The 72,089-nt window shown below is 36.1% G+C and overlaps 1 protein-coding gene and 1 long non-coding RNA gene across 3 annotated transcripts; one reads left to right on the top strand and one right to left on the bottom strand.

The window, feature by feature from the left end:
• Window positions 1-17,361: 17,361 nt before the first annotated feature.
• On the bottom strand, window positions 17,362-19,367 carry LOC122454944. Its single transcript, XR_006273559.1, has 3 exons — window positions 19,273-19,367; window positions 17,838-17,929; window positions 17,362-17,427 (listed from the first exon to the last, which is right to left on the bottom strand). It is a non-coding gene; the product is annotated as an uncharacterized LOC122454944 (long non-coding RNA).
• An 80-nt stretch (window positions 19,368-19,447) lies between these two features.
• Window positions 19,448-62,029, top strand: PCDH10 (protocadherin 10). Of its 2 annotated transcripts, none has more exons than XM_043486390.1 (5): window positions 19,448-22,909; window positions 24,507-24,565; window positions 25,117-25,223; window positions 33,190-33,495; window positions 60,565-62,029. In XM_043486390.1, exons 1-5 carry the CDS (start codon window positions 20,282-20,284, stop codon window positions 60,582-60,584), a joined length of 3,120 nt encoding a protein of 1,039 aa, XP_043342325.1. In that variant the 5' UTR covers window positions 19,448-20,281; the 3' UTR covers window positions 60,585-62,029. The 2 variants fall into 2 exon arrangements, with proteins under 2 accessions (XP_043342325.1, XP_043342319.1); XM_043486384.1 differs by lacking the exon at window positions 60,565-62,029 and adding an exon at window positions 40,565-42,566.
• The last annotated feature ends 10,060 nt before the right edge of the window (window positions 62,030-72,089 follow it).

Genomic DNA, 72,089 nt, shown 5'->3' with positions numbered 1-72,089 from the left:
AAAAGAGTGAATAAAATCAATAAAGAAAAAAGCAAAGGGAACTGGGGGGTGATGCGACGATGATGAAAGAAAGTTCTCCATTGATAGCCACTGCAGAACGGAATAAGATGCTGAAGTTGGAAGTAAAAAAGAAATAAGCAAGAAAGAAACTAGATTACCTGATTTACATGATGTATTTGTACTGAGAGAATTTTATGGCACTTCTGGATAATTTGGAGTGATAAGGATATACAAACTAAACACATAATAAAGCAAGTGATTCACTCCAGATAAAGTGCTGCATAAGAAAGCAATTATATTCATAATATATAGTATTTAGCTCAGATAGAAACACTTAGAGATACATATTAATATAATGACTGAATAACGTTTTAACCAAAAGTTATGATAAACCTCTAATGAAACAATGGAGGTAGAGGAAATGTGTTTTCATATGTATGAACAGACTGCTAAAAAAATAAGCTTCTACTCTGGGACATTAATGGATACATAGAATGTGAAATTGAGAAATCCATAAATAGAAATAGAAACAAACCATTTAGATATATAGGTACAAATACCAAAAGAAAAATCCTCTAAAGTTCAAATACTTGCCCCTGATGATTGAGTATCTTGAATGAGGAGAATAGGAGCAGAAGAACTCACATTTCTGCACAGAGTACTATTTTGTTAAGATGTATAGGTGGTTCAGACAGTAAAGAATTAGCCTGCTGTGCAGGTGACCCGGGTTTGATCCTTGGGTTGGGAAGGGAATGGCAACCCACTCCAGCATTCTTGCCTGGAGAATTCCATGGAAAGAGGAGCCTGGCGGGCTACAGTCCACGGGGTCGCAAAGAGTTGGACACAACTGAGTGACTAACACATATACACACACACATGCTAATTCATTATACTGAAAAAATTAAATAATAGCTATTTTTAAGAACTTATAATAATAACTTGAAATATGTTATCTAAAACAAACAACTATTTCTTAGGAAGATAAATGCTATAATTAATAATTGAGTTGAAACTGTCATATCAAAGTGATTGAAAAACAACGCTTTGAACATTTTCAACTATTAAAACTTTGAAAACTGCTTGAAGTATACTTTTCCTCTCTAATTTTTTATGCTATTTATTTGTTTAGCATGATTTTTTCCACTGTGCCAAAATAGTTCAATGTTAGATTCACATTTTCAGAAATTCTAAATTAATCAAGTGTGAATTACTGCATAATACATGTTAGACAGCAAAATTCCAAATGCTGGCATAAATTCTGCCTTTGACCAATCTCAACTGTAAAGGAGCAAAACAAAATAATCTCTATAAAAGTCCAATATTTTATGAAAAAAACAAACAAACAAAAATACTATAAGACCAAAAAAAAAAAAAAATCTTCACTATCTATCTCCGCTGAGGTAAGAAATGCAAAATATGTAAACAAAATGTTCCCTCACTCTATTACTTATGCATTATCAAGAGATTTCAATTCTGTAATTTATATCCCTCCTGCCATGTGTTAATTTTAAAAATAGTTACTCTGCTTTTTTACTATAGTGAAAGGGAAATGAAAACCTCTTCGCGACTGGCCTAGTATAATGCATTTGGAAAGGTGAAACCTTAAAGTGAAATGGAATGCGGCACAGGAAATCAAGAGTTTAAGGATGTAACTATAACCAGGGAATAAAAGGTCATTCATTTTTGCAAAAAATCAAAGCAGTAGCTCTGACGCATCTAATTAATGAATAAAATTCTTATTTCTTTTACAATAGACCTTTAAACTATTTCCATTCAGGAGTCCTCGAAATGATTTCACTAGGAGGTACCGGAGTTACTGAGCTGAAATGGCAGCTGCTGTTTTTCTCGGTTTCTTTTATTTCGTAAAAGGACCGATAACTTTACATTTGGTTTCCACACACTTCTCCACTGGCAACTCCCCTCTGTTTTGTCTCTCCCCAAAAAGTTTAATCAAATTTAGAGTATTCAAAGGGGAAAGAATTAACTTCTTTTCTAAAAGTAATTAAAAGCATGATGCCTTTTATTCACTTGCTTCTAAATTAGGACTGCCCTTTCAAAGAAATATTAAGCTGAAACAGATAAAGTTCATCTTAGTAAATACTACAATTATCTAGGGATGGAAGGATCTATATGTGAGACAAGCTCTTATACCTGTGGTTTAGCAATATCCACATGAAAAGAAGATTAAGCAGCTCTCAAACTGCATTTGAACTGTTCAGTAGATGTCAGCATATTAAATTCCTTACTCTTAAAGATCAACGAGATATATTTTCATATTTGAATACCTTATCATAAAAATACATTCGGTGCCTTCCTGGTAACAAAACAGGATTGATATTGATCCTAGATTTGACCACAGATTTACAGGCTTCAACAAAATATTACTTAGGAGAAAATATATACTCTGGAATTTTTTTTAGTGAGTCATTGTGGAGAACACAACGAAATCAAATAAAGTGGAGAGACATGAAAAAAGCGAAAAATGCTCTGATTCAATTAACTAAGGGCAAGCTCCCTTAGACGTTTCACAAGTAAAGATTCTTCTGAGGATACAACTACGCTAATTAAATAGGTATCTTTGTGCTTCTTAATTACTTTCATCTCTCCCAGAAAGGTATTGTATGAGATTTCACAACCATTCTACAGAAGCTAAAATATAATACTGAAAAAACTAAAACACAGTTTCAACTCTATGGGATGAAATTAAGTTAGAAACTAGACATCCATAGGTTAAGTATGTATAAGATAATTCTACGTATGCTGTAATAAAATAGAACTCATTGTGTGTAGGTGGAAGAGTGATTTACACATCAATATTTGAATGTTTAGAAGGATTAGAAATGCATTCACTAATTGCATTGAAAATCTATAAAGTGTAAGAAATTCTTTACAGAAAGAAAACAGGTTGTTGCAGCAAACCAGTAAGACAGAAATAGTACAACTAAAAAAATAGAGTGAATAAAATATATAATGGTATAACTGATCCATCCATGTTTAAAAATAAAATCATCCCTACAAAGTAATTTTATTTACAAAAGAACTTTAAAAATTTCACAAACTACTTAAATATATATATGTGAACAATTGTTATTGTTATTAACTCCACATAAAGGACTACTGTGCTGAAATAATTCCGAAATGTATTAAAATGTCTCTGTCTGATTAAGAGGAATATAGGCAACAACATGTAACATTTTCTCTGTCATCATTATGACCATCACATATGTATCACCTAACTGAATTAATCCAGTTTGTATCTCTGCTTCCAAACCTAGTGAGGCTTCTATGTATGTCTTCACAATAATCCATTTCTCCTTTCCGATATACAGCTGTAATCCAGAAAGAACTAGTCATTCTCAAATTAGGTATTGAGACTAACCATATCACAGTTCCACTTTTCATATGAAAACATTTTTATCCAGGACTTTGTAAGTATTTAGCACAATGTCCCAAACATAAAGGAGTTCATTTCATATTAATACTTTTTTAATAAGTGAGTAAATGAAGTATGTAGTTAATAAGCAAATAAATAAGTAAGCTTGGGAGACAGGCATACTGATAAAATCAAACAATGAAATTTTAGCAAGAAAAAAAACCATCCAGAGCACTACAAGAGTGAGCATTTTATACTTCCAGATTTTATATGGACAGAGGACATGACTCGTTCTAAGACCACTGCTTGTCTAGTTAGACCCCTGAATGAATTGAGAGAAACCTTATGAAGTGTGTAGAGGCAACACACCCTATACTCTTGGCAGAACAGCACATTCTAGAAGAGTCTATCATATTGACATTTAGCGTGTTGATGCATTTTTCATTACAACTTGAAGGCAAGTCATATTTTTGTAAAGGTCAATGTAGGTAGGCACTTAAAGCACTCAAATTTGACAAAGTTATTCATGATCAGTTTCTCTAGGAAACATACTTGATGCTCAAATGACAGTCACTAGACATTGCTTTGCTTTTAATTTCCTTTGTTATTATTGTTTAACTATTCCCCATGGAAGATAAAGGTTTTGTTGAGGCAACCAAGAAATTCTTCTAAAGTCTCAGGCTGGGGACTTAATATCCTAAACCCAATTTTCCCCTCCACCAACACATCCTTTAAATACTACCTTTTGTTTCTGGTGGGGGAAAAAAAAAAGCAACTATCAAAAAATTGAAACCTACTCTACATCCCATGTAGACATCCCTTTACTTTTAAAACCTCCTCATCATTAAATGACAGAGTTGTTTTAGTGGTTCTCCCCCTAATTTAGTGTTAGGGGCAAATTGCCTAGTGGGAAAACATTCCATTTAGTGGCTAATGAGAAATCTACTTTAAAGCAATTCCTAAAGGAAACCTTAAAAAAGAACATCTCAAGTTGGGATTGTTTTCTCTCGTCATGGCCAAACAACCACAGCCCCTTATGAAGAACCCAGTCTACTTCATGTCTGAGTTCTATTTCCCTCACAAATCTGAGAAGGAAAAACTGATCTTAATTTTAAATTAAGAGATCCTCTTAACCTGTTCTGCTTTTCCTATTCTCTGTGGCACTTTTCACTTTCCAACATACTCGTTTATTTATTATACACACACACACAAGCAGTTGAGAACATCTGTCTATTTTATTCATAATGTATTCCAAACACCCTAGTACATCATGGTGGCAGTGAGTCGCCAAGTAAGTGTCCAACTCTTTGCGACCCCATGGACTGTAGCCTGCCAGGCTCCTCTGTCCATGGGGATTTCCGGCCAAGAATACTGCAGTGGGCTTCTATTTCCTTCCCCAGGGGATCTTCCTGGACCAGGAATCAAAACCACATCTGCTACACTGGCAGGCGATTCTTCACCACTGAGCACCAGAGAAGCCCCAAGTACATGGTAGGTGCTCCATATGTATTTCTTGAATGGATAAATGAATTAATCAATCAACCAAAATGTCTTGCTAGTTTTCATTTCAAATTCAAGTCATATGGCACATTACATGTTATTAACTTTGGAAGGACCCTATAGTTGATAAATTTGAGTTCATAAAAGTAAAAGATCTAAAATCTAGATTATAATACAGCTTTATGCAAGCACTATGCAAACACAACCTAAAGAAATGATCTTTTTGTTTTCTCTTAGGCTCTAACTAAATATGCAAAATAAGTCAGCTGTACTTATATTGCAATAACTGCATCTTAAAGATGTTTATTTATTTTTTATTAAACCTAAGCATCAATAGTGGGAAGGATTAAGATCTCAACAAAAACTTTCCTAGGGAGACATATCCAGTGGGACTACATTAGCACTAAGCATATGTGTTTCAAGTGAAAAGATACTCATACTTAACTTGCTATTTCACTCAGAAGCTATCAAGGAAAGTAAATTAGTCAAAAATAGGGAAGATAAAACCTGGGGCCCATTTCATTTCTCCAACCCAAAAAGGAGACTATGGGTTAGCCTCCTATTTTAGCCGATGTTCATGCCTTCATTTTATTTTAAAAATGAACTTAACTCAATACATTTAGCCAACATCTCCTTGGGTTTCTAGAGATTTGTGTCTACTTCAAACTCCAAATGCCTAAGAGCACTCAGACTTCAGAATGCTGGAGAACTTACACCTCATCAAAAAACAATAAGTTTCATTGGAAAGTATTTTGAAAATACTCAAGTTCAGAGAATTTATCTTACTGACCTTGGAAAAGGGCAGGGAAAAAAATCTGAAGAAATAGTTTCTGAATTTCTTTGTCTGCTTATTTCATATTGGAATTCATCATGCTTATACATCAGCTTGAGAGAACCAAATGATCCTAAAACAACTGGCCAGCAGTAAAGTAAGCATTTGCAAGCAAGCAGATCTTCTTGAAAATTATAAGCTACATATGGGCCAATAATTGCAGAGTAATTGAGTGCATTAAGATAAATAAACAAATTATGGTGGCAAAGAGGACAAAGCCAACAAATAAGAAATATTGAAGAAAACATAAATCCAAAGTTAGGACTGCTTACTTCTCCATGTAGTAGTGTGTAATGTCAACCCTACACTGATAATTACTGTCTTGACCCTGGGTAAGTGTCCATCTACTCAGCTCTCAATGTTCCTCTCTATACATGAAGAATTTGAATGAGATAAAAGGATTTTAGTTTAAAAGGGAAGGGGTGTGGCATTTCACAAAGTTCAGTAAGTAAATTAAAACAACAGGAAAACTGCAAGACACCAGGTCAGACCTGCTTACCTCTTAGGCTCTCACTTCCACTATCCCTGCCCTCCCCCTGCCACTCCTACCCCATTTGTCTGTGGGTAACTTTCAAGAAACCCTAGATGCTTCTCTGGAAGAAATGGTTTCAATGGACTGCTAACTTTCTTATTTCTCCATGAGGTGCCACAGTATGGCTATAGATCATCAATTTAAGCTTATTCTGTTTTGCTACATCATTCATAATTGTATTATTGTTCTCATGAATATAATGCATTTAGAGTGGATAGCAGCCGTAAAGAATAGCAATTGTGTACTTAACATGCTCAAAGATAGCTATCCCACCTCAGGACAGTAAATCAAGAAAGTATTGCATTTTTACAACTTAGCAATCAAATCGTATTTGCCTATAACTTTTATAACAGAAAATGTAAAGAGAGAATAAAAACTTCTCTGTCTTTGGTTTGATATATAATTCTAAAAAATCCTTTCAGCATTAAGATTCTGATTTTAATATTAAATCAACTGCTAGGTGAATATTATACTCTTTCTAGTGTATCTTTATTTGATAACATTAAAAAGAAACTTCTTTAAAATGTTTCAGAATAAGCCTGATACTTAAAACACTTTTTTTGTTATCTAACGGAGTTTATTTCATGCTCTTATAATGACAAAAAAAAAAAAAAAGGAAGGAGGGGTTTAAAATGGGGCTAAAGAGACAAAAAACTAAAAAATAAAATTGTTAACCAATTGAAATATCTTCTATGTACCTGCAATAAAACATGGAATTTAGCTGTGTATACTGCCACCTATAATTCACCAAACTATAACACATTTCTCTCAAATAAAAGAAGGAAATGCACAAATGCTCTTGAACACAATAAAATTCTGCAGTGACTGTGTGACCATCAGCAATTTAAGACAGCACCATATTAAAATAATGTCCTTAAATGCCATAGCCTTTTTTCCTCATCCATTTAATTCTTCATTATTACAGTTGAAATAAAACTCTAACAATAATAACATTTCTGCCTTTACATCTAAAACTCATCTTCATATGTGGGTAAAACTTAAGAGCATAGAAATAAAAAGAAGAATTCCTATTACAGTTGCCATCTATGAATCAGATCTCATATTCCCATGCATGTATGTCCTTATTTTAAACAAACAAAAAAACACATTACATAGTTAAGAGAATGCCAGCTAAATCCAAACTACTCACTTAAGGAGGAAGAAGAGCAGGTTTTTAGAGGGGCCTTTACTTTTAAATTGTAATAAAAATTTCCCATCTCAACAGAGCTTATTTCATAAGTGTTATTAAAAAGAATCATGATAAAGAACAATAGATCTTTAAAATAAACATCATATAAATCATATGTTCTAGGATGATATCTACTCATTCCTGCCTTTCCGAAATAAACACAATCTTAAATTATTTCAGTTCTACCAACAGAAGAAATATAGTTAATCTGACAAGGAATAATACACTAAAATACAAATAAATGAAGAAACATAAACTTTTAGAAAAATTTGAAAAAAAAAAAAAATTCGAATGTGAATTCAGTAAGAAATAACCATACAACAACCAGTAACTTAGCTTTTTCTGATCAGAAGAAATTGTCAAAACTATCTATGCATGTTAGAAGCATTCTCAGCATTCCAAAAGGACTCTCCATTAGGAATCTGAAAAACAGGTGATTATTTAAGGATTCTCCAACTGAGAGAGGGCTTCCCAGGGCCTAGTGGTAAAGTATCTGCCTGCCAATGCAGAAGACACAAGAGACACCGGTTAGATCCCTGGATTTCTGGGTTGGGAAGATCCCCTGGAGAAGGAAATGGCAACCCACTCCAGCATTCCTGTCTGGAGAATCTCATGGACAGAGGAGCCTGGTGGGCTACAGTCCATGTGGTCGCAGAGTCGAACACGATTGAGCACACAACTGAAAGAAGGCTCTTCCTAGAGTTTCTAGAACCTCAGTATCAAAAACTGGGATTTTTTTTTTTTTTTTTAATTTTTTTATCCAGCTAGTGAAGAATGTATATAAAGGCTAAGAATCCCAATTCCTTCTCTTTCCAATGTCAAAGGGGACTCACTGTGCAGAGAAGTCCGGTCTGTGAATCCTGGAGTCCCCCTTCCAGAATCTGTCCGTGTTGTCACCATCAGCAGTTTCCGTTGACAGAGGCTACTGAGCAGCAGCTTCCAGGAGAGGATGACAGCTCTGCTCTAGAAGCGCTTCCTGTTTCTGCTGTCCCTTGGATATTTGGGGATTTTTTTTTTTTTTTTCCTTTTCCTCTTCTTTCTGGAATAGATCTGAACAACAGGACATTAAACCCTTTTAAGAAACTTAACTGGAGGGATGTAAATCCTCTATATGTGAACGGTGGTTTTCAATTCTAAATGAAAAAACAGTATGAAAAGGATAAGCTCACCAACTTCCCTCAGGAAAACAAAACTTGGGTACTGCGTGACTGATTTCCGGTAAATGCATGATTTACATAAGACGGAAACTGACCAATGAACAGCTGCCATCAATCCTGCTCAAGCCAATGAACTTACCGCTTGGACTCGGGTTGCGCTCCCGCTCTTTCTTGGCGCTCCGGCTCTCGGCGCTCCCTCTGCGGACCTTCTACAGATTTGAGCCTGGGTTGCTGCAGTTTGCGTTTCCCAATTAAAATTCTTCTACTATTCTGCAATGAACTCAATTTCTGGTAATTCAAGCTTGACTCAGTTTACTTCATCATTCAGGCTGATAGATACTCCTGCAGATCTAGTTATTCCGTGGTTTTATTTTTGAATTAATGCTCAAATTCACCCGGAGTTCATTTTTGTATATTGAGTAAGATGAAAAACTAAATCTTTCCTTTCATCACAAACATGGAACTTTTCCATTATAAATCAAGCAAACATATAGTATCCTCCAACTCTGATCCATCCTGTTTCACTGATACATATATATATTTTCTTATACAGAAAAATACAGTTTTATCTACTGTGTCCTTTTTCTTTCTTATGTGTGTATACTTTATATTTACACTTAAATCCTTTCATTCTGGTCAGCTAATCCTGGTTTTATTAGCCTGTGAAAAACCTCTCAGATTATTCTTAATCCTTCATGTATAAAATAATTATAATCTAATTACAGAATTGCTTCTAAAGTCCATCATATCTAAGCCACAAACAATACAGTCCTGTCAGTTATGAAAAAGGAAGCTGGGGAATAAGAAAAGAAAAAAATACACATACTTTGGTAATCAACAGTTCTTTTTGGAACTGACATCCCTTCATTTCAGGAGACTGAAGAACAGAAGCTAAAAGCAAGACAGTGTCCCCTCTGACTTAAAATTCAGGACATTCATTGCCTTGAATCTATCAAGTCAATCAACGTTTCTTTTAAACTTAACCCTGAAACACTTCTAAATTATAATATCTCCTGATTCTACCTAAGGCAGCAAATGTCCTCCCATCTCAGTCATATTTACTTTTAACATCTTAACATTCTAATCGCGGGGGACTGCTTCTTAGCTTGCCATTCTGACCTTATAAAAACAATTCAGAATACTATCCATTGTACTTATTCCAGTCATAGTTATACAGTCAATATAGTATACATGAAATAAAATGAAAACTAGAAAATAAAGAACATTATAAGTTGATAACAGCACTTTTGAGTAGTAGCAGTTCTGAGAGAGAAGGAATGTATTTCATGAGTTGTAAATGAGAGATCGTGTTTTGAACACACTTCTACAGTGGATTTTCCATTTTAATTTGAGTTTCTTTTGAAATAACCCACTTCAAAGACCTTTCTCAAATACAGATTATTAAAAATATAGCCTGTGGAATTGAGTATAACATCTTAGATATATTTTAAAGATGAATAAAGTGGAAAGTTAAAAGGTCAAGCATTCATTCATTTAGTCAGCACATCTTTATTAAGCATTGGTAATGCAGCCAACAACTCTATCAAAAGTGGGACTGTTCAGCTGAATGTTTCTTAGGTTCCTTGGGCTTATGCAATACATTTCTCCCTTATTCACCTAGCAGAATGAAAATACGTTTTTGTTAAATTAGATACTTGGTTAGGTAGTCTAACCAGACAAGATTTTTAAAGTGTTTTGAGAAAAGCAGCCATCATCACGTCACTATTAAATTAGAAGCAGCAGCCAGGATTCTCAAATATATATGCTAATGAATGAGCAATAATATTAGGTTTTATTATAATTCTAAGGCTAAGGCTATTAGCCTAAGGCTATTAGCCCAATCCATACCAAAAGCGTTACTCAGGTGTGAAAGCTAAATGAGGCTCTCGCCCAACTCTGCTGACCTTAAATTTGGCCAAATTCTTGTGGGTGGGAATAGGGAGGAATAAATCCAATACAACAAAATTGAAGCTGCCTTGGCATCATAGATGTAAGTAACTGGGTCCAAAGTCAGGATGTTGGCCTGTAATTGAAAAGCTCAATTTGCTGTTTTTATGATCTCCATAGAAAAGCTTCTTGCTATCACTATTTTCACTTCTTTACTGTGCAAGTCCCTCTCACCTGCTTTAGATATGTTTTTTTCTGCTAATCTGTATAGTACTGTTGCCTTTAAAATCATAACACAAACTGCCCTTTTCTAGAAATCTTTGCTTAAATGTTTTTATTCTAGTATTTTCTATATTTCCCATGCACTCAGCATTCATAGTCACTAGATGTTTAAATGTATTTTTATGCCATTTAATGAATTTATCTAAACATTTTATATGCATTATTTATTTATCAAATTGATCATGAATCCTGGAGAAATATATCCATGATTTACATTTATTTTCTATTCTTTGGGTATTCGTATGGTTCTGCTCCTATCACACCAGCACCAATGCATTTTTGTTTTCTAAAAGTATAATGAGTTACTAAGGAGAATACTAATAATAGCAATGCTAGACACAGATATAGCAAAAGAGGAGAATGATAAAGAGAAAGGCTTGAGGCTCAAAATTGGTCATTCTAATAAATTCATTCTATCTTAAGTGATTTTTACCAACTTGTTTTTAATCTGGAGAATTTTTGTACTCATTGACATGAATATAGTAGGATGTATTAAGGAATTAGAGGGAAAATAGTGACTATATCCAGAGAAGGCAATGGCACCCCACTCCAGTACTCTTGCCTGGAAAATCCCATGGACGGAGGAGCCTGGTAGGCTGCAGTCCATGGGGTCTCGAAGAGTCAGACATGACTGAGTGACTTCACTTTCACTTTTCACTTTTATGCATTGGAGAAGGAAATGGCAACCCACTCCAGTGTTCTTGCCTGGAGAATCCCAGGGATGGGGTCGCACAGAGTCAGACATGACTGAAGTGACTTAGCAGTAGCAGCAGCAGTAACTATATCAAATAAGAGTTTTTTAATCCTAAAATGTGGACTCTCTGGTGGCTCAGACAGTAAAGAATCTGCATGCAATGCAGGAAACATGGGTTGGATCCCTCAGTCTGGAGGATTCCCTGCAGAAGGGAATAGCAACCCACTCCAGTATTCTTGCCTGGAGAATCCCATGGACAGAAGAGCCTGGCAGGCTACAGTCCATGGGGTCACAAAGAGTCAGACATGACTGAGCAACAAACACTTTCACACAATCCTAAAATGTTGATGATTATAGAAATAAAACAACAGTATTTTATAATTAAACCCATGTTTTCGTTTAAATGATTTTCTGAATCTACACATATGCTTTATCATATAAACTAAAACGTATAGAAAATTTAAACTTATCTAGAAGATAATTAAAGTGTTAAAATAAAACAACATGATTATGAAGAGAAGCTCATTGATTTTTATATTTTGATGTTTAATAACATTTAGCTAGTTTTGTCTTCTTCATTTATGATTTGCATTCTCTTAACATTACAATATCCTGCAAAACAAGGACAATGCAAAATTGTCCTCAAAGTAAATACTTTAGTATGGATTTCATAAAGAAAATAAAACACCAAGAAAATCAATACTAATTATTCTCAATAAATATCTTATTTAAGGACTATCTCATTCAAAACCTCTTGCTATAATATTAGTTAAAATTTATTAAGTCTACCATGGGCTAAGAGTTTTACATATATCATTTCAATTTAAGCCTCCAATGACTCAACAAGGTCAATTTTTGTCATATTTTAACAGACGTTTAGGATGTTTAACACACTTTGCCAATCTTTCAAAGGAGTTAAGTAATTTGACCAAGTTCAGATATTTGCAGAAGCAGGGATTTGAGCCCAATTTGGTTTAATTCTTCATAATTTACTGTATCATCACCCACCACAGTTAGGCGCCTTCATAAATAAGTAACATATAGAACCTTCCTTAGAGGGCCTACATTACACATACTCTGAGTTATTGGGCACACTTCTAAAAGAAATACAATATTTTTCTTCTATCAGTACTTATTACCAAAATAATAGTACATATTTTATACTTACAGTAAGTAAATAAGATTCCATCATCTTCTTCTTTTGGTTATTTCTTCATGTATTTAAAATTATTTTTAAGTCATTTCCTGCAGGCACAAGATTGTCAAATAAATTTAATTGTTTGATTTTCAGAAATTTCAAATTTAAACAATCCTTTTGGAGTAACATTGAAGAAATTAGTATAAAAATGATGGTTGAAATTTTGCTTAACAAAACACTCTTTCCCTTTTAAAGATCAGTTCAGAAATACATACAAATATATATATATATATTTACGCTGTGTAAAATGGGTACATGTCTTAGTTCTTCCTAGATTTTAACAATCTCTAAATAAACTAAGTGAACAAGCCAGTACTTCTTGGACCACTGATCAACTTAGTATATGTTTCAGGAATGGATGAAGTAGAAGTGGCTTCCTTTTGGACATGGTTGTATTATCAGTTTCTATTTTCAGTCACTAAAATCCGTGATTCCCATGCCAAATGCTTCAAATGTGAGAAAGAGATGGGTGTTTCATAACCTCACTTCTCAGAAAATGTATTCAAGTTTTAGTCTCCTAATAAATCTAAAAAAAAAAAAAAAGCCTCCTCAAATATGTTTACGAACTCCTCCTTGGTTCAATTCAATGAGGTACTAGCCATTTTGACTGGTCTAAAATCAGCACTTCTATTTTACAAAATCTGGATTAAAGATGAACTTTAAAGATTGAACTCCATCTTTAATCTGTAAATTAATTCATTTTTTGTTTTACCTCCAAAGTAAATCTAATCAGATAGACCAGAGGAACATCATAGTGGAGCTTCAACCTGAGAGCATCAGAAGGCCTGGATTTGAATTTTGTACTAATTTGCTGAGTTACTTAAATTCTGAACATCCTGAATATGACTTGTCTATAATGTTGGGATAATATTACCTGTAGACATGGGGGAAAATACTACAACTTATCTAAGAATGCTTGACATATACTGGCTGTTTAAAAACCTTAAGCCACTTTGACCTAAAAAAAAAAAAAAAAACAAGAAATTGCAATCAAATAAAGCGTTTTACAGTATCACATAGACAAGCCTATTTAAATAAGACATCATAGAAATCAGGTTTCTTATAGAAAGAATTATAGTAACCAGTCAAACTGAGAAAGATATTTTTCTTAAACTGAAATATCTGTTCTATTTATTCTGTTTACTATTATAATTCTAATTACCAATGTAATTCTCACTCTTTGTGTGATAGTCTCTCTGTGGTGCCTGTCTCTAATAACATTTTCAAATTCTTTAGAAAATAATGCTATGACTTGTAACCCTAATCACAATTTGAGTAATCTCATTCTGTATTCATAAAAATCAAGGGGCTTCCCCTTAAGAAAACAATTTATACTTGCCAGACAAACACTAGTATTTTGCTGACTGTATCAGAGTCAGAAAAGAAGCAAACTCACCGCGGAAGAAAACAGAATTCTAGACATCTTTTCTCCTACTCATATAAACTTAATCAGGGCTTGCAATTAAATTTTTGAAATTGTTCTATATCATCCTTAATGTTTAAAGCTTCATTTCTACCTCTGGGCCCCATCAGTAAGTAAAACCCGCATATCATCCCTGTTAGCTGGCTTTTTAAAATGTGATGTCTTATAGTTTTATTTACAATCCTAATCACATCATTGATTTCAGTAATCTTCAGTAAGAGTAATTATTAATGCTGTCAAAAGCAGAGGCTGGGATTCAATTTTTTTCTTTTCCTTTAAAAAAAAAATAAACCTGGATAATTAAGATTAAGCTTAATAATGTAACTCTAGAGGCCTCTGGGTAATTAGAAGTTTCCTATGATTGACTATGTAATCAATGTAAAGATAATGTCTTCACTTAAACTTCTATACATACCCCAAAATAATTATATGAGCTACAAATGGTTAAAAAAAATGCTAGGAGTAGTCACTCATCATACCACAGAAGTAACTAATTTTCTTTTTCAGATAGGCACCCCACCAAATTCTATCTGATTGAGTATTTTTCTGTAATTTAAGACAATAATAAATCTATCTTGTCTACTAATGCCCCCAAAACTAAGGCATGTGACATTTTTACTAACTCAGGTGTGTCTTAAGGACACTAAGAAAAATTAAGAAATAAAAAACAGGATAAACCAATAAAAAGAGATGAGACATTTGAAGAAATCAGATTTTTCAATATCCAAAGCAATTTTTTATAGAAGGATAAGATGAGGTAATGCATTTTAATTTTCAGAAAAAGAGGTCATGATGTAATAAAGATTGTCATTCCATATCAGATCTCTTTATTTACATTCTGAAAGAAGGTGTGGAGCAAAGCATAAATTTCCAAAGGATTACCTATTTTTCACTAAAAGACACAATATGTGAAGGAGCTAACAAGAATGTAAGTGTGCTCAATGTTGATCACCCACCCCATACTTAGGAAATATATTTGGAAACAGTATCAAACACTATTGCCTGATTTTAAAATACTCCTGGACTTCTTACTGATCAATACCTCTTAGAGAAAGGATAAGAGTATAGCATCTGAACTGAAACAGTATTATTAGAAAATGATATTTTGAGCATTAGGATATATAATTCATGTTGCTTTCATTTGCTCAGACCATTGTAAAAAATCCATAAATCATTTTCTTGTTCATGTATTGCTTAAGTGCAATTTGTCATTTTGCATTAAAGGGTTGCTTCAGCTCATCAGTGCTTTTAATTCACTGTTTAGAGTTTAACAAAATGATGGCCCTGTCTGATAACTGAAAAGACACTGAAATGTGAAGCCACACCAATATTAACAAGGTTAAACAAAATGGAGAAAACATTTCTACCTTGAATATCAAGTAACACTTAATAGCTAGTATTCTCAGTCCCCCAAACAGGTTGGTTTGTTTTCCATTGGGTTCAAAGCATTAGAACACAGTAACTAAAGAGTTACCTGAATGCTTATAACATATAGCATGTATATGCTATAAATCTTTTCCAGCAACTCTCATCAACACTCACTCTCCTGGAGATGAACAAAAACGAACAGTATGGCATTGGTTCCAAAGCCTTGCCTTCCCACCTCTGAAGTTAGGTTACACTGCTACAAATAAACCGATTTAATGGTTACCCATAAGAGCTGCCATACAGTCCAGGTCTTTTGCGTTTGCCCTCTGCACTGTGCTTGCTGGGAATAATAAGTGCAGTGAACCACCCAGCTCAACCCTGGCAGGGGTTTGGCATTTGAAAGACTCCTTATTGACAATTTAAATTTTTTTTCCTTCTATTTCTTTAAAAAAGAATTCTCTCAAAGCTCTGGGCACACTGCAATAATAAGAGGATTTAGAAACAAATTGCTTTCAAGTCAAGTTAAATCACTGCAAACACTCATTCATCCAAATGCTAGTTAACAAACTTGTTTTCCTTCCGCCTTTCCCTGAAAAGCGTAGGGAGGAAAGCAGTCCCGTTAGTTAGTTTCAAAGTTTGGGGAAAAAAAACAAAACACAAAGTTTGTAACTACTGTGTACAGAAAACGTGACTGTGAGATTCTTAGCGCCCACCCTCGCCTGCTGCCCTTAGAGGACAATGAAATTAACAAGGATGGTTTATCACTCACACACCAACGAGGACTTCTATGAAGACTGATTTTGATAACCAACCCTCCAAATAATAATAATAGCTACTTTCCTCCATCTGTTTTAGGATACAGTTTGCGATGGCCCAGAGAGTTGGTTCCTGGAGGGGGCGTGGGGAGAGAGGAGGGTTATATTAGGGATTGCTTCTCCCCGCCGGTTTCAGTTATGGGGGAGGAGGGGGGTGAAGGACGCTGCATTATAAGATATTCTGTACTTCAAAGAGGTTGTCAGCCCCACCACCCGGGCTGTTATTTATGTAATCACGGCCTCACTAAATTCTGGGGTCCGACAAGTGAAAAAGCAAAGGGGGAAATCTGCTCCATTGACACTGCATCGAAGAAAGTACCCTGGTTTTATTTAAGAGGCATTTTTAAAAGACAGAGTTAAAGCGCTGTTTTGTTCCTTAGGTGACGGGGTGGGGCTGTTTAATGGTGCCAGGGTGAGGAGGCAGAGAAGGTTGCTAAAGCCAATGTCTGAATCGTGGCCCGGGACAACATGCTCTTGCAATTACCCTTGGCTGGAGCAACGTAGAGGGAGGCGGACCGAGGGCTCGCGCTTGTTCTCACAAGAGGAAGACCCCGTCGTAACCCCGCCGATTCCAGGGCGCCTCGGAGACTTGAAGCCAGAGAGGCGAGACCTCTAGAGGACCCCGGCCGGCGTCGCCGGCGCGGATCCTGGCCTCTGCGATCCAAGAAATCCTGCAGAGCCCCCAACAGGCCGGCCCAGCCGAACCAGAGCCCCAAAGCCAAATTCGCTGGCTTGTCCTGTGCCGCTTTCGCCGCTAGGAGACGCCTGTAACCCACGTTTGTGGACAGAGTTTCCCTTTCGAACACAACTGCTATCAAAAAAAAAAAAAAAAAATGCAGCTCAAGTATTACAGTGGATGTAGCGATTATTTACAGGCAAATCTGACCATCTCTCCACGTTCTCATCTCCACCTCTGGAAGCTCTCTGGCTCTAAGCGAACGTCCAAAGTCTGCTCAAACTTCATCTGTTTTGAGAAGACAAACCCCCTCCCACAGTTTCTGGATCTGCATTGTCATTCAGCCGCATGCTTCTCACACGCAAACACGCGCGCACACACAAGTGTTTACGTACGTACAAATGAAATATTAGAAAATTACCGTCATTTAAAAAATGCTCCAGGATTATTTTGATGAGTCAGCTTGAAGACCTCAAAACATTTCATTTCAATCCTGCAGATCTAAGGAAAAATCAGGAACGGGAGGGGGAGAAAGTACAGATGCAATGCCATTATTAATATTCAGATACACTATAATCTCCTTTTCATTGATCCACAGGTTCTTTTAAAAACTGACGCTCCATTCTCAGCTGCAGACGTGACGCTAAAATCATTTTAACTGCAGCGGTTTTCCCTGGGCTTTGGCCAATCGTCAGTTTACTGCAGCTGGAAAAGGATTAGCCATTTTTGCTGGCATCCTTTCCTTCCAACCGCTCAAAGGCTGGACCTATCTCCATGAAAGAGCCAATGGGGGGCGGGGGGCCTAGAGCAGCAGACAGGCACTCGCGGGACTCGGAGAGGCAAGTCTCAGTCTATACTCCCGCGGCCACTCGCCCTTCTTAATTCCCTGCCAGGAGGGAATGACAACATACCTCAGGATCGGGTAAACGACTCTCCTTTTCCCGCAGGTTGTAGCGGTGTTACTCCCGGGTCATTCATTACCAGGAAGCCCCAAGGGATCTTTCTATCTTGTAGCATAAGAAGGCAACTGAACAAGAGTTGCATTGGTTGAATAAACAACCCCCTACAGCCCATTAATTAATACACAATTATGCTTTTAAAAATCTTTTTGGAGAATTAACATTCAATCCACTCTGGCATTGAAGAGTTCGCGCTGTATTTTAACTTCACAAGAACTGGGTGCGTTTACGCGCCGCTTTGCCCCCGCGCTTCGCCGAGAGTGAGCACTCGGAGCTCCTCAAGCGCATCCTTCGGGGCCCCGGAGGTGTTGTGGGGATGCTCCGTTGGGGCTTATACAGAGCGATGCGCGGGACCTTGCAGGATGGATGCGAGCGCCGTGGATGGATGTGTAAGCGCGTTCGCAGATACTCGCAGCCTCACACACACTGGGGCCCAGCGTGTGCACGGCCCCAGCCCACGCACCTACCCCCAACCCCTCCCGCATACGCGTTCACAGCCGCCCGGCTGCCCTCATCCTGCGGTCTTGCTCCAGGCTGGGCAAGAATCGGTGCTCGGGTCTAGTGTAGGGAGGAGGAGGAGATCGCCAATTGTCAGGAAAAAAAAAAAAAACAGAAAAAAGCTTGTGCGCGCCGCCGCTGCGTTGCACTAGGCAGGGGGAGGCGCAGGGATATTCGAGGCGCCTTGCAGCGAACGGCAGAGCTCTGTGCCCGAGGCCAGAGAGTCAGCGCTAGGCTGGCGGGCTGGAAAGCAGAGCTCAAATGAAACTCCTCAGTCGTTGATCAAAGGGCTCACAGCTCAAATCAGATCCCCCAGCGAATTAATCTTTTGGTAAGATACTGTAGATGTACGTTTAGGAAGGGAAGAGGCGAGTATAAAGCGTCTGCACGTCTATAGGAGCCGCCAGCGTTCATCCCTGGGCTTGCATCCCCTGGCTGTTTGGGACCCACCTCTGCTCCACACTCCAGCTGTCTCACCCCTTTTCCCCGCAGCCCCTTCAAGACCTTCACACTTAGTTTGACACAGCCTACGCCATATCTGTTTTTAAATGTCCTGCTAATCTCCGCCAGGGTCCCTTAATTTGGTAACCCCTGCCAATTAGTGGCCCCTCTGCAACTTTTCCCTGTTTTTCTCGGTGACTTATTTTCACGATGAGCAGCAAGGAAAACACCTTAAAGGAAAAAGAATGTTAGCGTCATTGGAAACCCCGCTCCCGGGAGAGGATGCCGCTGCTGCTATTATGTTTTCGCATTTGCTGATGCAAACAGGGAAACCTCTCTATTCCCTCTCCATTACCTGCGGCTGGGGACTAGGAACTTTCCGCGGCAGAGTCCCCAGCTAGCACCTCGGGACCTGCCGGGCTGTTCTCGCTCTCACACTCACACTCACCCCGGCAGCCCAGGCGCGGGTTCCATCCCGCCCGGCCCGGTTGCTGCGTGACGCGCCTTCTTGACGGCCGGCTTGTCCAATTAGCTCTGACTCGGTGGGTGGTGCTCCTCGGCGATTGGTTGGCAGAATGAGGGCGCTGCGCAAAAACAGAGAAGCGGAGCGCTCGGAGCTCAGAAACTGCCAGCCGAGATCGCAGGCTCTAGGGCTGAGGCAGGAGGAGGAGGGAAGAACTGAAAAGCAGAGAGACAGGTTAGAGGAAAGAAGAGGCTTGGGAAGGAAACAGCAAAAAAGAAACTGCTCATCACAGTTACTGAGAGGCAAACGACGGTGGAAATGAGGACAGAGAGAGGCAAGACTATGACAGCCAAAAAAGACAAATAGAAAGAGGAAAAAATGCCAAGAACATCCATCCGGAGAAATGAAGAGAATGAAAGTTTTATGCTGCAGAGCCATTCTATGCTTTTCCGGCACAAAATTCCCTCGCTGTTTTTAAGCCCTTTTGCATTTGCCAGCCGTTGACAGTAAGAGGCATGTTCAGCGGTGCCAACAGCATCTCCTCTTCCTCTTCATCTTCCTCCTCCTCCTTCTCCTTTTCCTCCTCCTCCTTCTCCTCCCATCAGCGAGAAGACAAACCGAGGACAGTCTTGAAATACCGAAATTTCCTCCTTGGGATTTGCCAGCGCCGCGTTGCGCCAAGACTGTCGGAATAAAGGACGCTGACTATTGTATTATTATTTTATTAATTGGTCAGTGGGAAGATTACAGATGAGGAAAGGGGACGCCTGTCACCCTTCCTTCTCTAAAATCAAAAAATGAGGTTGAATTGGGGGAAACCCTAAAATGAAGCAAAAGAAATAAGATTTGTAAGGACAGAAAGCCACAGGAGCCCCCCCACATAGCGCACTTTTATTTGTATTTTTTATTTGAGATTTTTTTTTTTTTCGTGGTGGTGGGGGAGGTGATTGGGTGGCTGACTGGCTGCGGGAAGCTGCTTCCTTTCCCTTTGGAGATGATTGTGCTATTATTCTTTGCCTTGCTCTGGATGGTGGAAGGAGTCTTTTCCCAGCTTCACTACACGGTGCAGGAAGAGCAGGAACATGGCACTTTCGTGGGGAATATCGCTGAAGATCTGGGCTTGGACATTACAAAACTTTCGGCTCGCGGCTTTCAAACGGCGCCCAACTCTCGGACCCCTTACTTGGACCTCAACCTGGAGACCGGGGTGCTGTACGTGAATGAGAAGATTGACCGCGAGCAAATCTGCAAGCAGAGCCCCTCCTGCGTCCTGCACCTGGAGGTCTTCCTGGAGAACCCCTTGGAGCTGTTCCGGGTGGAGATCGAGGTGCTGGACATCAACGACAACCCCCCCTCCTTCCCGGAGCCGGACCTGACCGTAGAGATCTCTGAGAGCGCCACGCCAGGCACCCGCTTCCCCTTGGAGAGCGCTTTCGACCCAGACGTGGGTACCAACTCCTTGCGCGACTACGAGATCACCCCCAACAGCTACTTCTCCCTGGACGTGCAGACCCAGGGGGATGGCAACCGATTCGCCGAGCTGGTGCTGGAGAAGCCTCTGGACCGAGAGCAGCAAGCGGTGCACCGCTACGTGCTGACCGCGGTGGACGGGGGAGGAGGGGGAGGCGGAGATGGAGGAGGAGGCGGCGGCGGGGGAGGGGGCCTGCTCCCCCAGCAGCAGCGCACCGGCACGGCCCTACTCACCATCCGAGTGCTGGACTCCAACGACAATGTGCCCGCCTTCGACCAACCCGTCTACACTGTGTCCCTACCAGAGAACTCGCCGCCGGGTACGCTCGTGATCCAGCTTAACGCCACAGACCCAGATGAGGGCCAGAATGGGGAGGTCGTGTACGCCTTCAGCAGCCACATTTCGCCCCGGGCGCGCGAGCTCTTCGGACTCTCCCCTCGCACCGGCCGGCTGGAGGTGAGCGGCGAGCTAGACTACGAAGAGAGCCCGGTGTACCAAGTGTACGTTCAAGCCAAGGACCTGGGCCCCAACGCCGTGCCTGCGCACTGCAAGGTGATAGTGAGGGTGCTGGATGCTAACGACAACGCGCCGGAGATCAGCTTCAGCACCGTGAAGGAGGCGGTGAGCGAGGGCGCGGCGCCCGGCACGGTGGTGGCCTTGTTCAGCGTAACCGACCGCGACTCCGAGGAGAATGGGCAGGTGCAGTGCGAGCTGCTGGGGGACGTGCCGTTCCGCCTCAAGTCTTCCTTCAAGAACTACTATACCATCGTGACCGAGGCCCCCCTGGACCGAGAGGCGGGGGACTCCTACACCCTGACCGTGGTGGCTCGCGACCGGGGCGAGCCTGCCCTCTCCACCAGTAAGTCCATCCAGGTGCAAGTGTCAGATGTGAACGACAACGCGCCGCGCTTCAGCCAGCCGGTCTACGACGTGTATGTGACCGAGAACAACGTGCCAGGCGCCTACATCTACGCGGTGAGCGCCACAGACCGTGATGAGGGCGCCAACGCCCAGCTAGCCTACTCGATCCTGGAGTGCCAGATCCAGGGCATGAGCGTCTTCACGTACGTGTCCATCAACTCCGAGAACGGCTACCTGTACGCCCTGCGCTCCTTCGACTATGAACAGCTCAAGGACTTCAGCTTCCAAGTGGAAGCGCGGGACGCCGGTAGCCCCCAGGCGCTGGCTGGCAACGCCACGGTCAACATCCTCATCGTGGATCAGAACGACAACGCTCCTGCCATCGTCGCCCCCCTTCCGGGGCGCAACGGGACTCCGGCGCGCGAGGTGCTGCCCCGCTCGGCTGAGCCCGGTTACCTGCTGACCCGCGTGGCCGCGGTGGACGCAGATGACGGCGAGAACGCCCGGCTCACCTACAGCATCGTGAGGGGTAACGAAATGAACCTCTTCCGCATGGATTGGCGCACCGGGGAGCTCCGTACAGCGCGTCGGGTGCCGGCCAAGCGCGACCCCCAGCGGCCTTACGAACTGGTGATCGAGGTGCGCGACCACGGGCAACCTCCCCTGTCGTCCACCGCCACCTTGGTGGTGCAGCTGGTGGATGGCGCTGTCGAGCCCCAGGGCGGGGGCGGGGGCGGTGGCGGGGGGTCAGGAGAGCACCAGCGCCCCAGCCGCTCCGGCGGCGGGGAGACGTCGCTGGACCTCACCCTCATCCTCATCATCGCGCTGGGCTCGGTATCCTTCATCTTCCTTCTGGCCATGATCGTACTTGCAGTGCGGTGCCAGAAAGAGAAAAAGCTGAATATTTACACGTGTCTGGCCAGCGACTGCTGCCTCTGCTGCTGCTGTGGCAGCGGGGGGTCGACCTGCTGCGGCCGCCAAGCCCGGGCGCGCAAGAAGAAACTTAGCAAGTCGGACATCATGCTGGTTCAAAGCTCCAACGTACCCAGTAACCCGGCCCAGGTGCCGGTGGAGGAGTCCGGGGGCTTTGGCTCCCATCACCACAACCAGAATTACTGCTACCAGGTCTGCCTGACCCCCGAGTCCGCCAAAACCGACCTGATGTTCCTTAAGCCCTGCAGCCCATCGCGGAGTACGGACACTGAGCACAACCCCTGCGGGGCCATCGTCACCGGTTACACAGACCAGCAGCCCGACATCATCTCCAACGGAAGCATTTTGTCCAACGAGGTAAGGCTGAAGCGAAAGGACCACCATCTCTCATCTCCTCCATCCGAAAGCCTCCTCTAGCCCGGCCCTTGTATCTCTGGTGCACTGTGTATTTATTTTTAGGATATTAGCTTATTTGTATCTTTGTGGGGGCAGGAAGGGAAAGCTGCCTCTCCCACCCCTTCTTGTGTAACTTAAACTTCGTGTCGTCCCTAATTTTCTGCGCTCCACCCTTCCACATTTATTTTCATTGCCCTCCTTTGGTGCTTTGCCACCTTGGACCCTCCTTCTTCCCTCTGGCATCTTTCCTTTTAAAATCCTAGTCCCTTCACCCCACCCCACCCCAGTCCTTTCCCTTCTTAGAAAGCTGGGGCTAAAGGAGAAAGTGCCCGAGGGGAGAGGGAAATGCAGGGAGGGACCTTCTGGCACTGGCAAAGGTCTTTTTTTTCTCTTTGCATTTGTCCCAAGCATAATAAAGTTAATTGTTTGGCTTTGTTTATCGATGCCTTCAGTCGCGTGTAAAAGTAAGCTATAGATTGTTTAACTTTGCACAGTTGTCTAAACTCGAATGCATGTTTCAGTGATCCTTGTTCTCTGAACTCGGGTTGCAAAAAAAAGCCTTCAGTTCTACTCTGGACAGCATTTACAGACGTTCTTGAAGCCCAACGCCCACACAGTGTGAATTTGAATGAAGTTGCTTTGGCACAAACCCCTGTAAGCCGTAAACTCACGGAAAGGCTTCAACAGTCGTTGTCTTACATATTCCTTTTAGCTAATAATCACCTTCTTGCCATCGTTTTTGATGAATCACTGCTGTTGGCTTTCTTCATCAAAGAATTTGGCTTGTCAATTCCGATTTCCTTTTCTAAGATGGAGAAGTGGCAAAGTTGAAAGGAGGGAGGGAGAGGGAGAACAGAGTTGATTTCTGTAAAAAGAAAGTTTGGACCGGAAAAGGTGCGTGTGGGGTGGTGGAGGCGGGGAGGAGAATGCAGAGTATGTTTGGAGCGGGAAAGAATTGGGGTCAGGAGGGAAGCGGGTATTATGAACTCCTTTTTTGGCAGGTTATTTTATTTATTTTGAGTCTTAGATATTATTCATTGACTTTCATGAATATTTGTACAGCTCATTTGTATCTTAAGCACATTTTGAAAATAAACAACAAAATTATTCCATAAAATATCCAACCTTTTTGCTTATTGAGCGTGCTGTTTTTCTTGTGTCAACCAGTATGCACCTAAACACTTTTTTAGGCCACTGAAAGGAAGACTGCAGCATATTCTAGGTTGACTCTATTGGAGACAATAGTTTATGAGGGCCAGCTATGAGGTTATTTGCATTCTCTCCTTAAAACGCACACACAGACACATTTAAAATTGGCCTTTTATTTGTGTATTTTTTTAACCTTTACTGAAAATCTAGATATGCAAAATCTGCATATCTTCTTGCCTTTACTAGCACTAGTCTTTATAATAACTAGTCTGAGATCTTAGAACAGCTTAGAAATTCCTTAATAATGTACACAATTACTTAAGCTAGAAATAGTTACTAACCTCAAAATCAGACTGTTAGGTAAACCCATAGCGTTCGAATGCTCTTGATTTATTTATTTTTTTTCTAGAATAAACATCAGCGAGCAGAGCTCAGCTATCTAGTTGACAGACCTCGCCGAGTTAACAGGTATGGACTCCTTTTTTTTTTTTCCTAGCTTGGTGTATAGACAAATTGCGACCTACTAAAAGTAGGAATTAGGTATATTATTCAATATCAAAATAGAAAATGATAAAGTATTTCCAATTAGGACAGGACATAAATATTGATTATATTAGGTTTTCTAGACAATAAATTAAAAAATATTGGTGTGTTTCTTTTATATACAACCACTAAGTATATTTGAATATTTTGTCAGTTTATACTCTTACACTGCTTCTGATAATCTTCCTAACTATTCCAGACATATACATATATATCTGTCCTATGACAGTGATATAAACATATGCTCAGCTCTAATCATAGAATAATGATTGAGCTTTACATGCCTTAAGGGCTCAAACTGACTGCAGATGCTCAGGGTTGGAGAGTTAGGCTTAAGGTTTTAAAAACTAGCTTTAAGCAGAAATCAAGAGCTATAAGCATCTGCAGCACCATAGGTGACCATGTGGTGGCAGAAGAATGTTTTCTGTGTTTCTTCAATCTTTTTTATTCTAATATTCACATTTTTGTACTTCTAGTTCTGCATTCCAGGAAGCCGACATAGTAAGCTCTAAGGACAGTGGTCATGGAGACAGTGAACAGGGAGATAGTGATCATGACGCCACCAACCGCGGCCAGTCAGCTGGTAAGTGTGATTAAAGGGCGATGCTGACTTTTATAGTGGATTTTTAAAAAATAAATCCTCAGAGGATGATGTTTTAGGTAGTTCTCAGTGTTAGTAAACCTACAGAAAACTGGTGTCATCCTATGTTGACAATTGTATACTCAAAGGGACTTGTAATACAGTCTAATGTTCCTTTAGAGAATGAAAGTTAGAAATTCATTGTGGAATACGTGAGACCGTGAAACATTTCTTTTTTATGTCATGTTCTTTCCGGGAATTATATTGCGTACAAAGGACATAGATTGCTCACCTGGTCCAGTCCCCAGTCTTCAGTCAATTAAGCTATTATTAGACTTGCTTATGGATGAAATAACAGAAGATGAATGAAATTGGTTGACCTGTACAAGGTCACAAGAGGAAAAGTGAATGACTGGGAAGCAAAATCCAAATTTTCTCACTTCCAGAGCAATGCATTTTACATACCACTGAACGCTGATGAGAGAAGGAATGGTGATTAAAAGTCATGAATAGATTGAAAGCAGGATTTCCAAATCTGGGTTCTTAGGCTTCAAGACATTAGTAAACACTTGATAATGTGCATTTTCTGAGGCATTCCTCATATTTTCAACAGAATCCATGTTCAAAAGTTGACCTCTGGGTGTATTTGCTTGTAAGCTTGAAGGTATTCCCTGGTGGGAGTTACAATGTGATACATATTTTTTACTTTGTTTTACTTTATTTTTCTCCTGTACACATGTCCCCTTTAAGTTTTATAGAATCCTGATAACTCTAGTTACTAACAATTAAAGAAAACACTGAAAAGAAATAAAATATGTACCTTAAAATAATGAAAACAATTTCACAAGGTTTGGATTTTCTTTCTACTTTGTTTGCATTTCAACTATGAAGGATGCTTTATGAATTTTTTTTTAAACTTTTTCTCTTTCAACTGAGTTTTGCGTTCATCTGACACATGAAGCAATGCAAAGGCAAGCTAACTTGTGTCACTTCTAAAAAGCGCCCGTCGTTGGACTGTGTGGAGGTCCAACTTCATTCACTTGAGCTTTAAGCTCTGTTTTGGTTAGTGATTAAGCCATGGGGAGATAGGGTTCTCCTTTTCAAGGTAACTGATCCTCGAGAGCACCCATTCCTTAACACACTGCATGGACCTCTGAAAGATGTTGAGGCACTGTGTCAAAGGGCAGTACCCGCCCCACCGTCGCCTGGCAGCAGTGGTGGCTACTGGCCCCACTTGGCTCATGTGTGGTGTGTCTGAGGCTGCCTTGGCCTTGGGAAACACAGGCAGGAGGAGGGAGAGAAAAGACTGCTCAAGGGTCTCTTTATATTGCTGCAAGTCATTAATATGCAGACCTAATGAGACTTGAGAACTGCCAAGAATCCCCGGAGGTCCCTGCCCCTTGCGGGCCTTCACGCTAAGTGAACAGAGCATCTATTTAGTGTCTGGGAACCTGACAACAAACCAGATCTTGCCAGAAGTTTATATTTGAGTACAAAGTCCCTTTCATTTTTGGCCTATATATGACATATGATTTATTGTTATCTTTTAAAAGGTGTACGTTTGGAATTGCTCATTCCTATTCTTTTTTTCAGTTTCTGATTTCATAGTCAGCCTTTTAAAGCTTTGGAAACAAAATGTTTAACATTAAAAAAAGAAAATCCCCCGCTGCATGTTTCCTTGGGTGTATTTTATTCCTTTCCCACTCCCCCTTACTTTTTTTTTTTTTCTGTAACACTCCAGTCTCAATGAACATTTCAATTAGTTTAGTTCCTCAGACATAATGAGCCATAATAACTTAACTGAAGAAAGAGAAAGGAATAAACATCTGCAAAAAGTGCTAAATTTGGAAGATGGACGGGAATATGTTCTTATCAATGTGCCTTCCCAGCAGCTCTTTTATTTCACAAGCACTCAATGTTGCCATTTTGGTAATATTACTTACAAATTATTTGAGATGTCAAAACATTTGAAAATGTTAAATGCTAAATTGTATTTGGAAAACATGTTTAAAAGCGGGGTAGTTTTCATTTTTCTTATCAAAATGGCAAATTCTTTTTTTCTGTCCTTAGATTTTTAACATGTAAAAGTATTACAGAGTTAACAATCTGCGGAACTATTTCATTAGCATTTATAAGGTTGCCACAACATATGGGCGCAATGATAGCTGTTTTTGAATTGTGTTAACACACTTGTATTAAGAAATAATTACACATTTTTGTGCTGAATTGCAGTCAGATTTAATGTATCTAGTTTCATTGTTAAAATGATTTTGCATTGTTTACCTTTTAAAGTATAAAACCCTAAATGCAGAGAATTAAGATGCCTTTACTTAATGACTTTTTTCCAGTCCATTCTTTGTTGTGTACTATAAACTTCACACCAAGTGGCTAGAGTATTTCCTAAAAGTTAAGCCTATCTCAGGCAAACAGGTACATCTGCTTTATTTCCTTGTACAACGAGGTATTGATGATCTTCCAATTTTGCGATATTTAGAGAATATTCTTCATAGCACATCTGTTTCCAGGTTTAGGATATGGAAAACTTTTGAGCTAATAAGCAAATCCCACTCAGCTTTAGGTTTTAAAGGGGAAAGTTCGACTATCATGGAAAAACAACACTGAAAAGATATGAATTCTGAATTCTCTAGTTTGTATCTCATTGCATGTTACATAGTATACACTGTCTAGCTTAGTTCTTCACCTGTTTAAACTTCCTAAGTCTTTATTTATTCCCACTTTCATTTTCTATGTTAACATTAATTTGTATTTATTTATTTGGATATGCCTTCTGTTTATTCTTCTATGAATAGTTTTCTTTTTTGTTCTTTCTCCCTCCTCCCCACTTGCTTTTCTCCTCTCTAAGCCATTTGCAGTCACCAATCTTGTTCATAGAAGGGCTTTAAACACGGAGGCAGCTGCACAGAGAATCACATAAGCTTTTTCAGTTTTCCACTGCACCTGGCTCCATGTGTGGAATTCTTCGACGTGACCACTGGTCTGTGGCACTTTCTTTCTATAGGCTTGTCAAGGTGCTTTCCGTTTATTTCACTGCACTATTGATGTATTGGGTAGGTATGGCAGAAGTCCAAGGAGATGTGGTAAATGCTTGCATAAACTATCACAAGGGGAGAAACTGATTAATCACAGCGTAAATAGCCGAAAAAAAAAAGACGAAATGAACTTAAAACTAGTACAATTATCGGAGGTAGATCTAAGATCTATTTAGCTGTAAGTAGTTGTTTTTTTCCCCCCATTTATTAAGTACTTACAATGTGCACACTAAGATTAAATTTGAATTTATTTTTAATAATTGACCTTCTTAAAATGTGTATTGAAGAAGAAAACCCTCATAAGTTAATGTTACTTGTTATAATCTACCTGAAAATTTTCAAATTTCTCTTCTTCTAAATTTTTCTTTTATTTAAAAGACAGCTTAGCTTCTAAATGTGTTTATTTCTTAACTAATTATTATGAGACTTGTACATGACACATGTTCAAAACTTGAGTATAAATTTAAAAAGTGATTTATATTGTCAGTGTTTTCATACTAGTAGATAAACATAAATCATGAAATAAATTAAGCCATTGTACTACTACTGCAATATCAATAAGAATTTTCGGCCTATCATAAAGTTAAAAATTTCCCTTTCTCAACTCCAAAAAGAATTTAGATACTGGTAATTAGCTTCTGGCTTTACAAATAAGGTGAATTTATACCATAATCTGAATAAGCAAAAGCTTTTTCTTTTTCACCAGGTTTCTGGTGAAAATATGAGCTACAACTAGGTAATGCAGAGACATTTACAATTGAAAAAGATATAAGACAAATATTAAGAGAACATGGAGAAAAAGATAAATATATTGAAATATGTTAGGTAGTGAGAAAATTTTGATCTGCATGTTTTGATTTTTTCATAGATGAATTATGTTGTAAAATCTCTGCTCCCAAACCAAACCAAAAACTACAGAAATTTTGGTGATTATTGTTAATATCTCGAATTTCTCCAGTGTTAAATAATTACAAGAAGACTTAAAATTTCCTCAAAAACATGTGTGTTGATTTTTTAACTAATTTATCATATTTGGGGAAAAATACATTTTTTGAAGGCTTGTTACATGAGAAAGGTCCATGTAATTTTACTGTATTGAATTCATCAGAAAACAGAACAAATTGACTATAATTACATTTTTGAAATCACAGTTTGTTCTCAGTGGTAATATCACAGCCTCTGACTATAAGGGATCAAGTTACTTGCTAGTGTAAAAAGATGTATTTTAAAATTTGTCTAAATATATCTCTATATAGCAGGCAGTCTATCACTTCAGCTGTCGTGCCATGTAGAACAGGCCATTTCTGAGAAGTGGAAAAAAAATAAATTGCAAGAAATTGCAAATAAAATCTGTATGTTGAAATGTTTCTTAGGAATGACCAAAACCTCATAACTCAGGTGTGGCCGGTAGTTTTCTGCTATACAAGTCTCACAGGTTCTAAAATAAGGGCATTTGAATGAGAAAAAAAAAATGACAGTTGAAGTTATTTTCTCTTGGGCCTGCAACTTGAGATGTTAAAAATTTCCAAAGCAGTGTGAAAGATACGCATTTTTAAATGTCCCATGTACAGAAATACTTGGCATTCCGGTCGTTTGTGCAGTCATTGACCGCCACAAAACTTAAACACGCCTCTGCTTGTCTGGTCATTAAAATAATATACTTAATGGGGACTAGTGATATATGAAAAAAGATAAAGTCATTTTCGTCTTTCAGTGGCTCCCTAAGGTGAGGCCAGGTAATGGGCACAATTTATTTAGTTCTCAAACTATACATATGAGACAAAAAAAAAATTTTTTTTTCAATGAATACTTCTAAAACTTATTTGAAATTTATTGATATACTTTTTATGTGATTAAAAAAATTGTTTCTACTTCTGATATTTTCCTCATGAGAAATTAGTACACTTGTTTTGTCGGTAAAACATGTGAAACATATTCATGCCATCTTCCCTCTCTTTGTAGTTTACATAAACCTGTGTTATCACTATGGGGATCCCACTTTAAAAGGAGTAGCTCATAAATTTATGAGGAACATTATGTACAAGTGTTGTTCCCCTTTCAGGCAGGTAACACTGTTTATCCAACAGAAAACTTTATCATATTTCTCGCTTTTCTTGTTATGCACATGATAATTTTTTTGTACAGGTTTTCAAGTCAGAGAACTTTATTTCATCATCTAAGGGAATTTTAACTAGCGTCTAATAAGTCAAAGAGGCAGAAAACCGTACACTTCAAGAGAAGAAATTTAGCACAATTGAATATCAACTAGCCATGAAAACAAGTTCTAATAAAAGTACCTTCTAACATCTCATAAAAGTACCTTCTAACATCTCCTAAAAGTACCTTCAAATATCTTAAAGATAATGCAGAGAATAGATCATTAAGTTTTTTCTGTGTGATTATCATATTCAGAATTATAAGAATTCTTGGGTACAGTGCTCAAAAAGATGTGAAATAATATTAATGGTCTCATGAGGTGTATTTGAAAGGGTTTTATCAGTTATGTGATGAAAATTGTATTAATTCCAAATTTTGCATTAGTACCCATCTTTATCAGGATCTGGTAATATAATTCTATCTTAATATTTGAATTTTTCCATCAACTTCAAATTTAATATGATATAAATGTATTTTTAAAATAATTGCTCATAATTGACTTTTAATGGTACTTCCATCTATCAAAAAGACCTTTTATTCCTTATTACACTATAAATTGGGAATGTTTAGAGTACAGTGCATCAAAATACAGATCTCTCTGGTTCTATAGCTTCTAGTTACCTGCCGTGTCAGTGTGCATCGGGGATATTCTTCTTCCCTTCCTCTTTTTTTTTCCCCCTAATACCTATCTCCTTATAGGAACAGGATAATTTAACTTCCCTGGTGTCTAGAAAATAGTTGACCTGTTTTACTTGCTGATCTTAGTCTGATTCCTTATCCCAGCTTCAACTCACATTTATGTTCCTCAATAATGCACTGATCAGTATTTACTTCTGGGTTTATGCATGACAATTATCAATAGATTATTATAATCGAAGTCAGATTTAGTATTGTACATGCTGCCGCTGCTGCTATTTAATCGCTAAATCCTGTGAGACTCAGTATGACCCCATGCACTGTAGCCTGCCAGGCTCCTCTGCCCATGCCTCTTGCCTAGGATTTCCCAGGCAAGAAAGCTGGAGTGAGTTGCCATTTCCTTCTCTAGAAGATCTCAGTGCAAGGATCAAACTCCCCTCTCTTGCATCTCCTGCGTGGCAGGCAGATTCTTTACCAATGAGCCACCTGGAAAGCCCCAGCATTATACACAGTTTAATTTAAAATTTAAAAAGTCATTATAACTTGAGATTAATATATGATAAGAAGTTTGGTGTTATTTCTTTAAACAATTTACATAATTAATTGTTTTAAACTCCAAAATACTTGAGGATAATCTGGGGGCTTAGTAATTATGAAAAATTGATTTCTTTGTATTATATAAAGAGCTGTTAAAATATGCACACAAAAAGTAAATGATTGTGTGTCAGGATTTTACAAACTAAAACTTGCTCAAGAGCTCAAATCACTCATAATATTTATAGAAGAAACAATCAAGTGTTTTCATTACACTCTCTTGATTAAAAAAATAATCCGTGGTTTTTCCACACCGGGCATTTCATGCATTTGAGAGTTTCTGGCATACGGAATAATCACTCTTTGGTTATTTCTAATTGATCCTATTTTTAAACATATTTAATAAATGCATTGCTCTGTCTAGAAACACATTAAAATGTGATTTTTGTTTGTGTGCTTGCTTTTTTTACATAATGCTAGTTATCAAATTGAATAACAGATAGTATTCTGTAGTGCTCTAAAATGATATTTTGCTTAAGAGACTGAGTGAGCTTTCTTGGGTCATAAATATCATGTTTAATAATCTTGTCAGCCTACAGGAGACAATGAAACTTGAAGATGTCATTTGAAATCTTGGTATTCTAGGATCAGTAAGCAAACATTTCTGTGTTGTCTGGGACAAGTGTTTTCCAATATAGAACAAGTAATAACGTATTCGTCAATAGCGCCTGCAGCTGACTCACCTTGCTCTTGGTTACCTTGGTTTCACTAATTACAGTCATTTGTTCTGGGCTTGTCTAAGTGCTAAATGATAAGCAGTTTGTAGTAATATGGACTACAAGAGTGTCACTGAAAAATAACTTGTAGGAAGTCATTTTCTAAGAACCTAAAAAAGCATGCTCTTGGCCACTCTTGTTTTATTCTTATTATTTATTGGTATATCGATATATAGGCCATGTTTCTGTTGAATTTCACTTTTTATTTCATGTCTAGATCTTATTATCCAAATATCGTCACTCACGCTTCCCATATTTCTTCCATTTTTGTCTCTAAGGAAAAAAATATGACTTATCATCATTAGAAATTACAGGTAATGAAGGCTTTCCACTTGGGTTTTATTTTTTCTGTTACAAATTTCAGAGATTTTCTTTTTTTTTTTAATATTCATTCTCACTATTTTCCAATTATTTAAATAATTTAGAGTCAATATTTTCCCTCAACATCCTGACCAGTTTAGAAACATCTATCTCAGAGCCCTGTTTGCCAAGAGTCCTACCCTTTACCAAATAATACAAAGCAATTTGGGGCTCCTGTCAGGTTAACAGAAGAAAATTCTGTTAAGATGCCTTTACCCATTACTCTTTACATCGCCTGTAATGTTTCACTACTAAGCTGGTAAGATTCCCTGGAGGATGGTATGGCAACCCACTCCAGTATTCTTGCCTGGAGAATCTCATGGACAGAGGAGCCTGGTGGGCTGCAATTCACAGGGTCGCAAGGAGTCGGACATAACTGAGAACAGAGCGCATACACAAGCAGCTGGTCGTGTTGATGTAGCCTCCATCCAAAGCTTCTCTGTTTTCTACTCACAGGTATGGATCTCTTCTCCAACTGCACCGAGGAATGTAAAGCACTTGGCCACTCAGATCGGTGCTGGATGCCCTCCTTTGTCCCTTCTGATGGACGCCAGGCTGCTGATTATCGTAGCAATCTGCATGTTCCTGGCATGGACTCTGTTCCAGACACTGAAGTGTTTGAAACTCCAGAAGCCCAGCCCGGGACGGAGAGGTCCTTCTCCACCTTCGGCAAAGAGAAGGCCCTTCACAGCACCCTGGAGAGGAAGGAACTGGATGGACTGCTGTCTAATACACGAGCGCCTTACAAACCACCATATTTGAGTAAGTATTACATAAAAGGCTGTATCAAAGTCTTCCCTTTCAGGAAATAAAGTTCAACATGCCATTCTTCTTCGTAAAAATAGAATTCAGGTTGTTTTCAAAAACAAAGATAAAAGTGACTCTGGGATGCAGACAGCGCTTTACAATACAAAAATGAATATACTTAACAGGAAGACAGGTTCCTGGGTTAGTAGATTAAATCAAACACAACTTCTGATGTTGTTGAAAACATTTTTCAAATGATCTTCATATTTCCTTTGAATATTGCTCACATGTTTACTTGATTTCCATGTGTTTTGAAGGGCTTGTGTAAGGTGGAAAAACATCTCTTGACACAATTCACAGAGCAATTTTGTTTTCTTATTGATACCAGCATTATTGCTTAGTCATCCTTTCCCCATAAAGACATTAAACATGTTAAGCTAAGTTCAGAGTACATTGCAGCCATCAGTTTGATAATTTTGTGTAGGTTAGTAATATGTTGGCATGGATTCAAGTCACTTATCAGAATCAGAGGAACTACATGATGAAAGCATATCAATACAGCAATATTATTCATTTATTTACAACAATAGGTTCTTCTTCTAATATTGAGACTTTGATAATTGTACTTAGCTCTTTTGATTTTGGGACCCTAGTCTCTAAGTGGATTATTTTATACAACCAGTTGAATAACAAATGCTTTAGGATTATTTAGTATATTTTATTTGAGGGTCTTTGTAAGGAAATTATTCCATTTATTCTCTGCTATAAAGGAATTTTTACTTTTTAGTTAATAGTTAAATACCACTGATGATTCAATATTTTGATCAAACCATGTCAACTAATATTTGATAAGAATGGAAATTATAAAAACTCAATCAAAAGATGATTTTTATCTTGTACAGCAAATCCAATGTACATGTCATTTTCTTACTTTCATCTTCCAGTGCAAGAAATAAAAATAATGGAACTATAAATTAGAAACAAAAATGAGCCACTGCAGATATATCATTTCTTTTATGACTTATGAAGTGGGATGAAAAAAATACTTAAATGGAAGAAAAAACTAGAAGAATTTAGCCCTTTTATGTAAATATGAAAGTCATGGATTAAGTACATGGAGGATAAGGATATGACTACAACTCTGGATATTGATAATAAGAGTTAGTTATTATCTTACGATTAAAAATGTGAATCTGCCATTGAATACATGCATTCTGATAGCAACAATGATCAAATTGTGTATTTAGAAGGATTGCATTCAGTTTTTCAAATTACTTAGGAATACCATTACCCCAGAATGACATAGTATATTAGCATTTCAGAACCAAATAATTATTCCTCTCTATAAATTATTGATATTTGTTTTGCTTCATTTTATACAGTTATGAAATATGAGGGCACAAATACTGAAAAAAAGTATTTTGTTGAACTATCTAACAAAATCTCTTACAGATGTAATTTGGATGCTAAAGTCCTAATGTTTAACTTACACATCCACATACACTATGATTTAAAGCAGCTTAAATTCAAATTTTAATAAATAAGGACAATGATTCACTCTTTGCCCCTCAAACTAAATTCTGGATTTAAAATTTTACTTACCAAAGTTTTCCAAATTTAAAACAACATATTCTCACTAGTGTTTCACTTAAACTAAGAATATATACTACAGAAATATATTACCAGTAATGTCAAGGCAAAAATTCAAAGTGTATATGATTCAGAGTAATTCAAATGTGTATTTCTACATAAATATATAATATTTTCTGTTAGCATATATTAACTGGTAATTCTACATTAAATATAGTGAGAAATCAGTTCACCCTCTTTAACTCTTAGTGAATACCAACCTTGATGAAGTTTCATTTACATTATAGAACTGAAATTTTGAACATCTATAAAAGTCTTTCTCTACTGACTAGTTTTTCTTTTTAATTTTAAAAATCATGGTAACATTTTTTGTTGATAAAAATTTTAATGCTGCATATATTATAATGCCAGTGTCTCTTCTTTAGGAGTCTAGTATTTTCACTTAGATCCTTGATTTCAGGGATAATGAAATATGTTATCAGTTATATGTGCTGCTAGAAATCAAAGAATGCATGTATTATTTTACTAGGAAAATTAAGATTTTTTTACATATTATCCAGACGTGTATTATAATCAATTAATTTTGAATAACAATTTATGTCTTCTGTTTTAGTCAGCTCAGCTCACATTGCTCAAAATTTAGGGTTTGGGGTAAAGTGTGACCAGGATGAAAAAGAAGCAGAAAATTAGCTATTTTGCTGTTTTTGCTTATACTCTCCTCAGTTTTTCATATAACTTTAGTGATATCTGAACTTTTTTTAAATTCCTGTGTTTAATGTCATCTTAGACACCCAGTTACCTTTAAAATTACTTTGTGCCTCTGACTTAATAAGAATAGTCAATTTTATGTTAATCTAACCATACAAACTAAATCAGAACCATCCATTCCTGGCTATTTTGCCCCCAAATTCACATAGTGGTAGCTGTTAATATGTGTATCATTTATCATCAGGAATGGAAATATTCTCATCTTCTAAATTGAAAAGGGCGTCCCTTATGTTACTAAAGAAACTAAAAATTAGCACTAAATACCTTTTTTAAAATCAGAGTGTTTAAATAATTCTTGAGAAAGCAGTTTTACTTTTGCTAAATACACATTTAGTTTTTAAATGAACATAATGTATATTTTGATGTTAAAAAAAAGTAGCTGTATATTTACTTTTGTGAAGCCCTAAAAAAAGCCTTATGAGGCTAGTACTATCATTTACAAATAATCCCAGGGAAATGGTGATACGCTTAATAATACAAATGAAGTCATTGTCTGCACCCAAGAACTTTCCATTTCTACACCTCTGATTGCTAGAGTTAAAATTACAAATTGGAGGAAAACAACTTTTACACAAAGTGTGTATATACATGTTTAAAAAATATACTTTGTGTTTCTAAAAAACTACCTTTATTCAATTTTATTTCCTCCTTTTTCAATGTATAAGAAAAGATCCATGAAGAGTATATATAATGCACTTAATGAAATGGAACTTACTTTTTAAAATCAGGAGTAATTTTGAACATATCTGTTAATACTTAACATCATTAGTCATGAGCTCTTTACGAGCATGCCTTCTCTTATTTTCGTTATGTTGTAGATTTCTAATACTCTAGTAAGGATCAAAGGAATACACTGAAAGATTGAGAAAATAAATTTAAACATGTAGAGTATGGTCATACAGTGTTTAGATTTTAATCTTAAAATGTTAATAAATTTTAGCTTAGCTTTACCTTTAATTTTTACTAGAACAATAAAAAATATTAAAATATAACTTTAACTTTTAATAAAAGTTAATCATTGTTTTCAACACTTGCTAAAATGAAATAAAAATATTCTCTGGAGTTTAAAATTCCTTATATTCTTTCATATGGAAGTCAATAATTTCTTTAAAACTATAGACATGTTATTTAAAAATAACATGTGTTTCAAGTGACATGGTAAGTTAAACATAAACTAATCTAGATAGTCCAAGCAAATAAGGAACATAAAAATAATTTAAGTTCAAGAATATAACTGGAAAAAGTTATATCATTAATGTAATTTAGAAAAGCCCAATATTTAAAATAATATATTTAATATTGGGGACTTCCGTGGTGGCTCAGACGGTAGAGTCTGCATGGAGTGCGCAAGACCCAGGTTCGATCCCTGGGTTGGGAAAATCCCCTGGAGAAAGAAATGGCAACCCACTTCAGTATTCTTGACTGGAGAGTCCCCACGGACAGAGGAGCCTCAGTTCAGTTCAGTTCAGTCGCTTAGTCTTGTCCGACTCCTTGCAACCCCATGGACTGCAGCACTCTAGGCGTCCCTGTCCATCACCAACTCCCGGAGTTTTATTCAAACTCATGTTCATTGAGGCAGTGATACCATCCAACCATGTCATCCTCTGTCTTCCCCTTCTCCTCCCACCTTCAATCCTTCCTAGCATCAGGGTCTTTTCAAATGAATCAGAGGAGCCTGGCAGGCTACAAAGAGAAGTCGCAAAGAGTCGGACACGACTGAGCGACTTCACTTTCATTTCATATTATTTTCGTAATCTTTCTTGCTCATGATTTTGGCTTCACATTTTGACATTATCTCTCCAGATTTTTTTTTTTTTTGGTCTGGAAGCAAGTATATCTTTCAGTTTAAATCAGCCTAAACAATACAGTACTAAAGATGTAAGGATTTGTGTTTTGGAAACCTGTTGATTTCTTGTCAAAAACATAATCGTTCCCTAAGAATTGGAGACAATTATAAGATAAATCACTAATGAAGTTTCATCTAAAATGTATTTGTGAAATATTTCTTTTATTTGTTTAAAGAATCATACAAAAATAAATTATACTGAATAGAGTGAAAAAGCCTACATTGATATCATGATTTTTTTAAAATCCTAAATCCATGAAATTTTCTACAATCCTAGAACTGTAGGAAACCATCTATTGAAAAGTGTTGCAATTGATTCTGTTTTCATATCAAATAACATTTAGAGTGGTCCAGATGTGTCAAAAAATCACTCTAGCTGTCTCCTGACTTAACTTTGTTTTTGCCTACTTTGGAGTCCTTTTGAAATTTCAACCCAAATCATACATAACATAGCATTAAGAAAAGATGTCAGAATTTGGAAACATTGCATTTAAAATATTGCTGCGACTTTAGCCTATAGTTTTCATTAGTGACCATCATTTTAGGAAAAATTCTTTTTGGTATCTATATTATTTCTACCTAGAACTTCAAGATTTTAGTTTTTTTAAAATTGCAGAGTATAATTTTATTGAGTCACACCTTTTCCAATCCTTTCATTATTTTAGTCTGCCCTCTGAGTGTTGAAGACAAGATTGTGTAGGAGCATATATAGAATTCAAAATAAAATGACTTTTCTTAGCAGTACAGATTACCCTTATATCCATGTATAGTGTTTTCTTTGGGATTTGTATATTCCTCTAATGTCATAAACATAGCATCACTTTACCAAATATTAAGTTCCACAAAAGGTATTTTTATATGTGGCCTTTTTAACATTTTTATTTTTTAGGTCCATACATTGCTAAATGAGTGGACATCTTTTTCAATATTTTTTTCCTTTTTTAAAAATGGCTATGTTTGTTTCTGTTCACTTTTTCTTCAAGTTGTGCTGCATTTTAAAAAAATATCCTATTTCTGAGATTTTTGTTCTCTCACTAATCTTCATAAAAATACATCAGATTTGTGAGCCTAATTTATTACTGTTTTAGTTTATCTCTTTGTGACAAACCTCTGGTCTTTGAATCACACCAACCTTTCTATTTTTCCATTAAATTCTTTTATTTTGTAATTATAAATTAATCTCTCATAGTCAAAAAAGTACTCACCTCAACTCTGTGAGCAGGAAATGTATGATGACTCAGGATCAGAAGAAACCTGACCCTAGTTCATATTCTCTATATATCCACTGTTAGAATTCAATGTTCACTGAATTTTACAATATTGCACTGTTTTGAAAAATGGTAATCTATTCACAATTCATATCATTATTCCAGTTAACTGATACGGCAGCTGACTGGAATCTTCCTATACTCCAGATAAGTGAGATATTATAAGATGATATTGTTTCTTCTCCTTTAGTTGTTGAGTAATGATCTTCCATAACTAATATGATTTAAACTGAAAGCTATAAAAATCATCTGAGGTGCAGATATAAAACAGAGTAGTTCATTTTAAATCTATACATCTGGCAATTTCTGTGGACAATTTGCATTTTACTTATTTAGACAACAGTGATTCTCTTACAACATGTCATTTAAAAATTTGTGCCTTTGGGTGAAACTAGTTAGTAGCCAATAGGCTCCTGGCATATTTAGACTCATTATGCAACTATGCATATTATAAGTGCAAAGTAATTATGTGATGGGAAATGAATTAATGGATGAATAAGTTTTATTAAAGTAACCAAATTTTCTTTAATGCTGTTATCATATTTTAATTTACACACACGTCTACACACAGTTTTGGTATCTCTTGGAGAAGGAAATGGCAAACCATTCCAGTAATCTTGCCTGGAAAATCCCATGGACAGAGGAGCCTGGCAGGCTACAGTCCGTGAAGTCACAAAAGAGTTGGACACAACTGAAAACAACTACACACAGTTTTGATATTTCTAGGCAAACTATCTGGTAGCTCAGCGGTAAAGAATCTGCCTGCCAATGCACAAGATAGGGGTTCGATCCCTGGGTGGGGAAGATCCTCTGGAGAAGGAAATGGTAACCCACTCCAGTATTCTTGCCCGGGAAATCCCATGGACAGAGAAGCTTGTGGGTCACAGTTCATGGAGTCACAAAAGAGTTGGATACGATTTAGCGACTGAACAACAACAGGCAAACTCTCTTTTTTCAATTAATAAAACATGTTTTAAATTGCTTATATTTCTTTCTAAATAGTGTCTATAAACTTTTATGAGGGAAAACAGAGTTTGAACTCATTCAGAATACTGAAATACACCTAACCAAGGTATTTTGTGAAATATGATTTTTTTTAATACTTTAAGATTTTAAATTTCTTTTGATTTATTCAAAGAATTGTATTCATATCCTAAGGAAGAAATATATTTGTTCTTAATTTCTTAACTCTCTTAGAAATTTAATTGCTCCCCTTTCTTATGTATTGTTTTACAAACAATACATGTTTTACTTACTAGCAGCTTTCACACATAAGCTCTCATCTTTCACATTTTTTAAAGCTAGTATATTTTCCTTTCTTTGCTCTGTTATAGTCACTTCTTCTTCTTACTTAGTTCCCAGGTAGGAGGTGTTTGTGTGTGTGTTATTAATTGCATTTTTCAATTCATTGATATATGGTTAAATAAAATATTGAAGGTCATACAGAAAAGACAATTAATAAAACTAATTTATATATTTATTCAATGTTTTACACTGCTTAGTAAGTGATTCTTTATCTACATAAAATCATTCTTTTTGTGCACACTTTGCATTTTATTGAATTAACATTTAGCATATTAATATTATTTATATACCTCATTTTATATTACAGATCATTTTCATCCCCTTTCTTATTTTGTACATTGGAAGTAAATCCATATAAGCATTTGTCCATCACGTGAGCCTCACAAAGGAAGATTATCAATTAAAATATAAATAGAATTATCAATCAAAAGAAATATCTACTTGGGAAATTTTCCTGCCTCATCATTCTGAAGATCATGGGTCAAAATCTAAATGCATTAATTTATAAAGATATTGTATATAAGTCTGGAATTTACAAGTTCAATTGCTTATAAATATCATTAAACATTGTTCAATACTCAATGTGCCAGACTTTTTTTGAGTGAGTCTGCGTCTTCTGAAATCCTTTTAATAGAAATTAGATAGCATCATTTAGACAATGTAGTTTAGAAACTGTTTTGAACCATAAGGTTCATTTTTCAAGATTAGATAATACTACTGAGTCAAGACTAAACTCAGCATAATGTGGATCCACTTAATGCTTCCCAAATAGCATTAATAATAATAATCTTGGAAGTTTTATGTTAAAGTCCAATAAGACTCCCTAATTACTGCATCAGTGATTTCTAATAACCTACATCAGTTTAGGTGGGGACAGTATAGAAGATTTGAAAGATTGAACCCAAAAATGTAATCACGTACAAAATGACATGAATAAAAACAAGTCGTAAGGTATAAAATTTACAGGGAAAAAAATCAGGTCTTTATTTCTTATTCTTTGGTACAATACACAACTTTATGTTTATACATTTTATCTAGGCACTTGACTTCTAGGCACTTCTTTCTCCTAGAGATAGATTGTTTTTAAATGTAGGGATTAAAAGATTATATGTGAACTTTATTTCAATAAAAGTTTGTAATCTGTACTTTAAAGTGCTATCTAAATCATCAAGCATAGCTTTTAACTCATTGAGTTCAACAAGTGATTATAAATATATTTTCTGTGTTCTATTTTCATGATTCTGTTGTATGGACACAGTTATGCATATATGTATCCCATAGAGAAGCATTATATTTTTAATTTAGGTTTAATTTTTAATTGTATCTATCAATTTCCAGAGAAAGAATAAACAAGGATTGTGCTTAACATAAGAGTAAATTTATTTAACTAACTGCTACTTCATTATCAGAAGCTATTAGCATGATAATGTAGTGCTTTTTGAGGAACAGATGAGTGATGCAATCAAGTTTGGTTGTTCCTTTATTTTTTTAAACTACTAGATGTACTTTTGAGGACCAGTTCATATTGCATAATGTAGCGAAATTAACCATGACTCTCTAGAGAAATTAGATGTCTATATTATAAGGAAGACATTATTTTTACTGCTTGTAAAAATGTTGTAATCAGTAGGGCTTTTTTTTCTTTTTTACTGTTGATGTCAACTAGAATCCCACACAAGATTCTAATATCACTTGTGTTGGATGTTTAACTGTATAATTTACACAAAGTAGAAAACTGACATTAGTTTGTCATCAAATATTCCAAGATTCATATATATGCCAGTAACTATGTTTCAGCTGAAATTTGCATAATTACTGTATTATTCCATAAAAAGCATATTTGTAAATGTTTTTGTCAGAAATTTCCAAAATAAGTGTTTGAAAGGTAAGAAAAACTTAAGCCTAGAAGTAATACATAAATAAACTCAATATCAAATGTATATTTCCTGGATTATATTGTTAATCATCCTGGGTAAAGAAATAGGGTAGGACGCTTCTCTTATACCTAACCAAACACTGTTGGGCTTTGTCTCAAAGGGCAGCATATGATAGGAACTTTTTGAGTCATAAATGGCAACAATAGATAAAGTACACGTAGCAAGATGTCTTGATGATGTACACTAGATGGTGTATTTAAGATAAAATACTTCCCGTGTAGGTTTAATTGAAATGGTGGTAGGTCCTCAGATAAGAAAGTTAATGTTATGGTTTGACAGTTGCTATCAGTGTATTTTTAGAAATATGTAGAAAACCTAGAGATTGACCTATAGAATTATTGTACTTTTCATCTTTAATAAATATGATGCCAGAACTAATCTCCTTGCTAATGAGTAGCAATGTGGCTTCAAGTTTTATTTACCATAGAATTGTTGATCAGACGATTGCGTTGGAGGTCATGAATCTAGATCTGTCCTCGGGGACTATATCTTGGTTCTTGACTTATCTCAGTCTTTTTGATAAGAACAATGGTAACAGAGAACAATATTATGTAGAACCCATACATTCTACTAAGTTATGTTTTTAAACATTTGAAATGATGGATAATTTCAAGCTTGTTCAAAAAAGGAAATAGTTTACTAAACTCTCCACATTCTCCAGCTTAAACAATTATCAATTCTTGGCCAAATTTGTTTCATCCAAAAGCTAAATACTTCCTCTTCATTCAGATTTTGTAAAGCAAATCCAGAAACCTTACTGTTTAATCCATAACTATTTCAGCAGGTTTACTAAAGTTTAGCATAACCAGAAGAATACTCTCTCTCCTTGAAAATTTTCTTGCTATTGTTCATTGTCTGGTCATTGTTCAAACTTCCATAATTTTCTCATAACTCTTATTTGCATTTATAATTAATTTTATTCATGATTAAAGTCAAGTTTGTTGATGGAAACCCATCTTTATTTTAAAACTTTGATTAATATATGATATGTATATTGGACAGGCACAGCATGCACATCATACCCATATAGAAAAGTACAAAAATCACAGATGGATAACTCCAGAAGTTTCCAGAAAGGGAACATTCCTGTGTCATCTGGAAGCACATTAACTGAGTACTGAGCCTAGTAGCCAGAACATCACTGGCATCTCAAAAAGTCCACCATTCTGTCCCCTTTCAGTTACTACCACTCACAGGGTTACCTAGACAAAGATTAGTTTTTGTCCTGGACTCTAGCCAAAGATTAATTTTTCCAGTTATAAAATTTTATAGAGTTTGAAAAAATAGTGCAGTATACTTGAGTTAACTAGAATATAATAGCTAGTTATTCTCTCTGATAACATAGGGAAAGCAAATATAGCTAAAATATATCAGTGTGTAAGCTAAAAAGACAATTTACTTAGGATATATTCTCCTTGGATATGATTTCTCTTACTATCTTTGGAGTTCTTACCACATCTAATATTTTTTAAGTGCTTGATATATCTCATTATATCTTCTTATTGAAACATAATCTTCTGTTAACTTCGTGGTGTTTTACAGAAACAAATATTTAAATACGTTGACTTGAATACCAGATTATAACAACAGAGTAGAGAAATTGAAATGTCTTTGTTTCACATTTCTTTGAGTCTCGATTAGAAGATCGTTGCAAACTGGAGACCAAGATGCTTAAAGGAGATTCTGAATAAAGTAAAGAGATTAACATTTTGGAAAATAGCATATCTGAAGAGAGTCTAAAAGGTCTGAGGGACTGCAAATTGAGAAGAAAAGGGGATCAGTAACAAAGCAAATGTTAAGTGTTTAAACAAATATGACACAGATAAGATAGCGATCAGTTAATCTGTTTTTATTGAGAGCAGGAAAGAAAAAAAAAATGGATCTATATTGAATCCTGAGCGATTTAAATGACACGTTATGGTAAATATCCTGACGCTGACATTGGTATTCGTTCCTGAGAGATACGGAAACATTACCTAGAAAGCTTTACAAACTACAAACGTATGCATATGCCAACTGTGATTTGGTGGAAGAGCACTTTCTAGTCCTGTGATATATTCCCGAAGAAGGCTTTTCTAACACTGGGTCTTGTTGAAAGGAGTGAGGGGATGAGGTTCAACTTTACTAGGGGAGAAAAGAAAGGCAGTTGAGAAAGCCCGTGCTTTTATATATTTCCTGCCCTTCTTGTTTCTACGTAGATGACTTCTTCTCTTTTCTACTTTGGAATTTTGGAAAGGAAATATTTGGTTTCTTAAATCCTTTTTTTCCCCTCTCACACATGGAATTGAATTGAATGATTAAATGTCCAGGAGCAGAAATTAAGAAATCATAGTTTTAAAAGGAAACTTGGGAAAATAATGCAAAATCTGAGTATGAAAATGTCTAGTATATTTTATGTATGTTCAATAAATACCATTGGGTTTGTCTATTAAATGCATGTATTATGACTTAAAGATTTAAGACTTCATATTATATAATAATAATTTTTAAAAAGAACCCATGACTATAGATTTCAAATATCTATATGAAGATATTTTAAATATTTTAAATGTCTTACTTCATCAAATATTGAATCTTTTCTTCATTGAGTTGGCTTGTTTCTCTTATAATAAGAATTTTCCACTTTAGGTATTATATTTTCCTCTATTGAGCAATTTTAAGGAAAACCCTTGTTAGTTACTATGAAATGGCTCACAAATAAAATGAAACATTAGTGATTCAAGATCAAGTTGCCTACTCTCCTTAAACCTAGTAGTGATATATGCTTTCTTAATTATTTTGGAAGATATAGCAAACAGGCTATATATGATCATTATATCTTGGGTTGATTATTTTGGAGAGTAAATTAAAATGTAGCATTAGCATAGTAATGTGGAGGCATGAATTCATTACACACTTAAGAAAGGAAAAATAAAGGGGAATTGTGTTAGTTAAACATTAAATCTAGATTTAATAATAGTAGCAGCTACCTCTGAATGCCTATTTAATATAGGCATGAGAAGATGAAATAACGTGATAGTTATTCTCACCAGTCAGGGGTGATGAAACAAGCTCTATGAATTTCAGGTTATAGTACATAATTTTAGAATTATTTTAGAATATTTTATGATCATATAAATCCACTCAGTTTTATATAGGTAAAGGGGGTTTAGTATTAGACAATGTAGCAATGACTTTTTTTGGTAAAATGCAGTGAATTTTAACTCCTTTGAACTTGAATTCAAGCTGAAGATTTGAGAAATCTACATTTTAAAATTATATTATGAAATGATGGGAAGATAATTATTTCTCAATTATAACAAAATATTGACTCTATTTAAATGTTACTGGGAAAAGTATACATTTTTAAGTGCAGGTTTACTTTAGAATTGGTTTTAGGAAAAATACTTGACGTTGAATAATTTCATTTTCATCTCATACTTAAAACTGAGCCCGAAATCTAGAAATACCACCCTGGAGAACTTAAATTGAGTTTGGAGGAATTTTGTAGGAATGTTTGTAGGAATTCTTCATAGAAATTGTGATTTCTAAATGTTTATGAAAAGTGTGCTAAGGTATCTAGTATGAGGAAATATTGCCTTCACTTTAAACAGAAACATTTAATCTAGCTCACAAAGGGCATATTCTACTGCTTTAAAATTAATTTTAAATATATGTCTTTTAAAAAATCATTTAAAGTTTTTCACATTTCAACTACTTTCTAATTCTGAGGGGTAGACATCCATAGGTCCTATTGTTTGTAATACTCTTCTTTGATGCCTCGGCCATTTAAAACTGTAAAAAGGTTTTTAACCAGCTGTTTTAAACAAGTCCTCCCAAACAGTGTGACCCACATTCAAGAAAACTTATTATTGAAGACCTACTATATTGTGGGCATGGTGGTCTTCAGTTTTGTTTGCCCTAGATCTAGATTATATGAATGTTCTGAAGACTGGCCAAATATAAAAATGATTTTGGCTGGTGAACTCATCACAGTGATGTGAAAATAGGATTGATATCAAAATTTAAGATACAGATGTAATAACTGAATCAACTGAAGTACTCCTGGAAGATATCCAGGGGAAAATACCATGAGAACTCTGGTTGAAAATGTGTAAGGGGCATCTGATCAGCTTTATTACTGGTGATCACAGCCTCGGGCATCCTCACTCTGTAAGGACACTATGCTTCATGCACAGGTCAAAAAACTGAATTTGGGTCATTTCAGTGACATCTACTCTGGGCCGTGTTAGAAACATGCAAAAGCATTTTAAATTATTGATATCCCTCCATTCCATACCTCATAATACCTGATACCAACCTTTGAAATAATTTTGAAAAAATGAATGAACCAATCTCAGGCATATTATAATACCAGCAAAAAGTTTTCTTTTTTCTTTATGAAGCTGTTCACCTAGTTGGACTAGGGTGTCCTTGTTGTTGTTATTTAGTTGCTAAGTTGTAGCCGTCTCTTTTGTGACCCCATGGACTCTAGCCCACCAAATTCCTCTGTCCGTGGGATTTCCCAGGCAAGGATGCTGGCGTGTTACCATGTCTTTCTCCAGGGGATCTTCCCGACCCAGGGATAGAACCTGTGTCTTCTGCATTGGCAGGTGGATTCTTTACCCCTGAGCCTCCAGGGAAGCCTGTGGTGTCCTTAGTAAGTACTTTAAAAATACTATAGTCTTATTGTTTTCGGGACAGATTTTTCGAAGCATCACTAATTTTATTCATTTTGACTTTATGATAGTTTGGAATGGTTAATTTCACAAGGCATCATTTTCTGATTTTGTTCTCAAAGCATGCATGTATTTCCTTTGGACCCTTAGCTTTCTACAAAATTATAAGAGTGGAGCTTTATTCTGATCCTCATGTCAAAGTAGTGAGGTGTACTTAATAGCTCAGGTTAGAGAGCCAGTCTGCCAAGGTTCACATACTGACCCAGCCTGTTACTAGCTGTGTGACCTCTATAATTTCTTTAACCTTCCTGGAACTCATTTTCCTCATCTGTGACATAGATCCTCAAAAGCTCATTGTGGAGATTAAATTATTTAACATATTTAAAGCAGTGAGTGCCTGGCCCAAAGGAAGCACTCATTAAGTGTTCAAGGCAACCATATATTCAGTTAAAATTGGAACAATGACATCAGCCTGAGTATGGAGAAAATTTAAATTCTGGGTTTAAATAGAACTAATTATGCTTTCTTTTACTCCCAGAGAAAAATCAGACTCCAAATGTTCTTTTCATGATATATCACTATTTTACATCTGCAGTATATATTCTTTCACATAATACATATGCTTTAAAAGTACAGTATGACTATTTTTCCTTTTCATCTGTGAAACCAATGAAATGTGTAGAAGAGAACCAAAGGCATAATGCATAGCAAATACTAAAGTTTCTTTGTTTCATAATGATGTTAGTCACAAAGCATGGTTATAACTTTTAATATTTCATACTCTCCATTATTTTACTTAACTTCTGTATTTCCAGTGAGTAAAGATATCAATTATGTACAATAAGCAGTAAAAATAATCTGACAAAGAATACTCTTTTTTGGAACAACAGATTGGTATTTCATACAGAAAGCAGCAGAATATATTTGATGATTGTAGAAAAATAAAGAACTTATATTTTTTCAAGTCAAAAAAATTTAAAAGTGATACAAACAGATGGCCATATCCAATTTGACTTTATCTGAATTTTGACAGTTGTACTAACCCTTTAGAGTAACTTCTGGCCTTGGGCAAGATATTGTTATTCCAAAGAGTTCTGATAGCCCTGGGTGAGAGACATAAGTGCCCTAAAATTATCACACAAAGTAAATGTAAAGAGTCTATTAGTGTGGAAAATTGGGTCTTTCTATAAGATATACTAGGTATCTATGCCTGCCTTAAATCAGTCTTTACACACAGAAGCTCCTTTTTCTGTGTACCTCCTTTTTCTTCTTTAAAATCCTGTTATCTGGTAAACCTGATTCTCTCAGTCTACCTTATATTTATATTTTTATACTTTTGTCTTTCAAAGTCAGAAAGAACTAGAAAATGATGTCATAAGCCCTTTTGACTAATGGCTGAAAAGCTGCCCAAATTTTACTCTTTGTTTATGGCTTATTCACTGGACTCTCTCCAGTATAATTCTCATGATTTTATGGTTTTCTATGTTTTCTGTCTTCTGCCTTCCACTTCAGTTTTGCATGAAAGTGAAAGCGTTAGTTGCTTATTGGTGTCTGGCTCTTTATGACCCCACGTTCTGTAGCCCACCAGGCTCCTCTCTCCAGGCAAGGATACTGGAGTGGGTAGCCATTCCCCTTTCTAGGGGATCTGCCTGACTCAGGATTTGAACCTGGTCTCCTGCATTGCAGGAAGATTCTTTATCATCTGAACCACCAGGGAGGCCCATAGATATCATTATTTTCCTAGAAAGCAAGAGGCCTAACAACTAAGCTGTTGTTAGGTGCCCAGTTGTGTTCATCATATGTGCTTATTTCTTTCTATGTTTGGCTCCTATGAAAATAAAATTTCTTATTTTTTATTAAATAGTGAAAGTTTCCTGCATTTATAGTGCTGTTTCCCAGCTATGAAAGAAATGACATCTTAAAGTAGATTTAGCTTTTTTTCACCTAATAGACTCATGAATGATATTAAACTATCAACTGTATTAAGCATTGTCTCTCAAAATGCAATGGTTTTCAATGATTCTATGTTCTAAATTTACTTTGCTAGAATAAAATGGCTTTGGTTATCGTCGGGAAAGATCCCTAAGAGCAGGGGTCCCCACCCTCCAGGATCTAATGGCTGGTGATTTGAGGTGGAGATGTAATAATAATAGAAATAAAGTGCACAATAAATGTAAAACATCCTCCTCCACCCTAGTCCATGGAAAATTTGTCTTCCACAAAACCAATTCTTGATGCCAAAAATGTTGGGGACTGCTGTCTTAGAGTGTAATCAAAGAAGAATTTATAGAATTCTCTTTTGGGACCAATATTGGAGCACTATGTGATTTTTAACTGATAGACAAAAAGTACAGACTTTCATGAAGAAAAGTATGGGATTAGAGAGCAAAAAAATACTAAGTGAATATTCTAGGTTTCTAAATCTTTAAACTAAATCCAGGATGAATATTGGAAGTTAAGTTTGAAAGTCATGCTTTGGATAGATTCAGACATAATTTGAATGATAATACCAATAGTAATTAGTAGCTAACAATTGTTAAGAACTTAATATGTTCCTGGCATTATTCTAAGAACTTTTCAGACATTAATGCATTTGAATCCTACAACAGCCAACTAAAATAGGTATTCTTACTGTCCCCATTTTATAGATTATAACATTAAGAAAAAGGAGATGGTGGGGAGCCAGCCCATGGTGTACATTGGCATCTGATTCTAGTGTAAACATCTCTAACCAATTCACTGTTAAATCCCTGGCTTAAGAAATTGGACACTAGAACGAAGTCAGCATGGATTTGTTGCATGAGGTTTAATTTTTGGTGTTGTACTAACAGAGAGTTATTGCAGTTTCAAACTTTGTGGTAATATGGGCCCAATGGAGAATGAAAATGAAAGGATTAGAGTAATTTTGGGGAAAAAAATTATAGCATTAGAATTTTAAATGCAACAATAAAAGGTAAAGGAAGTATTAATAGTTATCAGGGTTAGTTCTCAGGGCTTCCCTACTGGCTCAGACAGTAAAGAAGGTAAAGAATCTGCCTGCAATGTGGGAGACCTGGGTTTCTATCCCTGATTTGGGAAGATCCCTGGAGGAGGGCATGGCAAGCCACTCCAGTATTCTTGCCTAGAGAATCCCCAGGGACAAAGGAGCCTCCTGGAGTCCATGGGGTCACAGAGAGTCTGACATGACTGAGCGACTAAGCTAAAGGGTAGCTCTCAAGTCTTGAGACTGGATGATTGGAAGAAGGTTGCATCTGCAATCACAGTTGTGAGATGGTGTTAAAAACAAATGTGCTTTCTTTTTTAAATTAAGATACTTAGACATAAAAAGTAGACACTGTGAAAGATGATAACTGAAAATACTAGGAGGTTGAGATGTAACAGTACTTATTTTTGCATAGGAAATATTTGATCAAATGTATGTGACCTTTAAGATGGCTCAGTGGTCAAGAATCTGCCTACCAATGCAGGAGATATAGGTTTGATCCCTGGGTCTGGAAGATCCCCTGGAGAAGAAAATGGCAACTCACTCCAGCATTCTTACCTGAGAAATCCCATGGACAGAGGAGTTTGGCAGACTACAGTCCATAGGGTCCCAAAGAGCTGGACACAACTTCGCCAGTAAACGGCAGCAGCAAAAATGAGAACTTTAATCACTTTAAATATGATATTTTAAATGCCGGGATTAAAATTGCCCCTGTGTCATCACCATTTCTGTGAGTTGCAGACCAGATGCTTCTAGGGAGTGATTTACTTTACTTGTGAACGTGTCTCTGTGAAAAAAGAAACCCTGAAGCAGTATTTTACTTTAAAAAATATTCACCAAAATCTTTAAGTAAATCATATATAAATCTTATATACAGTTAATATTAGTCTGTGATCCTAGTTTGAGCCCAGTTTGTCTTTGTCAAAATTTGTGAGAAAAAAAATGTCCGATGCTTTTCTAGAGGTTCCTGGTTTTTACTGCTGCTGGTGGAACCCGAGGCTTGAGGTTGTTGGGATAGAATGACTTCTTTTAGCAGCTCATAAAACTGTTTTTTTTTTTCTGTCACAATTATACTTAGAATTGAGTTATCAGCCACGAAACATCCAGGCAGTCATTTTGGCTGCAAAACATTTTGTCACTTTTGGAAGATTTAGGGTGATGGATTGCAAACTATTTCCAGATGTGTGAAGTATAAACTCTGGATCCTTGCTTTTTCTCTGTGAGAAGACACAAATATGCTTTCCTTTGCATTCCCTGAACCCAGGCTTTTCTTCCTAATTCATCAAAATTAACGAAAACCCCTCTACTTTTCTGTTTGACTTCCATTGTCAAATAATTAGAGAATATATTTACATCCATAAACATTTGACTGTAATATTCTCCACTTTAAGAATGCTGAGAGGCTTTCTGTGTGGCTTCAGCAATTCATATTTTTATTAGCTTTAAGGGCTTTTTTGTTTAAACCCTGCCTGCAGTTTTTCTTTCATGCCATTCAATGATTGCTGGCTCCTTTATATACCAGTTTTCCCAAGCCCTTATACTTTGGCATTCCTTTCTCCTTCTGGAATGCTCTCTCATCTACAGATCCACTCCCCACCGTGTCTGCTTGAACATCTACTCATCAGTCAAGATTCAACTCCTACTTAATGGATTCAATGGATTCAACTACTTAAATGGAAAGTCTTCTCAGACAACAATACATATATATGTTCTCCTTGTAACTTCTTATAGGTTTTATATGTAATTGCTGTTTTTAAAATATCCTGTAAAACTAGTTAAGCTATTGGAAGGGTAGATCTCTTAGATAAGAATCCAAGTGTACCTATTTTAAGGTCTCAAAACCCAGAACTTTGTCTGGAGTGAAGTAAATACCCATGAAGGCTTATTAGACTACATCAATGAATCAATAGATGAAACATCCTGAAGCCAAAAAAGCAAGTGCATTTTTTCTCCTTGTTGTTTAGATATCTCCCCAGTTAACATAAATTAATATAATTATAGTAATCTCTGGATGGGAAAACAAACAACTCCCCCCAACATAACCATTTCCGTTCCTAACATACACTGTCCTGGATTTCATCGTCTTTCAGCCTTCCATGATTTTCATGCTCTTCTATTCTGGCCTTACATATTTATTCTTTTCTGATTGGATTAATAACCTCTTTATCCTCATACTTCAATATCACCAACTGCTAATGTCACTATATATCTTTTTAATTGTCTGTCACATATAATTCACAAACATATATATAAACATTAAGTAAAAATAAGGTAATCTTATACATGAACCTAAAACACAATCCACTACAGAGAAACAAGTATGAGCAAGAAATTGTTGATAATTCAGGGCAACTATGGCTACAGGCAATTTTTCTGGCTTTCCTGTAGGTTTTTGGGGTTTTTGTGTGAACTTTTAAATCTTTGGTATTTTTGCTTTTCATCATTATCACATAAGTTATTTTCAAATTTTTTCTTTATGGCATTGTGGCAACTAAAGAATATCTCAGATGCTTTTTTTTAAACAAAAATGCAAAGTTTTTATTTTGCTCTATGAGAACTTTATTATCAGACATGTAGGTACGTTCAGACTCTAGTTAGATTTTATTAACAATATAGATATGTTACATATAAATATACATTATTAATACTATTTAACCAGAATCTCTTACTGGCCTTAACAAAGGTTAATTATTTAAAACTTGAACTTGTTCCTGGATTTACTGTGATACTTTCCATAGATAGTAAATGTATTACATAACTTTTCCTTTTATTTTTTACTTTTATTGGGTGGTTAAATATTTGCAGTAATTAGGATAAACCTTAATCAAACACAAAGTTTACAGTTATGGAATGTAATATAACTGTTTAAGGATTTAAACCTTGTCATTTAATTAGAATATAACTAAAGTGATTTTTAATGTTTAACAAGCATGGTAATAATCTTATTTTAGCAATTTAGCATTTTTGTGATGTTTTAAAGCTGGGTTTGATTCACTGCTTATCAGTTTTCAAATCTCTAATTATCCTATTCTAGATTAATTTGAAAGGCCAAGAGGGAGGTAGTTTAATGAGTTTCCAGAATAGAACTGAAATGAGAATGTATATTTAGGTTTAAATTTTAGAATAAATAATTAAAAATTATACTTCTTATAGAAAGAAGAAAGAACATTTAATCAAATATGCTATAGCTACCTCACAGAACAAGTATCTGACTCAAAATCAAAGTTAAAATTTAACTATAACACAAAAAAATTTAAATGACAAGATTGTATTCATGTATGATCATAGATAACTTATTTTTATGTTTTATTTTTATCTCCTTTTGAATTCTGCAATTTTAACTTTAAAATTATTTTAGATGGAAATATGTACAAAATTTATTATATGACAGAGTGCTATGGAATAATTAGAGACTATAGTGTAATATTTTTCTAGGAAACACAGCATAACATTTTCCTAAGTGATAACTAGTATCATATGTGGGATCTTGTAACTGATGCTTTGAGACTAGGGTTGCCAGATTTAGCAAATAAAAATACATGATACCCAAATATTGCATGGGGTGTATAAACAATTATTCATTGTTTTTTATGAAATTCAAATATAACTAGACTGTCTGTATTTATTTGGCAGCCCCACTCAAGAAGTTATTGATGCTGAAGTCTATATTCTTAGATTCCTAACCTGTTTAGTGTTTGTTTTGGTTTTTTTCCCTAGATACAGAAAACTAGTGGTTAGCTTTCACTTTTCAGGGTGTCAGCACTTTAATCCTCTTCTGACCATGTAATTCCTGTTATTAATTTGTTGTTTGTTTTGACATAGAAGCAACTGAATGATGTTAGGGGAATTCAAGTATATTAAATAAATAGCCATACTTTTACACACAGTTTCTTTAAGTCATGTTGTTGTCTCTATTTTTTTGATAATAACCCTGTAAAAGTCATGCTATTAGTATAATATTTTATTTACCAGCCCAGAAGATTTTCCACTTATTTTCATAGCTTAGCCATCTAAAGCGTTAAATTATTTTGAAATCTTATCCCTGTTTAAGTAGGCTATTAGCCGTTAATAAATTGGATACATGGCTATATATTTCTAAAATGAAGATCTTGTATATTTATTCTTAAAATTTCCCCATCTTTCACTGCTGGAACTTCTGCTTGGTTTTCACATAAAAGATGAAGTTGTGCATGTCACTAATGGTTGGTTTAATATTGTGATACAGTGATGTTGGTTGTTGTAAATAAGCCTATACAGGTATAACATCCCTATTCTTAGAGGAGCGACTAATGACATGCATGAATTTTCCAAACTTTTGCTTGGAAAATTAATGTTATTTCAGCTTCACAGGGAAGTAACTAATTTGATCTCCCTATAATGTTGTTTTGAAGAAAACTACTTGAAATGTCAGTAAATATTATCAACTCCATAATTTTCAAAGAAAAAAAAATGAACCATTTATTCTTTAAAGAAGCATATGAATATCTTGCTAGAATTTATATACACATGATAATGGTATTTGTCTAAGTTAAATGAAAGATCCTTTGCCATTATTAAAGAAATTGAGTGGATTGTCTTCACAAAAAAATTCACAGTATTTCTTTATTGCCAGGTAAAGGATATAATTTTCAAATAGTCATGGAACAAATCATAGTTTCTATGTCTTAGTACATTGTGGTAAAGTTTTCCAGAGATTTTTTCAATGACATTACGAACATGAAAACATTAGAGTTTCATTTCCTAAATATGTTCCTATATAGCTTCAAAGATTTAAAAAATAATTCAGTCTTCAGACTTGATTGTGAGATACCATTGAGGCAAGGGGGTTTTGTTTGTCAAAGAGGTGGTGGCCAAAGATTTCTGGGTAGGGTCATGTCTTATTTTTTCCTCATCAGGGAGTATTCATTAAGCTTATGAGGCATAATTTCTGACATTTTTAGATAAGTTTGTAACACATCCATCAAATCTATAAAATTTTATGCAAGTACATCATTATGGTAAAATTTTTAACCATATATTTTAATGTCAAAGTTTAATTCTTTAATGTTTAAAAAAGATATTTAAAATATTGATAACTTTTGTGTCTAGATGATTACCATGTTTTAAATATCTTGCTTAAATCAATTCAAATAATGATAAAGTATATTGTCTAATTAAAGGAGTTAATTACTATCAATATTTTTTTCTTGTAGATTTAAAAACACTCCTAGTTAGCATAATTAATTCAAGACAAAGATTTTTAAACAAAACAAAATTGAGTTACTATAATTACACCTACCCTGTTAAAAGTATTAATGATAGTTGACAAAGTTGCAGTAACCTATAGAATAGATATTTCTTGATGAAATACCTTATTGCCTTAGTAGGCTTCCCAGGTGGTTCAGTGGTAAAAAATCCACCTACCAAACAGAAGACTCAGGTTTGATCCCTGGGTCGGGATGATCCCTTGGAGCAGGAAATGGCAACCCACTCCTATATTCTTGCCTGGGAAATACCGTGGACAGAGCCGTCTGGCAGGCTACAGTCCCTGGGGTCTCAAAGAGTAGGATACAACTTAGCAACAGTACCAGCATCACCTTTAATAAGAATATAGTTTTGAAGTGTACATACACATACACATCACATATACACAAATACACACAAGTATGTCGAAATTTCTAGAAGCCTGTGGATCCTCTATCAAGAAGAAATTCATGGTGTTTCTGGAGAGTCTCTTCCTCAAAGCTATATGAAGGTAATGGTATTCTCTCATACTTTTGCACTGTGCTTGTAGACAAATAGAAGCCCGTATTTTCAAGGCTATTAAACCTTTTAATTAACAACAAAACAGGCTTTAAAAATAAGTTCCAAGCAATACTAAATTCTGAAATTTTCACAGGTAGTAAATTCAGGACTTTGCATAGTGCATGAACTCAGCTTCATCCCAAGGGTAACTTCCAGTTTATGAAATTAATTCCATCTTTGCACAAACCATTCTTAATAAGCAAATGATGTCCAATTTATTTTTATTTTCTAATCTTAAATTGATATACAGTCTACATCATAACTAAAAAATAAATGTATTGGTAACTAGATTCTTAGGTAAGATGGTGACTATTTAGGGGTGTCAGAGTTGCTAGACCTAAAGTGTCAATGTTTATCTCTTATTTTAGAAATGATTCATTTTACTCATTTATTGATGTACATTTGTAATCCACAAATCTACAGTTGCCGATATCTTATCTCTTAAAATACCCTTGGCTTTATTTTTTAATTTAATAGATATTTAATAACTACAAAGTATATTGTAAGCGTTGCATGCCTATATAGATTAAACTAAAAATAAAAAACATGGTTGTATGACATATTTCTTATATGAATGTTCTGAAGGCTTTTTTGAGTCATTTATTTCAGTTTCCTTTCTAAAAGATTAATCAGGTTAATAGGTGGAAATCACCTTCTCCAAATGAACTCTTTCTAGATGTATTCTATGATCTCTTAACTCTGTCAAAGTAGAATAAAGAGGTGTATTGTTTGATGAAAGGAAAAAAGAAATTTAACATGAGGGTGGTGTGAACAATATGAAATAAATATAAGAACTCAAGATTACATTGCTCTGAGCTACTGTAGTTAGAAAAACAATCTATATTATACTAACAGAAGGCTTTTGGTCTTTATAATTCATAATAAAGCATAGCATGTAATGGTTTTAATTATATACATATCTAATTTAAAATATTTTTGCAATTTTTGAGAGGGGGAAACATAATATGAACAATATGCAACTATATTGAAAAAGAAAAGCAAATGTAAGTGTTCAAGTGGGAAGATAAAAAACAAAGCAGCAACTTTTAATAGTTAATGCAACTATGCTCATTTCAGAACTTCAGGGTTAAAGAGAAAAAAAAATTCTTTAGAGACATTTTTGAAGATTCTCTTCAAAAATGGTTTGAGAATGAGACAGAGGAAAGTTAAAAGAACTGATTATTCAGCTGGAAAGATCTCTAATGGGGGCTTGCTTTTAAATGCTCTTTCAGTTTATGATAGGCTTTCACACAGGGAACAGAGAGCAGGTGTTTCAGACTCCTGCAAGGGGTAACGGGCTTAAACTCTTGTGTGCTAGGTTGACTTTATACATAAAGAAGTGTCCTGACCGTGAGACTCATGAAACATTTGAATGACCTCCCAAGTCGCTTACTGATCTCCGCTTCTAGAAGTTTTTCACTGTAGTGGAGAGTCTCAATCATGTGGGATATTTGAAGGCTGTTCTTTCTTCCAGTGGCAGAAATAGATTAGATCACTTCATAAGCTTTATTTATTGCTTTAGCTTCTGTGATCTACATTGTCATAAAGTATAAAGGGTATTACGCTTCTTGCTATGCAAGCAGAGGAATGTGACTATCCAAATGATTAAATTGTCATTTTAATATATCATACAAAATTATTTTTCACCAGATTATTATTAAATGATAGTATGCTGAATTAATAGAATACTACTAGTGATTTTTTCAATTATTTTTGCAACATACATATTTACAATCATTCTTCTTAAGTCATTAGAATTTTTAAGTGTCCAACAGTTTAATATCATACATTATAAATTACCAAAGGCAACAACATGATTCTCCAATATAAGAAAAAATTTGCATCATGGAACTTTCATTAAAATTGTACATATATGCTAAAATATACATATATACTTGGTAAATATACACATACATATATGCTAAATTATGAGAAGGTGGGTATTTGAATCTCTTCTACATTAATAGTAATTTTTCATATGTAGTTAAGACCGTAAAACAGCCGTCTTAAATGTAACATTTTTATGACTCATTATGAAGAATAAATGCAGTGAATGAATTGAGGAGGAATGGCAATCATCTTTTTCCTATTACTTTTGATTTGACTGAAAGTAAAATATTTCATTCATATCAAGTGATTAAATCCCCACAAATGCTAATGAACAGCTACGGAAAAATGTATTTGTGAAATGAAAAGAAAAAGCAGAAATTCTTCAACTATGCTTTGATAATTCCAAAATATATATAGAATACATCAGAAAGCATAGAGATTCAATGTATTTGACCCATAGTCTCTAGCCTGAAATGCAACAAATGCATTGACATAATAGTTAATACTATGGAACAACTGTCCTTGGTACAGAGCCTAAAATGTAAAAAGATTGATTTTTCTTTTTTATTGTGTGCTGCTTGTTCAACCTTAATCCATACAGCACCTAAAGAAAAATCATTATTCAGTATTCAAACTTCTTAAAAGTTTTGAAACAAAATGTATATAACTGTAACTTTAGTAAATAAAACTTTTTATTTTCTCTAGCTTGTCTAGCAATCCTTAACATTTAGGAAATTAACTTTTGAAGTAAAAGAAATCTTCCCTCTCCATTCTAATTTCTTCTGACCATTAACCTCAGTCCTTACACTTGTCTAATTCACATTTGCATTCCTGAATTAACACATAGGTGGGAAAAAGTAAATTTAATGAAAGGTGGTTTATATTATCCAGAGCACTACTGGAATAGGTGCACTTTAAATAAAAGCAGCACACATGTAACCCTAAGCAACAATAAAATAAACCTTTTAACACTTAAGCTTTTGTTTATATTTCAGATATTAATTATAACTGTGAACTATTCTCATAACACTATTTCTTTTGGTACTCTAATTAAATCAAATAAACATATAATATCTATGCTAATAGCTTTGTTCATAAGTGATCTTTTAACCTAATTAGAAATATTTTACTGATTTAAACCTGTGTTAGGTTCACCAATTTCTGTATTTATACTAAGATGCAGATTTTCAGTATAATTCATTTTTTTTCACATAAAGTGTTGGTTTATAGGTTGAAATAGGTTATTCCTGAGTTTCTTTTGGTTTTGAACTTAGTAGAATGATGGTTCGTATAAATCAATAGTTTCTTATTTATACTGTTTAAGAAAAAACTTCAACCTGTTAGTAATATCTCCAACTTATTTGGAAAAAAAAATTATATTATTTGTAAGATGATGGTATATTCTGGGTTGTCGGAAAAGTGCAAGAGTATGTCTTGTGTACTTATTAATAGTGCTACCTTTCAGCCACACAGTTGTTCAGTTTAGGCAATAAGTTATTTGATCACAACAACTATATGTTCTAATTCATTTTATAAACCCAAGTTTCTGTGATGGCTCAATATTTTAATTTCCTGGAGAATTTTAAATCTTGATTGATATATACAAAATAAAGCATTCATTCATATTTATTAATTTTATCATGAAGCAGAGAATTTGAACGCAAGGGCATATGGAAAAGTAGGATTTGATTTTTTGAAAAGAGCCAAGTTTCTATTTGCTTTAGTACTATGTGTAGCATTATGACCAGGTAAGTTATAATACCTACCATGTGGTCCCCTGTTACAGCTAACTCATTTTATAATTCATGATGTTATATATTATAAAATACATTTGATTATTTTCAATACCAGTTACTACACAGAATAAGTATATATTTGTTTTCACTTTCCTTTTTGTCAGTAGTGGTACTTGATTTTTACAATTTTATTTGATGTGTCTTTTCTAAAAGGTCAACAAATGAAGAAATGCTTGATGATCTGGTCAGGAACTGAGTTTTTGAGGAGAAATAAATGAGATAGCAAAAATAAATTAAGTATAACATATAACTTGAAAATCTACTTGAAATGAGTAGAAATACTGTACAAGAGGAATTGAACTCCTCAGCGTGTTCTTACGCTTGTAAGAAACAGTAAAAATATAACTATTCACCAGATTGAAACAATTCAGTTATGCTATTTAGCATAGCTCTTAATTTCTCACGAGAAACACGTAAATGTGTTTTTTAATCATGATTGAACTATCTTGATTTTTAGCACATTTTTATTATATATCTTACGTGCCAGATACTGAGCTAAAAGACATAGTTTCTCTTCTCATTGTGATCGAGGTCAAATATTACAAAGATAATGAATAACTGGGAAGAAATAGCTTTTATTTTTTATAAATAAAAACTTAAAATCATAAATCTACATGATTGAATCTGGATATTCTGCTTCAAAACTCAATAGTACATTCAATAATATCTTTTTCTCCCCTTCACTTTTTCCCACTTCAGGAGAAAACTGATTCCTTTGAGGGTATAAATTTACCTTAAAAAATTATAGCCCATAAAAAGATTTGATCTTTACATAATTCTAAAAAATTAAACAAAACAAACCTTAAAAATGTGAATCATCCTTTAATTTTTAACTACATATACACTTCCTGGTATAGTTTTCTCTTATTATTTGTAGATTTAGTATATGAAATATAGAGCTTATTAAGTTAAATATATATCTAGTTATTCATCGATATCCTGAAGACTTATTCTGGAAATGTAAGGACTACAAATTTTTCCTCTATTCTGACTGGACATAGATAGTGAAGTGGGAATTGTTTTGTACATAACCTTAAAAAGTTAATAACATAATTGGGGGTTGGTATTTAAAGCTCACATTTCCCTTGCAAAACCAGTTTGTATAAATGTCAAAATTGTCATTTTCAGAAAGTCAAACAGCAGAATGACTATGACTATTAGAAGCCAAACGGACACAGAAATATTTTGCCATCACAGGGGTCTTTTACAGGGATACAACTTGTTTCTTACCGTATTTGTTTCTTTTACAATACTGTGCAATTCTAACCACCAAAAGTCAGGCTGTTTTTCTTAGAGTATTTTTCTTTTCTTTTTCACAGCACGGAAAAGGATATGCTAGTCAATTCTACAGGACTTACCTGAAGCAGCATGATTTGCACAAAGTCGACCAACAAAAGCATCAACTTTTCAACTTCATTTATCTTGGCCATCCAGTTAGTTGTGTATAACTGAGTATTAGGTTGCCGACAGAGTATCATGGCCAATTATAGGACCTAATTGCTCTCAGCAGGCCTGAGAAATGAGTTGAAATGTGCAGAACTATAGAAACTTTAGGCAACTGATTTTGCCTCTCCGATCAGTGTGTGCCTGTTTACAGCACTATATATCTTTCTCTCTCCAAATGTCACTGAGCCCTTTAGATGTTTATATTCACCACGAGAAGCCAGTCATAAAGATAAAGGAAATTTGTGCATTATAAATGCAATATCACTGTTTTAAACTTGACTGTTTTATATTATTTTTGTGTGATCAAGTGTTCCCCAAGCTATTCCAACTTTACAAGAGATTGTGATTATGTTCTTCTCACCTGTGGGTTATAAAAAATGTATTCTGAAGACCCACAAAATATCAAAGACATTCTGTAGTTTATACACCGTGTTGCAAAGTGTTTACTGTACTATTTCAAAGCTTCTAAATAAATATAAAATATATATATTATATTATATAATTTTCCTAAAATGTGGTACAACTCAGTTGGTTTTTAAATGGATTCATACAATCCACATCATATAATAAAATAAAAGGTAATTCAGGGTCCCAAAGATAAACATACGAAGGAAAAGAAAATCATTTATAGTTTCCTCCCAGTTTTCATATCTTTTTCAACCCTGTTTTTCCTTGTTTAAAAAAATGAAGCTCCAAGCTACAAATTTTGTCAAGAACTCGTACTGAATTTTCAATGCCAAAGATATAGCTGTCGATGTTATCAAAAGAACACTGAACATGTATTCTCAAAATATCTAACAATCTACATAATCTCAATTCTACTTCTATGGCTTTGAATTTAGAATCATTTAAAGCTTTTATAAAGAATCTATACCTTTACCTGTATTTGTTGTTAGCAAAAAAAAAAAAGCACTGGTGTCTGTACATTTTGTGGTGTAAAATATATAGCTGAAAATTACTATTTTAAATGAAGTCCTCAATCATACAACTCACACAGAATTTTATTTTACATAGTTTTGCATAGTTTCATGACTTCTAATAACACATGCTACACATATAAAATCTATAACTCTATATGAATATATAGAGATACATAAATACCTAAACTGGTAAAGAATAACTATAAGATATAAAGGATCTCTAAATTTAAAACAAATAAATTTGGAGATAGAAACATGGTACATTACTGTTTCAGTATTGTCTTACGTGTGAGAATTATAGTTTAAATGTAGTCATCATTTTATTAAAGAGAAAATTCTTCATGAGTCAGCCTTGAAAAGTGAAGTTCTCCTTTTATGTTTATGTCAACAAGTTGATTATTAAATTTAGTAATCTGCATTTTCCTCTTTTACAAATATTCCTTTTATTATGCTGCTGTTTATTGCTTGTTAAAGTACAAATAAGAAAGGGAAAATCAGAAGATGTGAGATAATCTTCTAAGCAAAAACCAGCTTTGTCACAGTTCCTCTCTAAAAAACTCCTTCAACATTATATCTAAGTACTTTCCCAACCCAAATTGCAGACTGATTTTGAAATATTTTCCTTAATTTTAACTGATCGCATGTTCAACGATAGTTTGAGCCAGACTGTTATTAAAGAACAGACTAAACTTGATACATAACAAATGTCTTCCACCTAATTTTATGTCATTTGAATGGGAATATTTTCCTAGATTTAACAATTAAAATGCATATAAATATGCATATATATTCCTAGGTCATTGCTGTGTTTATTTGAGTGATATCTTGGTATCACTTATTTGTCCTATCAAAATAGATATTAGTATGTCACAATCCCAACCAATTTATGTAACAAAATAATCTGTAGCTTTTGGGGACCTTTTAAAAATATTTGAAGCTAATCCATCACATATGACACAAAGAGCACACACATTCACTAGAGGCAGCAGTAAAATTTTCTCACAACTTTTGCATTACTACATTAATATTTTAGATGATAGACTGTTTTAGTAAGAAACTATATGTTTTTAAATAATTTAACTGGAAAAAATGTCTGTTCATTGTAACTGCTTTTTAAACAAGAAAATTATTTTCTTGTTGAATCACTCTGCTTTAATTAAAACATTTCATTCACAATTTTATAAATATGGGGGGAAACCCACGTCCATCAGACTTATTACATGCATTGAAAATAAGTTATACTCTAAGAGTTATACTAATTCATCTGACCAAAAATTTATTTAATTGTTTAGTCTTTCATATCATTGAATATAATCCCCCTTGAATCAACTTCTCATATCATATATTTGCCTATTTTTGTAATATATTGTAGCAAACACATACTAATTTGCATTTTAGTCCTTAAATTTTATGATCTTCAAAAATAACAATTTTTTTGCCTAATCTGTGATACAACTAGAATGATTTAAACATGAAATATTAAGTAATTAGTTATTAATCTATTTATTGCAACCAGCATAAATCAGAAGTTACAACACAGTAAGCATATGACCTTATTAAATTGGCCAAAATGTTAGCTACCAGTGAGGGGGATTTTAAGATGGAAAGATTCAACCAATCAATAATGAAGTTTTCCAAATGAACATTTACTAGGTTTGTATGAAAAGAAAATTTAGAATAAGTTTTCTACTTAATCTAGTTATCCTTATATCCAACCTTCCATAATTTTATACATATCAATGCAAAACAATATCCAAATCATTAGACAATATTCCATCAATGAATTATTTCAGAAAAGAATAATCATGACATTTACTCCTTGTTAACATGGTTAGTTTTAGAGTAGTAAAAAGTTAATATTTTCCTGTGGAAACAGTGTCTTGATGTTTCAAAGGTATGTCAAATGACAATTTTTAGAAATATTTCATCCATATGTAAAATTCCAATTTTTAACTTGTGAACTTAATTTTGTGAAATCATTTTAAATCAGATATTTAAATATTGCATCACAATTACCTTACAGATATAAGGCGTTTATATCATTACAAGCATATCATCTATCTTAGTAAATACTAAGGAAATATGTATATTTATTTTATGAAGATATTAAATGCAATGCCTTTATCAAACATTGCAAATTAAGTGCTACAGTAGATTTAAATATTTTAATTATTTTTTCTCCTGTTTCATTTCTTAATAGTGTTATAATTTGCTGTCAGATCTTTTGTAATGTAGAAACCGTCCTGCATCACCAGTAAGAGGAAGAAAGAAAATCCTCACAGTTTGTGACATAAACTTCAATAGCTGTGCATTAATTGTACCATTTAACTTCCAGAAGTTATTTACTGGAGTAAAGTTCATCTTTAATATAATTATTCAGTCAGAATGTTGCAAGTGTTCAGCAAGGTAAAGAAAATAATTCATGTCACTGACTGATAGTTATTTGTCATTGCATGTGGTTTTTTTTTCTCCCCTTTATATTTCTGCGTGTGTTTAATATCCAAGGAATTCAAAAATACTGAAAACATTGATATACTTGATAATTTTTCTGAAAATCTTATATTTTTCATATTGCAATTTCTTAGGTTATCTTTTTCAGCTCAAATTTTGTAGTGGTAAAGGCTTTGCACTTAACATCCTTTTTATGTTCCTTTTTAACAAGGAAAAACAGAAAATTACAAAATTCCGTATTTTTTATGCCATGGAGTAGTAAAATTACTTTATATATTGTTAGCATTTCAAGGAATATCCCTCAAACAAAACAACAAGACCCTAAGACAGTAATTTGTGAAACTACTGTTAGGTTTTTTTTTTTCTTCTAAAACTTGGCATAGGTTTTAGATTATAGCGTTCTATGAGAATGGGTGGTGGTTGTTGTTTGTTGTTTAGTCGCTAAGTTGTGTCCAACTCTTTGCGACCCCAGGGACTGTAGCCTGCTAGGCTCCTCGGTCTGTGGGATTTCCCAGGCAAGAATACTGGGGTGGGTTGCCATTTCCTTCTCCAGGGGATCTTCCTGACCCAGGGATTGAACCTAAGTCTCCTGCATTTTCAGGCAGGTTCTTTACCACTGAGCTACCAGGGAAGTCTGTGGGTTGCTGGGTGCCGCCAGAGTATTGCAGGCAATAATATGACTAAAATTCTAATACCTTTAGTGTGCATGCATGTATTTCTAACCACTGCTATTTTTAAGTATTTGTAAAATTAGAAAAACGGCTTTTATTTCTTGAAAACTTGTCACATGCTTAGTTTGAAGTTTTACACTCGAGATGTTTTTGAGTTGCATGAAAATAATGCATTAATAATGCAAAAAAAATAAATTTTCACATGAGACTCAAAAATTTCTGAGTGACAGAACTCAGACTTCCAATACATTCATACATGCTTGAGCTGAAAGTAAGCAGGGAATTTCAGCTCTAAACACATTTTTGAGACAGTTATCTGTGAGTGAAAACAGGGTATTATAACAAAAGATGAGTTTAAATCTTAACTATAGTGTTTGTTACTGTGAATGCTATAATAATACATAAGTAAAATGAGTGTAAATGTAATATATTATTTTATACTGCTGTATACATATGAAATAAATAAAACTAGGATACATATTATGCCATTTCTCCATGCATGGGTCTTCCACTTACGCCTGTGGGAGCTTTGAGTAAAAATCAGTGGCAAATGTGGCCCTAAGTTTAAAAACAACTAATGCTGATTTAGTAATTTTAGTCTTAATATAACAGGTCTAAGGGGACATCTGTTCAAAACCGAGTCTCATTTGAAGCAACATATGCTAGGTTTAAAGGATTTCACTATATTTATAGTTTTGAAAGTAGGCATTTAGTTCCATATGAGTCTCATGATAGCCATAATGAATATTTTATACATGTATTTTTCCACCTAATGTTATATTTTCTTTTTAATTTTTTAAGTTGTAGTAATACAAAAGTCCACAAGGATTAAAACAAAGTTATATGTAGGATATGAGTGCCTTCAAGCAATAAAAGAAAAAAATTTTATCTGAAATTTTAGAAGCAAGCTCTTTCATATTTAAAGTCAATGGAAACATTAAAAAAAAATCACATGGGTATCATTGCCCAAGTTGAAAACATGAATTAAGGTATAGAATTTTCTATAATGTAAAAAGAATCTGAATGAATCATAGAAATTTATGTTCTTTAATAGCTAAAAGGTAATAGAAAAAATGTGTGCTTCTTAATCCCATGTGTGGTTTGCATAACTTATTTTCTTGAGTTCAAACTACACACATCTGGACAGAGGTTCGTGTTACGAAACAAAAGAGAAGACTAGGTATTTGAACATGTAATTAAGCCAATCTGATAATGGAAAAGAAGTACATAAAATATACAGGAATGATGGTTCTCAGTTAAATGTTAACAGCTATAACTACAAGTAGCTTTGGTTCCCCTGTGCACCTGTATCTCCTATCCCTTACTATTATCTGCTCTGTGAATCATATCATGGACTCTTCTATTTAATCCAGATTATGAATTTTCAGAGGTAAAGTTAAATTTTATTAGATTCTCAACATATATTATGGTTTGACAATGAGGGGATGTAACATGGTAAAATCTGTCTTCAAGAAAATTCTATTAATAATTTGCTTTGGGAACCAAAGAAATAAGAGGAGACTATTAAATAATAAAATGATCAAATAATTCAGTGATCACATTTGTGGTCAAAACCCAACATTGAGTTGTGAGAGCAATTCAATATATTAAGGCAGTAGCATAAGATCAAAAATAAGTATTTAGGACACAAAAAACATCAGTTCAGTTCAGTTGCTCAGTCGTGTCCAACTCTTTGTGACCCCATGGATTGCAGCACACCAGGCCTCCCTGTCCATCACCAACTCCCGGAGTTTATTCAAACTCATGTCCATTGAGTCGGTGATGCCATCCAACCAATCTCATCCTCTGTTGGCCCCTTCTCCTCTCACCTTCGGTCTTTCCCAGCATCAGGGTCTTTTCCAATGAGTCAGTTCTTTGCATCAGGTGGCCAAAGTATTGGAGCTTCAGCTTCAGCATCAATCCTTGCAATGAATATTCAGGACTGACTTCCTTTAGGATGGACTGGTTTGATCTCCTTGCAGTCCGAGGGACTCAAGACTCAAGAGTCTTCTCCAACACCACAGTTCAAAAGCATCAATTTTTTGGCACTCAGCTTTCTTTATAGTCCAACTCTCACATCCATACATAACTACTGGAAAAACCATAGCTTTGACTAGATAGACCTTTGTTGACAAAGTAATGTCTCTGCTTTTTAATATGCTGTCTAGGTTAGTCATAGCTTTTCTTCCAAGGAGCAAGCATCTTTTAATTTCATGGCTGCAGTCACCATCTGCAGTGATTTTGGAGCCCCCAAAAATAAAGTCTGACACTGATTCCATTGTTATACCCATCTATTCTCCATGAAGTGATGGGACCGGATACCATGGTTTTAGTTTTTTGAATGTTGAATTTTAAGCTAGCTTTTTCACTCTCCTCTTTCACTTTCATCAAGAGGCTCTTTAATTCTTCTTCACTTTCTGCATATGGGTGGTATCATCTGCATATCTGAGGTTACTAATATTTCTCCCAGCAAACTTGATTCCAGCTTGTGCTTTCATCCAGCCTGGCATTTCACATGATGTACTTTGCATATAAATTAAATAAGCAGGGTGACAATATACAGCCTTGACATACTCCTTTCCCTATTTGGAACCAGTCCATTGTTCCATATCCAGTTCTAACTGTTGCTTCTTGACCTGCATACCGATTTCTCAAGAGGCAGGTAAGTGATAGGGCCCACGTGGGGTCTCATTGATAAGATGGCTCGTTACATTGACCTCACAAACAAAGATTAAAATCACAGTGATCGTGAGACTGACCAAATTGTCCAAATGGCATCCTGTTATCTCACTGCTGCCTATCTTCTCATAGGTGCGAGACCACCAGATTCCAGACCTCTGGATACGTGACCATCCCTTCAGAGAATTTTTCATTGGTGGGGTATAAGAAGGACTCCATCAGAAAGGAAGGACGCTTACTCTCCTTAAGAGCCAGTCACCCTGTCTTTTCCCTCTAATGCATTTCCCTTTGCTTGCCTAACTGCCCAGCTGGCTCTCTTTTTCTCTGCACTGGCCTTACATTCTGGTGCTGAAACCCGGGAGGGAAGATCCACCGCAACTGGGTGGGCTCCTCTCACAAGCCCACCTGCAGTGGTCCCCTCACTTGGACCTTGCTGAGAAACAGGCGAACTCTGAGACGTGACTCGCCACTTGCCTTCCTGGACTGACATCCACACACCGGCCCACATTTCATCCACTGGTTGCAAGGGTGAGTGAAATCCCATTCCCTCGGATCCTCCCTCTCTCATCTCTTTTCCAAGTCCTAGCGCTAGGTGGGAGGACCCCCCGGCCCTCAGGCCCTTGGCCTTGTGCCCCATCTGACTTTGGAATAGGGGGCACCCATTTCTAAGCAGACTATTATTACTCTTTGAAAAAGTCCTGAGAACGGGGATGCCTTTTCTCTAGGACTTTTCTCCTCACTTTCTGTCACCCTTGTCTAACCTCCCTATTTGGCCACAATGGGAAATTCTTAACTCCAGCCCTCAAAATCTACTCCTCTAAGATGCCTTCTCCGAAACCTAAAAGCCTTGGGCTTCCAAGGGGAGATAAGACCAAAAAGACTTATTTACTATGCTAACACTGTCTGGCCGAAATAGAGACTTGATAACAGCTCCCAGTGGCCAGAAAACAGAACTCTCCATTATAATGTTCTATGAAACCTTGATAACTTCAGCCGCTGCCTCAAGGGAAAGTGGTTAGAAATCCCTATGTTCAGGTTTTCTTCACTCTCCGCTCTCTCTGTGAATCTTGCTCTACTTCTCAAATACTCTTAGCCCACTCTGGGCCCCGTCCTCTTAATAAAATGTCTCCGGATCCCTGTTTAGACTTTTCTTCTTCCTTGGACCCTTCTGACCACAGCCCACACCCTATAGCTCCCAATCCCCTTGCAGCAGCTCCAGATTCACTTTTCGGAATCCTCCAGTTCCACAACCTCCACTTTACGTCCCCTCCTCCCTCCCTCCTTCTTAAGGAGGCCTCCTCCACCTGCAGCTCCCCACCCTCCTCCCCAGCCTGTGCCTGAGATAAGCTCTTAGAGCTCAGCCCCACCCTCTACCCTGAGGGTCCCAAGGTTTTACCCCAACCTTCCTAGATCTCCTCCCCAGACCGGTCTGAACAACTTTAAATCAGGAAGCTTCACCGCAGGATCTCGCTCCTTCCTCTGCCCCAGTTCTCCCTTCACAGGAAGCAGCTGGAGCAAAAGGCATTGTTTGGGTTCATGTCCCGTTCTCCCTCACCTATCTGTCTCAGATTGAAAAGCATCTCGGCTCCTTCTCCTCAGACCCGGATAATTATCTAAAAGAATTCAGGTATCTTACCCAGTCTTAGGACTTAACCTGGCATGATATTTACATCATACTTTCCTCCACTCTTGTCCCAGAAGAGAAGGAATGAGTTTGGTGAGCCTCTCAGGCACATGCTGATGAGATACACACTAAGCCCGTAGGGGCTACGGCTGTCCCCCGAGAAGATACCAACTGGGATTATCAGGCAGGGAGACCTGGATGAGCATGTGATTGCTTGCCTCATTGTGGGCCTTCAAAAGCAAGGCATAAAGCCCATAAAGCATCAACTTTGATAAGCTCTGGGAAATAACTCAAAGACTTATACGAAAACCTGGCACAATTTCTAGCCAGGTTAATGGAAGCATTACAAAAATATACAAAATTAGGCCCCACTTCAGCAGAGGGCACCATTGTCCTTGATATCCATTTTATCTCCCAGTCATCCCCAGATATCCAAAAGAAACTAAAAAAGGCAGAAGAAGGCCCTCAAACCCCTCAATGAGACCTTTTAAATTCATCCTTTAAGATTTTCAATAACCAAGAGGAACAGGCAAAGCTAGAGAAGACCCAACGAGATCAGGCCAAATACCACCTTTTCACCACTGTCCTAAGTGGCTCCAAGCCTCCATCAACCAACAAAGAAAGGAAGCCACCTGGGCCCTGCTTCAAATGCGGCAAAGAAAGCCACTGGGCCCGCTTATGCCTAAAGCCAAGGCCCCCTCTGGGTCCATGTCCCAGCTGTGGCATGTGGGGACCTTGGAAGGTCGGCTGCCCAAATCCCCCCTCCAGGGATCCAGATCCAGGGACTCCATGAGCAGGAGTCCTCTGACCCAGCTCTGCCCAGCCTCCTCGGACTCGCCGCTGAAGACCGACGGTGCCCAGGGCCCGAGGCCCCGACTCTCATCACCTCTGAGGAGCCCAGGGTGACTCTCACAGGGGCAGGTAAGCCAGTCTCCTTTCTCACTGACACGGCGGCCACTCACTTTGCTATGCCTGCCTACTCCGAAAAAACTAAGGTCTCTCAAGTCTCTGTTTGGGGGTTTAATATCTATGCCATGAATAACTGAGCCTCTACCCTGTACACTTTAAGATACCCCATTTTCCCATCCTTTTCTCATACTCCCCAAATGCCCCACTCCTATTCTTGGGAGAGACCTTCTCTCAAAATTCAAAGCCTCTATTACTATCTCAAGCCCACCCTCTGATCTAGCCTGGTTACTGCTCCTTAACACCCACCACTTCTCATGTGCGTCTACAACAGGCTCCTTTCTGTTTTTTCCAGACAAAACTCTATGTACAATTCTTTTTTTTTTTTTTCTGTGTACAATTCTTACCCCCAATTAGGAACTATACCGTCACACCTCTGTAATCACACTTCACATCTCTCCTTCCGTTCAGCCAATCTATCATGTCTCAGGAACTGCAGGACATTCTCTTAGGAGACTCCCTTCTGTGTATGGTATAAATACTCCTCTTGTGGGGGCTACACTAGTGAGTTCACTGTCAGCTTCAGAGACTACTAACAAGTTCCCAGAAAGACTCCTATTTGCTATCAATTTCAGCTGTTGTCTTCTTACTCCTGGAATATTTTTCTTATGTGGAACCACTACTTATTTATGTCTTCCCACTAACTGGAAAGGAATATGCACCCTGCTATATCTGGCCCCAGATATTTCTATTGCTCCTAACAATCAGACCCTTCCTATCCCACTAACTCACAACCGACCCAGGCAGGCAATTCAATTCGATCCTCTATTAATCAGTTTAGGAATAGCTGCTGGGATTGGGACAGGGACCGCAGGACTCACAACCTCTTTAAGTTACTATCAAAGCCTTCCTAAAGACCTCACTGACAGCCTAGGAGAAATAGCTAACAGCCTTATCACTATCCAAAACTAGCTAGATTCCCGGGCAGCCATGGTCCTCCAAAACAGAAGACGATTAGACCTCCTCACCGCAGAGAAAGGAGGCCTATGCCTATTTTTGGAAGAAGCCCGCTGGTTCTACACCAATAAATCAGGCATTGTAAAGGAAGCAGCAAGAAATCTGACAAACGGCCTGGAGAATACGCCAACACCTCAGCAATTCATGGGAAAAGTGGTAAAGCAATTGGAATTGGATGCCCTGGGTCCTACCTTTTCTAGTCCTTCTCCTTCTATTTACCCTAATTCTAACTTTCTGCCCATGTTTAACGTGTCTTTTTTTCAAAATTTCTTCAGGATTGCTTACAAGCCTTCACCAACTGAACTATCCATGAGCTACTTCTAACTCACTCAGATTATCAAAAACTTCTCCAAGCTGTGAGACCACCAGATTCCAGACCTTCAGCTATGTGGAGAACATCCCTTCAGAGAATTTTTCATCGGTGGGATATAAGAAGGATTCCATCAGAAAGGGAGGATGCTGGTTCTCCTTAAGAGCCAGCCACCCTCTCTTTTCCCTCTAATAAATTTCCCTTTTCTTGCCTGACTGCTCAGGTCACTCTCTTTTTCTCTGCACTCACTTTACAGTAAGGTGGTCTGGTATTCCCATCTCTTGAAGAATTTTCCACAGTTTGTCGTGATCCACACAGTCAAAGGCTTTGGAATAGTCAATAAAACAGAAGATGTCTTTCTGGAACCTCTTGCTTTTTCTATGATCCAACGGATATTGGCAATTTGATCTCTGGTTTCTCTGCCTTTTCTAAATCCAACTTCAACATCTGAAAGTTCTCGGTTCACATACTATTGAAGCCTCACGTGGAGAATTTTGAGCATTATTTTGCTAACGTGTGAGATGAGTGCAATTATCCAGTAGTTTGAATATTCTTTGGCGTTACCTTTCTTTGAGATTGGAATGAAAACTGACTTTTTCGAGCCCTGTGGCCACTGTTGAGTTTTCCAAATATGCTGGCATATTGAGTGCAGCACTTTCATAGCATCGTCTTTTAGGATTTGAAATAGCTCAACTGACTTTCCATCACCTCCACTAGCTTTATTTGTTGTGATGCTTCCTAAGGCCCACTTGACTTTGCACTCCAGGATGCCTGGCTCTAGGTGAGTGATCACACCATCATGGTTATCTGGGTCATGAAG

Source organism: Cervus canadensis, chromosome 1, assembly GCF_019320065.1.
Source record: "Cervus canadensis isolate Bull #8, Minnesota chromosome 1, ASM1932006v1, whole genome shotgun sequence".
NCBI lineage: Eukaryota > Metazoa > Chordata > Mammalia > Artiodactyla > Cervidae > Cervus > Cervus canadensis.
The sequence above is the reverse complement of the archived record's forward strand: the minus strand, read 5'-3'. Positions and strand labels throughout refer to the sequence as shown.

Bases quoted from the DNA above. Each gene is read 5' to 3' on its own strand.
- PCDH10 (XM_043486384.1), top strand. From the start codon at position 20,282: ATGATTGTGCTATTATTCTTTGCCTTGCTCTGGATGGTGGAAGGAGTC. The intron at 22,910-24,506 runs GTAAGGCTGAAG...TTTTTTTTCTAG, and splicing joins GAAGCATTTTGTCCAACGAG to AATAAACATCAGCGAGCAGA. The intron at 25,224-33,189 runs GTAAGTGTGATT...TTCTACTCACAG, and splicing joins CAACCGCGGCCAGTCAGCTG to GTATGGATCTCTTCTCCAAC.